The sequence below is a fragment of the Gossypium raimondii genome, chromosome 10 (genome assembly GCF_025698545.1).
Source record: "Gossypium raimondii isolate GPD5lz chromosome 10, ASM2569854v1, whole genome shotgun sequence".
Lineage (NCBI taxonomy): Eukaryota > Viridiplantae > Streptophyta > Magnoliopsida > Malvales > Malvaceae > Gossypium > Gossypium raimondii.
The window spans coordinates 16670666-16742754 of NC_068574.1; the positions used below are offsets into that span (position 1 = coordinate 16670666).

The window sequence follows — 72089 nt, forward strand, 5'->3', positions numbered from 1 at the left end:
ACATTCGCCTGAAGATATATCAACGTCAACAACATATAATCAGTGGCGGAGCCACGTTGAGGCCCAGGGATATGGCCCACTCAAAGTTTAATTTTTTTAATTTAGTCATTTGTAAATTTACACTATGGCCCTCTAAAAAATATAAGTAGGCCTCCAAGGTTTAAGATTTTTTGCAATTTTCCCCTTTGTATATATATTATTGCCCTCCTAAAAATATATGCAGGCCCTTCCAATATTTTTATAGGATTAAAAATAATATTAAAAAAATTATTCTTCATAAAAACAAAAAAAAAATCTCCTTGAAGAAGCTAAATTACTGTTGATGACTTTTAAAAGATATTTTATTAAATAATAATAAATTAACATTTATTTAATAATTTACTTAACATAATAATATTTTATAAGTAATATAATAATATATATAAAAGAAAAGAATAGATGAAGAGACTTTCATCATCATTCTTCTTCATGTTGGTGCTTAGCAAGAAAAGAAGAAAAACAAATTCTTTATCATTTTCCTTCAAATTTGAAGTATAAGGTATGTTTTTCTTCAAACTCTTCATAGATTTTGAATATTTGAAACTTGTTTTACATATATGTACCAATAGTTTTTTGTTTTATCAAGTATATTAAAAGTTGCCATTAAAGGATATTGATGGAACTTAGAAGCTTATAAAATTAAGTGAAATGTGTATGTTTTGGATAAAAATTATTAGGAGACGGTTTCTAATTTGTTAGAAGTGTAAAATGAAACTAAAATAGTTAGATAATGTTATAGTAAGTTTCAGCCAAAGTGAAAGGGAGGAAGAAAACCTTGGTCACTTTGTTTAAAATTATGTCAAATGATAGTTTGTGAAGCGGTGAACATTCTTGTGAAAAAGAATAAAAATGGTTAACCGAGTTAAATAATAGCTATTTCATCTTAATTGTTGGAATAATGTTTCTTTTGAATATATTTTTATATGTTTAAATCGAGTGACATGTTGGAATATTATTTTTTGAATAGATTGTTTATATGTTTAAATCGACTATTATAACACTTCTAATTTTAGCTTGCTCCCAAGATTAATATCTTGAATCTGCCACTGCATATAATATTTAAACATTATCATATCATTAAACATTAGCAAATACAAAAGCTTAGAAATACCTATAACAATATAACATTTTAATTATAAGCCTGTAGATTAGCTATTTCATACACAAAAGGTTTCCAAATATATTATCTATCGACAAAAGTTAGTCAAAATAAATCAATGGACGAAAGGCTGCTAATGTATTCTAAATTGGAATAATGACAAAATGGCACCTAATCTTTACATTTTGTTATTTTACACCTAATTCTTGTTTTTGGAGTATTTTAAAACTCAATGCTTGTTTTTAATAGAAAATGTTGATTAGATTATTCAAGGTTAACGATATCCACGCCGTGATTCAATGTGGAAAAATTTCAATGATGTGACCAAAATGACTTCATTTTGGAACAATTAAACTATGACGTGGAAATTAAAAACTAAAAAAAAAAATGACCGACATCTTAATTCTTACAAATGACAAGCGATAGAAAAACTAAATCTCTTCTCTTTGATTTATCGAATCATAGAGTGGCTAGCCATTAATTTGAATTGAAGGAAATCATTTTTGCTTAAAGTATTGTTTTATTTTGGTTTAGCCTTTCGAAAATTAGTTTGGGGTTTGAGTTTCAAAACCCGTTTTGACTTAAATTAGTTTGGAGTTTGTATTAGGGGTGTGTAAAATTCGGATAAAACCGAAAAAATTCGGTTAACCGACCGATTCCGAAAAAATTCGATTAACCGACCGAATTAGGTTAATCGGTCGGTTAACCGAATTTTTTCGGTCGGGGGTCGGTTAATTATTTTTTGATTTTTCAGTTAACGGTTAATTCGCTTCGAAACCAGTCGGTTAACCGAATTTTTTCAGTTTAACCGAAAAATTAATAAATAAAATTATAATATATAAATAGGTCCACTATTCACCTAAACCCAATCCAAACCCAAGTATTCAACCTAACCCAATTACCCAACCCAACACAATCATAAAAAGAACAAATAATTTAATAAATAAAAATAAAATTCTAAAACAAAAACTAAAACTAAAGTCTAAAAGTCTAAAAATAATTTAATTATGTAGTGATTCAATTCGGTTAATTACAGTAATTGGTTAATTCGGTAATTCGGTTAATTTTGATCAAAATAAAAATATATAATTTTCGGTTCGGTTAATTTTTTTGAAAAATTTCGGTTCGGTTAAAGGTTAAAAATTTTGAAAGGTCGGTTAATTGAGTTAATATTATTTTGGGGTGGTTAACCGTCGGTTAACGAATGAACACCCTAGTTTATACCGTGAAAAGTGTAAGTTTCCATAATTAATATAAATTCCTGTTTTTAATCTTGTAATTACCTAAACTAATAAATTTGATATAACTCCTAATTTTTTTTAAAAAGAAGTTATATAAAACTATATTAGTTAAGTTAATTTGACATTTCATGATGTTTTCCTTACACTTTAATGGGTTAACCGCTCAAAATTTTCAATTATAAGTCATGAAAATTCGTGTGAAATTTAACAAAAATTTCAAAATAAAAATGACTAGTTAAAATTGATATTATATAGGTCTTTTGTTCGTACTACTTATACCAATTGAAAGCTCTCTTCTCTTCTATTATTCAATATTTTCATTAAACAGTTTTGGATGTCACGAATCTACAAACATATAATCTTTTTCTCCAACTTCCGACACTAATCATCAAATCAACTTGGATTTAAATAATGTTCTTCTACTCATTGATAGGAACTAATTTACCGAACAGATTGCCGAATTGTAATTTAGAGCTCTTTGGTAAAACTTTTTAAAAAAAACTTAACCTAATAACTCAAATAAAAACTTTTGAGTAGTTCAGTGACTTAAATGAAAATTTTGAAATAATTCAGCGAGCAAATTATAACCTTTGTAATTAAGTAACCAAAACAAAAATTTAGCCATAATTTAGTGACTAATTCCGTAGTTTATCCAAATTTATATTTATTATCAATTCAACACCCGTCGATGTTATTGGTGATACAAATGAAATGACGCTTAAAATGCTTTCAGATACTAGCTAACCCAAAACTTTCCTGCTCATTTCATTTTCCAAGCCGACACTCACTCTCCACTCTCATACTGTCGCTACTCTGCTCTACTCCACAACCCTGTCTCGCCTTACCGGCCCCGCACCTCCACACGCTCTATGCTTACACTGCGCCCCCTGCGTCTACCCTATTATTAGAGGTAAATTTATTGGCTTTTCACTGTTTTTGTGAGGTAACCCTAGTTTTTTTTTTCTTAGATGTGGGGTAAATTATTTTCTGAGTTTCTTAATTATATTGCTTGGTTTTTTATTTAACGGTTTCTCTGTCTCATTATGGCATTGTTGTTGTTATTGTTGCCGCTGCAGTTCGTGCTATCATTTTTGCTGTTGCTCTCATTTTTTTTTACAGGTTAGCCATGTTTTTCGTGTTAATCTTGTCATGCCCTGCCATACCCATACCTAAGAGTTCTAACTTCAAACAGACTGGCGTTGTCAATGATGTATTGTGGCGTGTAGTTTGTCTTGTTTCTGTCTAAAATTTGACATGTTTAAAATTTCGTGCCATGTTCATGTTTTAGACTTTTAGTTATTTCAATCATGTTTGAGTTGAGATATAACACGGATACACCGATTGCTAGCTCTATTTTGAGGCCAACCCAGTGCATTGTGTAAATGTTTTGATCTTTGCAAGTAAAGGTTGACTGAAATATCCTTCGTAAGGCAACAGCTTTGACGATTAGGGTATAGTGATCGTACAACCAATTTATAGCTTGAGACACTTGCTGACAACACCATCTACAGGCATTTTCATAGTTAGTTGTTGTCGATCTTGTTTATTTTTAAGACTATGTACTACTAAATGTCGATTTTATGACATCTTACTATAGGATTGTGTTAGAGGATGAGTTCAAGAAAAGGGAATGGGAATCCTTTTGTTTCTGGTGGTATTAACAACCCATCGTCCAAGGGGAAAGACATATCTGGATCCTCTAGCTCCAAGGTTGAGCAGCTAAGCCAGGGTGTAGCAGACATGAACCTGGGTTTGCCTCAAGACGATGGTGAGTGGGAGGTTATTCAAAGGAAGCCTAAGAATAGAACTGGAAGCAGTGCTGCAAGACCTTGGGGTCCTCAAAATTCCAATGGTAAACCGCGGGGAGCGATGCGGACTAATGCTGTATCAGGAAGAGCCTCTGGCAATGCTTGGGATGCTCATAATACTGATTCTAGGATGGCAACTGGCAGAGGAAATGCAAGACCCCAAACATGCAACAAGGCTATTGAGAACAACAATGTGCCACCACATCCTGTCATTCGCCCACCCCTTCAGTATGGATGGAATTGGCAATCTAGAACTGGTTCCAATCCATCGGGGGGGTTACAAGATGATCATGGAAAAAACAATGTCAACACTGAGGTTGAAGAGGTCAATGATATTGATGATGTTGAGGATGACTCGGATGATAATGCTATTGATGATTCTGATGATGAACTTCTAACCGATGACTTTGATTCAGATTCAAGTCAAAAGAGCCACGAGACAAGAAAGAATAATAGATGGTTTAAGAAGTTTTTCTCGAGTTTAGATGCATTGAGAATTGAGGAAATCAACGACCCAGCAAGGCAGTGGCACTGCCCAGCATGCCAGGGTGGTCCTGGTGCCATTGACTGGTATAGGGCCTTCAGCCTCTGATGACACATGCCAAAACAAAAGGAGCAAAAAGGGTGAAACTCCATCGTGAACTTGCTGAACTCTTGGATGAGGAATTGTGTAGAAGGGGTACTTCAGTTATTCCTTCAGGTGAAGCTTTTGGCAAATGGAAGGGTTTAAAAGATGAAGAAAAAGATCATGAAATAGTCTGGCCACCTATGGTTATGATAATGAACACAAGGCTGGAACAAGATGAGAACGATAAGGTACTGCAATATCTTTTGCAATTTTTATTTTCTGATATACTAAAATAATGAAGCTAATTGTTTCTATTTTCAGTGGAAATACTCGTTTCCTGTCTCCTGCTCTAACTTTTAACTTTTTATTTATTGTATTATACTTCAGTGGATTGGTATGGGAAACCAAGAGCTTCTTGATTATTTCAGCTCATATGCTGCTGTGAAGGCTCGCCACTCGTATGGTCCACAGGGGCATCGTGGGATGAGTGTTCTGATTTTTGAGAGCACAGCTAGGGGTTATTTAGAAGCTGAACGGCTACATAAGCATTTTGCTGAGCAAGGAACGCATAGGGAGGCTTGGGAACGACGTAGGGTCTTATTTTATCCAGGCGGGAAGCGCCAACTTTATGGTTATATGGCTATGAAGGAAGACCTAGACAGCTTCAACCAGCATTCTCAAGGTTCTCTCTATTTAACAGAAGACAACGATTATATTACATGCAGGGATAAAATGCAAGATAGCTTTAAATGCATGAGATTTTTCTGTATTTTTTTCTTCACAAATAAGTAGCCCTGCAGATACTTAGGCAGTTGACTGACGTGCTGTATAACTGATCTGTTGATTAGGCAAATCTAGGCTGAAATTTGAGATGAGATCCTATCAAGAGATGGTTGTTAAGCAGATCAGGCAAATGAGTGAGGACAACCAGCAGCTTATTTTTTACAAGAACAAGGTTGCAAAAGAACAAAGGCAAAAGTTGCTCTTGAAGAGTCTTTTGGTATTGTGAGTGAGAGGCTCGGAAGACAATGGAGGAGAACAGGATTGTAAGACAAAGAACCAAAATGCAGCATGAACAGAATAAAGAAGAGGTAATTACTTCAAATCTTCACATGCCTGTTGCCGGACATTTGGTCCTGGTGTATTAGTTAGTAAATTTATACTGTAGTACATATTAGTAACCTACTGGTTTGGGATATCTTATAGGATTGATTAATAATGCATGTTTGCCATAATCAATATTGCTTGCTGTCTTCCTTTCCTGGATCATGGTTTTTGGTTGACATGCTCAGTATCTGGACTTCAAAGTTGCGTACTACATGCCCTTGTAGCACAGCATGTCAGCGTCACTGCCTTGGTTCAATCAGTTGTTATTTAGTGCACTATTTATGTATTTTGTCTGTTCGAATTTTATTCGGTACTTATGCCATGTTTCTGCCAATCCCTAATTATTACTAGTAAAAGATGGTGGTGGTGATCATAAAAGTTGCTGCGTATCTAAAATGAAAGTTCCAATTGGCATTTGCATATTATTACTACAACCAATGCTTACAGGGTAAATCTAGCTATTTGCTAGGCTCGCATTTAAGGTATTTAGTCAGACTATGAGCAACTTCGGCTTGATATAGATTCATGTGCTTAACCATCTGTTGCATGTTGGCTGATGTTCAAGTAGACGAAGAAGAGCATGCTATTGTCCTCCCTGGGAATTTTCTACTTGATAGAATAGTAATTCTTGTTCTGCTTCATGTTAACTGTGTTTCTTCTTTTGCCCTTTCCAGATGGATTTCCAAGAGCAATTCTTCAAGGAACGAATCAAATTTATCCATGAAGCCAGGGATGAGAAGGAAGAGAGTTTTGAGAAGCTGCAGCAGCAACAGCGTGAGAAGGTCAAGCAGTCTAACCCCAATCCTTCAAATACAGAGGAATACAGGCGCAGGTACATAATTTTGATACTTCTGTGAATTTCCTTGTGTAATTTGATTGATACTGGTAATCTTACAGTATATGACCGTTTCACATTAAAACAGATGGTTTAATCTCATAAGATGAAATGCTGCTAGATATCTCTTTTCTGTTTACCTGTTGAAGTTATATGAGATATTTGTGTATTTTTCTTTTCATATCTTTTGAAAAATTATTTGTAGGGCGGATGAAATTGCAAAATTCATAAAGTTCCAGGATGAAGAGATGCAGGCTTTTGTGGCAGAGAGGGACAAGCTGATCAAAGCACACGAAGAGAAGATGGTTGGCATGAGAGAGAGGCATTGGCAGGAAGAAGTTGAGCTTGAAAAGGAGTTTGATGCTGAATTGAGCCACCTCATGGAGAAGTACACTCCGGATGGCTCAAAAGTCAACCCCGGCAATACTTGATTGTGGAATTGTAGGGGAATGCGATGGTATGTACACATGTGGTAAAAAAGACTTTAATCTCTCTGTTCCCTGAGGAAACTTCTGTGATGACACTGAATATTTCTCCATCTTGAGTTACAACTCCTAAAATAGTATGTTAAAAGATTGGAATATATGGGTAAAAAAAAGTTAAATCTAAAGTTGCATCTATGGTTTATTATGCTTGTGTTGTTTGCTTAGACATGGTTCAAATAAGAACTTGGAATGAATCTACGATTTCTTTCCTAATATGTTGCAATGTTTTGGTTAAATGACATTGCTCTTTCTAGATTATGGGCTGCATCTTTCATGCCACTTGAAACCAAAGCTAATCATATGTTTTGTAAAGAAGGAAATAGAAATAATGTTATTTTTGGCTTGGTACAAGGGCTGAAAATTTTTGAGGGTGTCAAATTAATAGTAGTTTCGAAAAATATTGTTTTTTGCATGAGCACTTTTGACAACAACTTTGTTGGGAACAATTTGTTATACTTCTTGGCGTAGGATCTAGTCACAGGTTTAGACAAGAAAGAATTCCTGCTTCGACCTATGGTTACTCAGAAGGCAGATTTGTCTTTGACTGAACCCCTTCTCAAAATAATGTTTCTTTGTGATAGAATAGTTTCTTATTTCTTTATTTCATATTGGCAGCCTTTTATAGACTTTTAATAACGAAGGAAAGAGTCCTAATAGAATTCTTAACTTAGAGTTTATGAAGGAAATAAAAGCTTAATATAATTGAGAAAATAAGTAAAACTAAAGCTCTTAATAAAATCTGGTATAATAAATAAATAAAACTAAAACCATTATTGCAATAAAAGTGTCCATATCATTAATCCCTTCCTCGGAGTTGAGCTTGTCCTCATGCTTAAATTCAGAATAAACTTCAGAAATTATCCAAAATCATCTACCTTATCATCATCTTGCTTGCCTTCAATATTTGGTGCTTCTATCCAAAATAACTTTTTACATTTGTGTCCCATGAAATAGGACTCGTCACAATTATAACACAGCCCCTTTGCCTTCTTTCAAACATTTGTATTTGTGTCAATCTCTTAGTAAATGGTGCTAAAGAACCTATTTTGTCGTTGTTCCTTGTTGGTTCAGTTGTTTGTTTCCCTCCCTTTGCAATGCTCTTAGTTGTTGGAATGATTGAATTGCTACCAGTGTTTTGAGAAGTTGGTCAGTTCAAGATGGCTCGAGATGACAATTTGGAAGAGACATTTTGTTTACATTCCAATGTTCAAGCCATATTTATTACAACTTCAAGGTTTTCTGCTTGTTGCATTTCAGTATCACTTCTAAGTTCCTCTACTAACCCGGTAGTTAAGAGGTTTACTTGTTGATGTTTAAGATTAGCAGTCCTAGCCGATAGTGATTGAAATTGGCATTGATATTATTCTACAATCCCAGTTTGTCTCAAATTGACAAGTTCCCCCTAGGGGTTATTACTCATAGGTGGTACAAGCCTCATATTGCAATACTCTTTGAAGCGCCCCCAATCAAGATTTGCCTCTTCTTCCATTTTATCAAACCACAATTGTGCCTCTTCTAAGAGATGGAATGAAGCTAAGCCTACTTTGTTTTCTTCGTTAGTTCGTTGATTGCCAAAAAAAAATTTCGCATCTTTTCATCCACCCTAAAGGATCTCCAACACCGTCATAAGTGGGAAATTCCATCTTAGAGTATCATGGGACCATGCACCCATTGTGTTGCAAGTCCGAATTTCTTTTCCTGCCTCCGTTGTCGCCTTCTTCATTATTTTTTTTCCAAATCCTTTTTTGTTATCTTTTGAACCAAAAGAGATAATATTACCACATGCTCCTTTAATGCTTGTTGTCTTGTAGCCATTTGTTCCATGAAAGCCTTCAGCTAGGCTATCAAAGTCTTTTCATCACCCATGACAGCTTGCTCGGATACAAAGTTGTTATATGCCTTGGTGTAGGATCTAGTCACAGGTTTAGACTAGAAAGAATTCTTGCTTCGACCTATGATTACTCAAAAGGTAGATTCATCTTTGACTGAACCCTCTTTCAAAATAATGTTTCTTTTTTTATAGAATAATTACTTTTCTTTATTTCACATTGACAACCTTTTATATACTCTTAATAACAAAAGAAAAAGTCCTAATAGAATTCCTAACTTAAAGTTTATGAAGGAAATAAAAACCTAATATAATAGAGAAAATAAGTAAAACTAAAACTCTTAATAAAGTCTGATATAATAAATAAATAAAACTAAAACTACTATTGCAATAAAAACGTCCATATCACAATTCCACATACGATTGTTTGGGAATAACCTTGGAAGGTTGACAAGATTTCCACTTTTGAGATGTCCTGGAGAGCATGACTTGAAGGCTCGAATACGAAAATTATTAAGAATTTCATATTTAACCATGATTTTTTTGTTAAAATATTTCAAGTGGGTGCAACTTTCATTGACCACTATTATACTCATTATCTATTTAAGTTACCTTCTATTTTTCATGTTCAAGTAACCACTTTCAATTCTACTACTTATCATTTTAGTACGTTCATGCCCACTTTCTTTTCATAATTTTCTTTTTCAAGGCTTATAAATAGAAGTTTTGAGTCTCATTTTAAGGGGATTTTTTATCTTCTGACAAATGTAGTGTTTTAAAATTCTCTCTACAACTTTCTTTTTACAATTATAACAACAATTGTAGTTCTGATATTTCTCATTTCCTTATTGTGTCCGTCACCACCACCTGCCACCGCACTTGTTTTCTAGAGTTTGTTCTGATCTTTCTCTCCATTATCTCTTCACGACATCTTGTTTTGCTAAATTATTATGTATTCTCACCTTACAAAAAGAACCCTCTACATAATTTGACACTTTTTTTTTTAATTTAAATATAACATGACTCTCCTATTTGGTAAATAGGTATGTTTTATGTGGCCAAAATGACTTCATTTTAGAACAATTAAACTATGACGTGGAAATTAAAAATTAAAACAATAAAAATATTATCGACATCTTAATTCTTGCCAATGACAGGCGATAGAAAAACCAAATCTCTTCTCTTTCATTTACCGAATCGTAAAGAGGCTAGCAATTAATTTGAATTGAAGGTAATCATTTTTGCTTAAAGCATTGTTTTATTTTGGTTTAGGCTTTTGAAAATTTGTTTGAGGTTTGGGTTTCAAAACTAGTTTTGGCTTAAATTAGTTTGGGTTTTATACTGTGAAAAGTGTTGTTTCCAAAACTGATATAAATCTTGTTTTTTAATCTTGTAATTACCTAAACTTAAAATATGATATAACTCCAAAGTTTTAAAAAAGAAGTTATATAAAACTATATTGGTTAAGTTAACGTGACATTTCATTATGTTTTTATAACAGTCCGATTTTCAGTGGTATTGAAAACAGTGGTTCGAGGCCACCAAATTCAGCGAATAAGCTCGTAAAATTTATTATTTAATATTTACGAGTCAAATATGGTTTGAAAAAGATTTTTGAATTGGTAATTTATGTCTTATAATGAATTATTACGTTCAAGTAATAAAACCCTGGTTTAAGTGGTTTTAGAAAATAAGGTAACGGGACCTCGTTTTTATAAACCAAGCTGTAAATGTTTTTATAAATATTTATGGAGTGTCAATAAGGTGGTAATTAAGTTTCGTTGAAAAATTTTAACGTTTTGATAGTTAATTAATTAAAAGGATTAAATTGAAAAAGATACAAAACTTGTTAATTACAAGAAATAAGTGATTAAATGGCCTAAATAATAAACAAGGGAGGACTTAAGGAATAAATATGCCTAAAATATATTGATGAGGTGGCATAGAAAATAATAATAAAATAAAGCCATTCAATGGAAAAATTGTAATTTTGGTGAAATTAAAAATAAAACAAATTAAATTTAAAGGTTTCTAGATACTTTCTTCTTCAAATTTCGGTTCAAAACAGAGAAAGGAGAGTTCCTTAAGCTGGTTCTTCAATTTTGTTTCATGTGAGTTCAATTCTTACCCGTTTCTTGTAATTTTTATGTTTTTGAAATTGTTACAATTAGGTTCAACTAAACCTTACCTTTGTTTTTTATTTTGTTAAAGATTTTGGTTGTTGCCATTGATGAATCTATATGATCCTTGATGTTAAATGATGAAACTGAGATATTAGTTGTTAATTAAAAGTATTTTATTAAGTGATTTTTGATGAATTTTTTGATTAGGGATTAAATTGTTGAAATGGTAAAAATACAAAGGTTTGTTGTGAAATTATTGCAAAATGGGCTGTATTGAATTCCATGAATATTCGGCTAGCTTGGGTTTGTATTAAAAATGGTCAATTTGCATGTTTTGGGCTCAAGGACTAAATTGAATAAAAGTAAAACTTTAGGGGTAATTTTGTAAAAAATGTCAAAAATGACCAAATTACATGAACTAAATTTTTTATTTTCTAAATTAATATATTGAATGAGATTATTAATTTAGATCAAGATCGAGTAGAAAATCGAGGAAAATATAAAATTTCTAAAATGCCCCTGAATCTTAATATTTATGCAATTTAGCCAGGTAAGTTCGTGTAACTAAATTGTATAATTGTATATTTGAGTTGAATGTTATGCATGTGAATTGTGTATTTATCATGTATGAAAATCAATCACATATCCGACAATGTTGATAAGTATTAAGTCCCAATTGAACAAATGAAATTTGATGGATACAGGGTTCCTGATATATGACTCTCACAAACATCCCGTTAATAGCTCTTCGGAGCATCCCAATTGGTTGTGTTCTTACATGTGTTGCGGACACACCACAGCTCGAAAGAGCGGTCTGTTATTAGCTCTTATGAGCTTCTCGTTATATGGTTATTGCGAGCTTCCCGTTAATAGCTCTTCGGAGCATCCCGATTGGTTGTGATCCTGCATGTGTTGTGGGCACACTGCATATCTTATGGGCGTCCCGATATATGACTCTTCGGAGCTTCTCGATAAAAGGATCTTTCATGAGTTTTTCGATTAATTGGCTCTACGGAGCTTCTCGATATTGACTCACTTAAACTTCCCGATATTGGCTCGTATGAGCTTCCCGTTAGTGGCTCTCTGAAGTTTCCTATTTATGTGCTCGTGTGAGCATTCTCGAAAATGAATTGACGAATTATAGATTTGTACATTTTTTGTGTACTACTTATGTATCCATTGATATTTTAAATGATTCAACGGGTAAAATCCTGACATGAGAAAATATGAGTACGAAATGAATTATTACTCGTATATGCCTGAAATACATGAAACTGATATTACATGACATGTTAAAATATGAGATAGAAGATACATGTGTATGAAACTTGTCTGATAACTAAGTACATTAGTAATTACGAACTATTCTTGGAATAAATATATACAAATTACATGGAAATGATGGTACAAGGTATCTTGATATAAAGAAATGAATGATATATGTTTAAGAATAAACAATAAGAGAATGATAAGCATCATGATATGTACATATGTGAATATATTTTAGATGTTGATACAAGGAAATTATGTAAATTGAGACGAGTAGTAAACTCAAGTGTGACATATTGAGAAAATAAGTTTATCAATGTTGAATTTACATGGAATATGTGTAAGTACGCTAACAGGTATTGTTGTTGATGCTTAGGCAAGTACCAAGCTATTGGTTGAATGGTAATATGTTTATTTACATGATGCATTGAAATGGTAAGTATTCAAGAGAAAAATGCAAGTGCTCATGATTTCTTATGAAATGGCTTATCATGGGATTAATTCGAGAAAGGCTATGTTAAATGCACTAGCTTGTGGCTATGGTTGAATATTATCCTTATGACTTGTGTGTTATGCACATGGAATGAGTGTGAAAAGTAAAGAAATGCAAATGAAGATAAAAAAATTTAGAAGAGTTTAAAGTTGTTTAAAATCCTACTATGCTAGGATAACATATAAAAGTGATACTGTGGATATATTCATCTTGTGAGTCAATGAATATAGCTTCATGAGTATCGCGGTATCATTATTAGATTATTCACAATATGAATAAATTTCATATTGGAAATGAATTGTTATGATTATAGCTTATACGAGCTTACTAAGCATTTATTGCTTACGAATTTGTTTTTCTTTACTTTTCAGATTATCGAAAGCTCGGTCAGGTTGAAAGCTTGCCGGAGCTATATCACACTATCCACCGGTTCTATTGATACTTTCGAATGATTTGATTATGGTTATAATGACATGTATAGGTTATTTTGGCTAATCTTGGCTTATATATGTTTTGTTGAGATTAGCCACTCATTTGACTTGTGTTTTGGCACATTTTGGCTTGTGTACATTTGCTTTATGTGGTTGATGTGTGGTTTGGTTTATGGATGTTTAGTGAAAGGTAAAATGTTAGCTAAATATGCATTTATATATACGTGTTTTGGTATGCAATGAGCTGGTCATGAATCAGTACCTTGATATGTAATGTATATATATAACTAAATATGTTAGTATTTGAAATACATTTTGGTATCAAATGGTAAGTTTTGTTAGTTAAGTAACTTGGTCTGAAATAATGCAAACTAGCTTGGTAAACCTTAGATACAATTATGAATATAAGTTAGTTATTTATATATGAATATATTGAATACATGAACATGCATGTTATAATATGTCACTTAAGGTGCTTAAAAGAATGTTAGTTGTATGTGAAGATATTATATATTTAAGGCATGATTCTAGCTTGTTTTGAATGTTTTGTTATGGCTTGTTGTTGTGTAAAAATGTTGGATTAGGTTGAAGATAAGTTGGGTGAGAAATATGGCTTGGAAATGACCTATTTTCGTCCACACGGGCAAAGACACGGGCGTGTGTCTCAGCCGTGTGTGACACACGGCCAAGTGACATGGTCGTGTGTCCCCTGTAATTTTAAAATAGAGCAAAACAGAATGTTCACACGGCCTAGCACATGGACTTGTGGCTTGGTCGTGTTACCCCTGCACCTTAATAATACAAGTCAGTATGCTCACAAGGCCTAGCACACGGGCGTGTGTCTTGGCCGTGTGACCTAAGTCAAAGAGCTTATATGTTTGGACACGGGTTGAGACACAGCTGTGTGTCCCTATTTCGAATGTCCACACGGCCTTAGACACGGGCGTGTCTCTTAACCGTGTGAGACACATGGTCTAGCCACACGAGCGTGTGTCCCCTGAACCTTTGAAAAAAGTTTGAATGTTTTCTGAAAAATTTTCTGAGTACTTGATTAAGTCCCAACTTGTTTCTAATGTATATTTTGGGCCTCGAGAGCTCGTATAAGGGACTTTAAGCTTGATTTTTCATTGGTTTCTGATATGAATGCTAAATGAAATGAAATGTATGTTAATTGATCTGTAAATTTTCGTAATACTCCATAACCCCTGTTCTGACGCCAAATACGGGTTAGGGGTGTTACAGTTTTCCTTACACTTTAATGGGTTAATCACTCAAAATTTCCAATTATAAGCTCAAGTGCGAAAATTCGTGTGAAATTTAAGAAAAAATTGAAAATAAAAATGACTGGATTGTTAAAAATGATATTATATAACTTTTTATTTGCACTACCTACACCAATTGAAAGCTCTCTTCTCTTCTACTATTCAATTTTTATTAAACAGTTTTAGATGACATGAATCTACAAACAATAATATTTTTCTCCAACTTCTGACACTACTCGTTAGATCAACTTGGATTTAAATTATGTTTTTTTACTTATCGATAGGTACTAATTGTAACGACCCGATAGTCAGGGGTGTCAGAAAGTACATTCTTGGGACTCCGTTCTCGAAAATTAGACTCATAAATAAATATTTAGAAAGTTAATTTGTAGTTAATTAGATTTCGATTAAGTGAATTTGCATGAATTAAGAGTTATTATAGTATAAGGACTAAATCGCGTATAGGGTAAAAGTTGAATTATAGATTAAAATCAATTGAGGGATTAAAGTAGCAAATATACTTTTATAAATGTAGTGGTCGGTCATGACTTAAGTGATTAATGTTATGTCTATTATACATATAGTTATATTAAGTTAACTTTAATATATAAAATGATAAATAAAAATTAAAGTATAATAAAATGAAATAAAAAAGAAAGTGAAAGAAAGACATGCAAAAGTAAAGAAAAGAAAAGAAGGAGAGGAAGAAGAACTGACGACACTTTAGGGTTTGAAAGTTTCCAACTTTAATTGGTTAGTCAATTTAGTTCTTTTTTTTGTAATTTTTATATTTTTAGAATCTCGGTGTTTAGTACTACCCGACCCATGTTGAAATTTTAACATTGATTAAGATTTTAGATGTTCTTATTATTGAATAATTTTGGTAATAAGGATTAAATTAATAGATTTTTAAGTTAGAAATAAAAAGGATTAAATTGTAGAATAAATTGTAATTTTTAGTAATAGGGACTAAATTGTGAAAATTTTGAAATTTAAGGGTTTAATTGAAAATAGGGAGTTAATTTTAGCTTAAAGTGAAATTAGTATAAAAATATAGGATTAAATGTGAAGAATAAAAATTAGTCTCGATTTAGGGACTAAATTGGAATTTAAGCAAAAAATGAGTAAAAATTGGAACATTTAATGTAAAATTGAATTGTGTTGTATTGATGTATTTTAATTGTTTTAATTTCGTAGCTAACGTCGTACCAGAATCCTTGATTAAAAATGGGAGGGATAAAATCGACATCGAATAGCCCGGAATCCATGGTTTGTGTTTCTATAATCTGAACTAAGTTGTAAATTATTGCACTTTGAATCATTACATACGGTAAGCATAGGAAGTGAGAATTAATGTGCTTTACAATTGAATTAAATTCATAGTTGATTGAATTGGATTGATGTGGCATATGTTATGAATGTATTGAGTAATTGGAAATTGAAATGAATATATTTTTAAATGTGATAATGTGCAAATATGAGAATTGGATATTTGTTGTATTTGAAAAGTGAAATGAAACCCTATTAACTGTATCAGGCTGAGTCGGATATAGATGGCATGCCATGGGATAGGAAAAGTTCAGGGATTTCTTCGACTTCGAGTCGATGAGGCACTGGGTGCCAATTTACTTCGGTTCAATCGATGAGACATTGGGTGTCAATTTATATAACGCTAGGTGCAGTTATTACTTCAGATTTATCCGATGAGGCACTGGGTGCCAAACTGGTGTGTTGGTTAGATTTGTGTATCCGTCCGAGTCTGAGTCGTGTTAATAAGGATAAATAAATATTAAAGTTCTATAATTAATATTGAAATAGCATGGTATGTGAAATGGAATTGAGATAGTGGATTGAAAATGAAATGTGAAATATGTTGTGAACAAATGAGATATATGAGTTATGTACTCACGAATTGAATATGGAATGGATAATGCCATTGATTAAATGAAATGTGGATTAATATGCGAAAAGCTATTTATATAGCAAGTGATGTGAATTGAGATCTTTGTTAAACAAATCAAATATGATAGCATGTTAAAATTGAGTATAGTATGAAATGATATAGTAATATGCATGAATCTGAAATGATGGTATATGGTAATGGTAAGCTTAGACAATAGTATGTTCATATAATTCAAATTATGCATTCTTGTATTATTATGTCTTCAATTGTTCAGATTATAGAAATATCACTGAGCTTTACTCAGCGTACGGTTTTGTTTTCCGTGCGCAAGTTAAGTACTTCTCTTTTGATCGCCTACTCAACATTCAACAACAATCTCGACCTCAAATGTGGTGATGTTTACCTTTTGTGATGGCATGTACCTAGGGTGTCATAATTGATAGTTATTTTGTGGATGAATTGTAAATGAAGTTATAAGTTTAATGTTGGTTTGAGTATATAAATATATGTTTGTGTTTGAAGCCATAATTTGACGCATTGTTTTAAATCAATGTTTGTTAAGTGTATGTGAACTTAAACTTGATGTTTTAGGTAGTTATAAGCTACGCTAAAATTGAGTGATTTTGGTATGTTTTAAACTTTGATTTAAATAATGCATTGTTGATAGGTTTTGATGATATAAATGTGGTACCAATGAGGATACAATGGTTAGGCACCTAAGATGATTGTTTTGGCATGTTTGGAGCATGTTTGATCGTATTTCGAATAGGTTAATTGATTGGTTTTTGAGTTGTTTAATTCCTAAGCAAGTAGGAAATGGTAAACTTGTTGTTTAAGGTACATTTTAAGTCCACACAGGTGTGTGACTTGGCTGTGTGAGACACAAGGCTGAGTGACACGGGCGTGTGTCGTTTGATTTGTGCTTTCGGAGCAAGTCATCTAGCACACGCCCTGGCACACAGGTGTGTAGCTTGGCCGTGTGACCCAAGTCAGAGAATTACACAGGCACGGACACAGGTTGGCACACGACTGTGTATCCCTATTTCGAGAGTTACATGGCCTGATACACGGGCGCGTGTCTCAGTCGTGTGAGTCACTGAGGCACAAGGCTGTGTGACCCTTGTCGTAGAATTTTTCTAACTTTTTCCAAAATTTTTCAAAGGTTCTTGATTTAGTCTCGAATCGTTTCTAAAGTGATTCCAAGGCCTCGAGGGCTTCAATAAGGGACGATATGCATGTTTAATGATGGATTATGTTATGATTATTGAAATGTTTTGAAATGAATGATTTAGGTTACATTTATTCGGTAATCCTATTCCAACGACGGATACTGGTTAGCGGTGTTACCCTAATACACCGTACAGATTGCCGAATTGTAATTTAGAGCTCTTTGGTAAAACATTTAAAAAAAACTTAACCTAATAACTTAAATAAAAACTTTTGAGTAGTTCAGTGACTTAAATGAAAATTTTGAAATAATTCAGCGAGCAAATTATAACCTTTGTAATTAAGTAACCAAAACAAAAATTTAGCCATAATTTGGTATTGATAGAAATGTTTCCAACGGACACTAAATTAGGCATTAAATGCTTTCAGTATCGATACTCGTAGAAAACTTATCGATGCCTGTTGTTGTAAGTGACATTAATGCACTGATATTTTCATTCCCAACAGCTCTATCCAATATCCCAACAACCACAACGATTAGAAATCAATTAGAGGGTATAAATACCAAGTTTTAAAGGCCCTACTACAACAAGAGAGATTATCAAAGCAAAAATTTTAATCAATCAACCTTTGTGTTTAAAGTTTTCATACTTTTCTTGTACACACTTGTGAGCTTCCATTATTTTTCTATCAACTCAAGTGTTTTTCTTTGTAATTGTGCTTAATTGGCAAGTACTTTGATTTTGTAATGGTTATTTCTTTGTTTGTTTATTTGTTTCTCTTTGAAGAGATTTTAAGTTTTAAGATATGTGTAGAAATCTTAACGGAGCTATAGGGTTAAATCTTGTCCTCAAAGATTGATCAAATTAGCAAATTTGGAAAAATCCTTAGTTGTGGAAAGCTAAGGTAGTGGAGTAGGCAATTGGGGCCGAACCACTCTAAATTGTTGTGTTCAATTTTATTATCATTTCGCTCAAGATTCCACAAATTTTTAAAAGCCAATTCACCCCCTCTTGGTGATTTTGAATGGTTTATCAAGCTACCACATACCAATTTCTCATTCCTTTATTTCAACTTATTATCAAATCTATTAATTCGTTCTATTTCTATATCGATCCTCAAGACTCATAATAATTGGTTCGCATGATCTTTCACATGCTATCTCTAATCATATTTCACATATATGTACATGTGAGACCATTTCATAATATCATTTCAATTCAATATCATTGATCATCCAAGACGGATACACGAATCATCCAACCAACATACCCTGGCAACGCAGTGCATCATCAGATAAATCCAAGTGAATATACTAGCACACATAGTGCATCATCGGACGAACCGAAGCAAATATACAGGCACATATAGTGCATCATCTAACAAACCAAAGTATAAACTCGTACACAATCTAATCTTATGGTATGCCAACTATCCAACTCTGCCTGAACAGTTAATAGGATATCCAATGTCCATTTACATATCATCACATAATCAATATCACATTTTTATATCATTCAATTATAAATTCATATTGTGAATCATTTATCAATTTATAACATACTTATTTCTATTATATTCAATTCAGTCCAATTTCTCGACATTCAATATCATTAAGTGTTAACCGAATCATTCCATAGTAATATACTTACCTCAAAAGGTAGTATCGTATCAAACATATTTGTATGTATGCATATATATATAAATGTTTTTATGTATTGAACTCAAAGCAAAAAAGTACAAATCAAAAGTTCTGCTACTCATCTAAGACTCTCGCCTTTCCTTTTTCTCGCGACAACCCGACTTCGTCTTTAGCTACGTTCAATGATTCAAATATGAAAATAATATCATATTACATCCAACTCTATCCAAATACGTAACCATTCATATTTTGCATTTATTCAATTTAGTCTCTATATCCAGGATACTCATATTTTTCAATATCTAACATCAGATCAAAATTCGATTTCATATTTTTTCATTAAGGACCCTATACTTTCTATAGAATAATTTCATAACAGTTTTCAATTTATTTAATTTAGTCCCTAATGTTACAAAGTTATCTAGCAAGCTAATTAGATTTCCAATTTAGTCCTTATCATGATCTAAGCTTATTAACTACCAAATTCAAGCCTAATTCATCAATTTCTCTATAATGGCAACTTGTTAAAAACTTAACAATTGAACAAATTGATTCCTAAGCTAGCTTAATCAAGCTCTCATAATCATAAATCTGTAAAAATTACAAGAAAAGATCTTGTTTACCTTATTCAATTAATGTTCGAATGTATAAAGAAAATTTGAAGCTTCTCTTTCTTTTTCATCAATGGTGGACGACAAGGAAAAAGATGAACATTCATCTTTCCTCCACTAACTATATATATAGTAATTAGTTTTTAATTAGTTTAATTAAGTGTAGTTAGTTAATTATTAATACATATTTTAGTTTAATTTAATTATAATTTATACGTAATGGATATCATCATCACATTCCACTATCTATATGAAGAACATCTATTTATTTACCATTTAAGCCATTGAATAATTGTTGTTTAGGTTGTCGAGCATTTTCTTAATTAAAACTCAATAGTAATTAGACTTTAACAATTTAATACGAGCTTTAATTGATTGTTTTCTCAATTAAATTACTTAATCAATCTTCAATATTTTCAAAATAACTTTATTAATATTTATGGTTCATCCTTACGGGCTTGATTTATAGAGATGAGGTTCAAACCATATTTTCCAACACTATTGAAAATTGGGTCGTTACAAAATGCTTCCTATAGAACTCAATATTCATAAGTACCGAGATCTGTTTATTTTGAATTTTACTTGCTTATCATAAACCTAACCTTAATAAATGCATTCAATGGAGCTTACCATCTATAGGTGTTGAGTTTAGTTTTATTTGAATTTTCATCATTTACTGTAAACCTATAGGTGTCAAGGAATGTAGGATTACGTTTCGTAATAGGATTACGAGAATGTAAGATTACAGTTGAAATGTAACATTACCTTGTTTGGTTTGTTTGATGGAATGTAAGAGTCATGTGTTTGGTTGACAAATGTAAGATTACCTAAAGGAAAATTTTACTATATTATCCTTGTTATAAAATTTTTGTTTTTACAAGTTCACTTGCTTTAACATTGTTAGCTTTGATTTTAAAATGTTTCTATATAACAAACTTAATTCTAAATTCCCTTAATCAAAATTTCTTAAATTATTTCAATCTTATTCAAATATATTTTCAAGTGTTACAAACTCAAAAATAAAGTTTCTAAATGATTTAAACTTTCTACAAAATTTTTTGAGTACCCCCAAGTCCTTTAAAATGATTCTAAGCCGTGTTTTTTCAGAATTCTTAACATTGTCTTAAGACAATTTGAGTCTTGTCTCGAGACACAAGCTTGTTTGTCTTGAGACAGACCAACATCAAAGATAAAATTACTTTAGAGGTGTCCTGTCTCGAGAAAAAAGCTCATTTGTCTCAAGACCAACCAACATTCAAGCTAAGGTAAGCTATAAGAGAATCTTATCTCGAGACAAAATATTAGTTATCTCGAAACAAAAAAATCGAAGCTAAGGTTTACTTGAGGAGCCTTGTCTCAAGATAATCAAGTATTTATCTTGAGACTAGCCTTTGTGTCTCGAGACTACTGTGCTCCAACAATTATATTTTTTCCTTCCTACCTTGAGACATATTGCTACATGTTGTATTAAATGTGCAAAATAAATGTTCTCAACGGCTAGAAACTCTCTTCAATGACTCCAAACATCCATAGATCAATGAAATGGTATAAATATCATTCAAGGGCAGTTATATGAGGACAAGAAAAAGTTTAAAAAGATCAAGAGCTAAATTCTAGTGAATTATTATCATTGTTCTTATTTTCACTTGTACATACTTGTGGGGTTAGTTGTGATTCATTCTTTGTGTTGCCTTGTTTTGTGAGAGTGTTTAATTATTGTATATCTACCTTCTAGAGGTGATAGTCCATTCTCAACTTTATTTCTCATTTTTTTAAGGACTTACTTAAAGTTTTGAGTGAAAAAACCTTAAGGGAAAGCGACCCTTTCTTACCTTTTGAAAAGATGGAGATTGTAAAGGTTAAACCTTATTTTTGAAATGTTCAAATTAATGAATTTGGGAAATCATTAGTTATGGTAAACTAAGGTAGTGGAGCACTATAAATTCTTGAGTCTCTATTGATTGTCATTTTCGCTTTAAATTTTTTAAATACCAATTCACCTTCTCTTGATGTATTTTGAGCTTAACAAACAGTTTTTAACCTCAAAATTTTCGTTAAATTATAATAACTTAAGAAATTCATTTTTATTACACATAGATTTTATCATATGAATTCAATTAAATAACCATTGAACCCAATTATGATAACATATTTATATGGTTTATCAACTGTCTGTTGAGGAAGAATTGGTTGCTTTTAATATGAAAAGAAAAGTGAAACTAAAATTTTCAAATATACAAATATAAATAAAAATACAATGTCTTTTAATAAATACTAATAATTTTATTTCTTATTTGCTCAAGTTCAACTAATATGCAATGGTAACTTGAAAATTGTTTATTTGCTAAGTTTATGATCCAAGGGTGTGTTAAAAGTCATTTGCTCAGATTCTTTGATTCACCTTGGAAAATTTTTTTAATAAGATTTGGTAAATTTGGCAACTAGTTATCTTATATAAGGAAGAAAAAATTCCCCATGTTTTGCAAGGTAATTAATGGTAGTAAAACATTCGCCTGAAGATATATCAACGTCAACAACATATAATCGTGGCGAGCCACGTTGAGGCCAGGATATGGCCCACTCAAAGTTTAATTTTTTAATTTAGTCATTTGTAAATTTACACTATGGCCCTCTAAAAAATATAAGTAGGCCTCCAAGGTTTAAGATTTTTGCAATTTTCCCTTTGTATATATATTATTGCCCTCCTAAAAATATATGCAGGCCCTTCCAATATTTTTATAGGATTAAAAATAATATTAAAAAATTATTCTTCATAAAACAAAAAAAATCTCCTTGAAGAAGCTAAATTCTGTTGATGACTTTTAAAAGATATTTTATTAAATAATAATAAATTAACATTTATTTAATAATTTACTTAACATAATAATATTTTATAAGTAATATAATAATATATATAAAAAGAAAAGAATAGATGAAGAGACTTTCATCATCATTCTTCTTCATGTTGGTGCTTAGCAAGAAAAGAAGAAAAACAAATTCTTTATCATTTTTCCTTCAAATTTGAAGTATAAGGTATGTTTTTCTTCAAACTCTTCATAGATTTTGAATATTTGAAACTTGTTTTACATATATGTACCAATAGTTTTTTTGTTTTATCAAGTATATTAAAAGTTGCCATTAAAGGATATTGATGGAACTTAGAAGCTTATAAAATTAAGTGAAATGTGTATGTTTTTGGATAAAAAATTATTAGGAGACGGTTTCTAATTTGTTAGAAGTGTAAAAATGAAACTAAAATAGTTAGATAATGTTATAGTAAGTTTCAGCCAAAGTGAAAGGGAGGAAGAAAACCTTGGTCACTTTGTTTAAAATTATGTCAAATGATAGTTTGTGAAGCAGTGAACATTCTTGTGAAAACAGAATAAAAAATGGTTAACCGAGTTAAATAATAGCTATTTCATCTTAATTGTTGGAATAATGTTTCTTTTGAATATATTTTTTATATGTTTAAATCGAGTGACATGTTGGAATATTATTTTTTTGAATAGATTGTTTATATGTTTAAATCGACTATTATAACACTTCTAATTTTAGCTTGCTCCCAAGATTAATATCTTGAATCTGCCACTGCATATAATATTTAAACATTATCATATCATTAAACATTAGCAAATACAAAAGCTTAGAAATACCTATAACAATATAACATTTTAATTATAAGCCTGTAGATTAGCTATTTCATACACAAAAGGTTTCCAAATATATTATCTATCGACAAAAAGTTAGTCAAAATAAATCAATGGACGAAAGGCTGCTAATGTATTCTAAATTGGAATAATGACAAAAATGGCACCTAATCTTTACATTTTTGTTATTTTACACCTAATTCTTGTTTTTGGAGTATTTTAAAACTCAATGCTTGTTTTTTAATAGAAAATGTTGATTAGATTATTCAAGGTTAACGATATCCACGCCGTGATTCAATGTGGAAAAATTTCAATGATGTGACCAAAATGACTTCATTTTGGAACAATTAAACTATGACGTGGAAATTAAAAACTAAAAAAAAAAATGACCGACATCTTAATTCTTACAAATGACAAGCGATAGAAAAACTAAATCTCTTCTCTTTGATTTATCGAATCATAGAGTGGCTAGCCATTAATTTGAATTGAAGGAAATCATTTTTGCTTAAAGTATTGTTTTATTTTGGTTTAGCCTTTCGAAAATTAGTTTGGGGTTTGAGTTTCAAAACCCGTTTTGACTTAAATTAGTTTGGAGTTTGTATTAGGGTGTGTAAAATTCGGATAAAACCGAAAAATTCGGTTAACCGACCGATTCCGGAAAAATTCGATTAACCGACCGAATTAGGTTAATCGGTCGGTTAACCGAATTTTTTCGGTCGGGGGTCGGTTAATTATTTTTTGATTTTTCAGTTAACGGTTAATTCGCTTCGAAACCAGTCGGTTAACCGAATTTTTTCAGTTTAACCGAAAAATTAATAAATAAAATTATAATATATAAATAGGTCCACTATTCACCTAAACCCAATCCAAACCCAAGTATTCAACCTAACCCAATTACCCAACCCAACACAATCATAAAAAGAACAAATAATTTAATAAATAAAAATAAAATTCTAAAACAAAAACTAAAACTAAAGTCTAAAAGTCTAAAAATAATTTAATTATGTAGTGATTCAATTCGGTTAATTCTGGTAATTCGGTTAATTCGGGTAATTCGGTTAATTTTTGATCAAAAATAAAAAATATATAATTTTCGGTTCGGTTAATTTTTTTTGAAAAAATTTCGGTTCGGTTAAAGGTTAAAAATTTTGAAAGGTCGGTTAATTCAGTTAATATTATTTTGGGGTGGTTAACCGGTCGGTTAACCGAATGAACACCCCTAGTTTATACCGTGAAAAGTGTAAGTTTCCATAATTAATATAAATTCCTGTTTTTTAATCTTGTAATTACCCTAAACTAATAAATTTGATATAACTCCTAATTTTTTTTTTAAAAAAGAAGTTATATAAAACTATATTGGTTAAGTTAATTTGACATTTCATGATGTTTTCCTTACACTTTAATGGGTTAACCGCTCAAAATTTTCAATTATAAGCTGCGAAAATTCGTGTGAAATTTAACAAAAATTTCAAAATAAAAATGACTAGTTAAAATTGATATTATATAGGTCTTTTGTTCGTACTACTTATACCAATTGAAAGCTCTCTTCTCTTCTATTATTCAATATTTTCATTAAACAGTTTTGGATGTCACGAATCTACAAACATATAATCTTTTTCTCCAACTTCCGACACTAATCATCAAATCAACTTGGATTTAAATAATGTTCTTCTACTCATTGATAGGAACTAATTTACCGAACAGATTGCCGAATTGTAATTTAGAGCTCTTTGGTAAAACTTTTTAAAAAAAACTTAACCTAATAACTCAAATAAAAACTTTTGAGTAGTTCAGTGACTTAAATGAAAATTTTGAAATAATTCAGCGAGCAAATTATAACCTTTGTAATTAAGTAACCAAAACAAAAATTTAGCCATAATTTAGTGACTAATTCCGTAGTTTATCCAAATTTATATTTATTATCAATTCAACACCCGTCGATGTTATTGGTGATACAAATGAAATGACGCTTAAAATGCTTTCCAGATACTAGCTAACCCAAAAACTTTCCTGCTCATTTCATTTTCCAAGCCGACACTCACTCTCCACTCTCATACTGTCGCTACTCTGCTCTACTCCACAACCCTGTCTCGCCTTACCGGCCCCGCACCTCCACACGCTCTATGCTTACACTGCGCCCCCTGCGTCTACCCTATTATTAGAGGTAAATTTATTGGCTTTTCACTGTTTTTGTGAGGTAACCCTAGTTTTTTTTTTCTTAGATGTGGGGTAAATTATTTTCTGAGTTTCTTAATTATATTGCTTGGTTTTTTATTTAACGGTTTCTCTGTCTCATTATGGCATTGTTGTTGTTATTGTTGCCGCTGCAGTTCGTGCTATCATTTTTGCTGTTGCTCTCATTTTTTTTTACAGGTTAGCCATGTTTTCGTGTTAATCTTGTCATGCCCTGCCATACCCATACCTAAGAGTTCTAACTTCAAACAGACTGGCGTTGTCAATGATGTATTGTGGCGTGTAGTTTGTCTTGTTTCTGTCTAAAATTTGACATGTTTAAAATTTCGTGCCATGTTCATGTTTTAGACTTTTAGTTATTTCAATCATGTTTGAGTTGAGATATAACACGGATACACCGATTGCTAGCTCTATTTTGAGGCCAACCCAGTGCATTGTGTAAATGTTTTGATCTTTGCAAGTAAAGGTTGACTGAAATATCCTTCGTAAGGCAACAGCTTTGACGATTAGGGTATAGTGATCGTACAACCAATTTATAGCTTGAGACACTTGCTGACAACACCATCTACAGGCATTTTCATAGTTAGTTGTTGTCGATCTTGTTTATTTTTAAGACTATGTACTACTAAATGTCGATTTTATGACATCTTACTATAGGATTGTGTTAGAGGATGAGTTCAAGAAAAGGGAATGGGAATCCTTTTGTTTCTGGTGGTATTAACAACCCATCGTCCAAGGGGAAAGACATATCTGGATCCTCTAGCTCCAAGGTTGAGCAGCTAAGCCAGGGTGTAGCAGACATGAACCTGGGTTTGCCTCAAGACGATGGTGAGTGGGAGGTTATTCAAAGGAAGCCTAAGAATAGAACTGGAAGCAGTGCTGCAAGACCTTGGGGTCCTCAAAATTCCAATGGTAAACCGCTGGGAGCGATGCGGACTAATGCTGTATCAGGAAGAGCCTCTGGCAATGCTTGGGATGCTCATAATACTGATTCTAGGATGGCAACTGGCAGAGGAAATGCAAGACCCCAAACATGCAACAAGGCTATTGAGAACAACAATGTGCCACCACATCCTGTCATTCGCCCACCCCTTCAGTATGGATGGAATTGGCAATCTAGAACTGGTTCCAATCCATCGGGGGGGTTACAAGATGATCATGGAAAAAACAATGTCAACACTGAGGTTGAAGAGGTCAATGATATTGATGATGTTGAGGATGACTCGGATGATAATGCTATTGATGATTCTGATGATGAACTTCTAACCGATGACTTTGATTCAGATTCAAGTCAAAAGAGCCACGAGACAAGAAAGAATAATAGATGGTTTAAGAAGTTTTTCTCGAGTTTAGATGCATTGAGAATTGAGGAAATCAACGACCCAGCAAGGCAGTGGCACTGCCCAGCATGCCAGGGTGGTCCTGGTGCCATTGACTGGTATAGGGGCCTTCAGCCTCTGATGACACATGCCAAAACAAAAGGAGCACAAAGGGTGAAACTCCATCGTGAACTTGCTGAACTCTTGGATGAGGAATTGTGTAGAAGGGGTACTTCAGTTATTCCTTCAGGTGAAGCTTTTGGCAAATGGAAGGGTTTAAAAGATGAAGAAAAAGATCATGAAATAGTCTGGCCACCTATGGTTATGATAATGAACACAAGGCTGGAACAAGATGAGAACGATAAGGTACTGCAATATCTTTTGCAATTTTTATTTTCTGATATACTAAAATAATGAAGCTAATTGTTTCTATTTTCAGTGGAAATACTCGTTTCCTGTCTCCTGCTCTAACTTTTAACTTTTTATTTATTGTATTATACTTCAGTGGATTGGTATGGGAAACCAAGAGCTTCTTGATTATTTCAGCTCATATGCTGCTGTGAAGGCTCGCCACTGTATGGTCCACAGGGGCATCGTGGGATGAGTGTTCTGATTTTGAGAGCACAGCTAGGGGTTATTTAGAAGCTGAACGGCTACATAAGCATTTTGCTGAGCAAGGAACGCATAGGGAGGCTTGGGAACGACGTAGGGTCTTATTTTATCCAGGCGGGAAGCGCCAACTTTATGGTTATATGGCTATGAAGGAAGACCTAGACAGCTTCAACCAGCATTCTCAAGGTTCTCTCTATTTAACAGAAGACAACGATTATATTACATGCAGGGATAAAATGCAAGATAGCTTTAAATGCATGAGATTTTTCTGTATTTTTTTCTTCACAAATAAGTAGCCCTGCAGATACTTAGGCAGTTGACTGACGTGCTGTATAACTGATCTGTTGATTAGGCAAATCTAGGCTGAAATTTGAGATGAGATCCTATCAAGAGATGGTTGTTAAGCAGATCAGGCAAATGAGTGAGGACAACCAGCAGCTTATTTTTTACAAGAACAAGGTTGCAAAAGAACAAAGGCAAAAAGTTGCTCTTGAAGAGTCTTTTGGTATTGTGAGTGAGAGGCTCCGGAAGACAATGGAGGAGAACAGGATTGTAAGACAAAGAACCAAAATGCAGCATGAACAGAATAAAGAAGAGGTAATTACTTCAAATCTTCACATGCCTGTTGCCGGACATTTGGTCCTGGTGTATTAGTTAGTAAATTTATACTGTAGTACATATTAGTAACCTACTGGTTTGGGATATCTTATAGGATTGATTAATAATGCATGTTTGCCATAATCAATATTGCTTGCTGTCTTCCTTTCCTGGATCATGGTTTTGGTTGACATGCTCAGTATCTGGACTTCAAAGTTGCGTACTACATGCCCTTGTAGCACAGCATGTCAGCGTCACTGCCTTGGTTCAATCAGTTGTTATTTAGTGCACTATTTATGTATTTTGTCTGTTCGAATTTTATTCGGTACTTATGCCATGTTTCTGCCAATCCCTAATTATTACTAGTAAAAGATGGTGGTGGTGATCATAAAAGTTGCTGCGTATCTAAAATGAAAGTTCCAATTGGCATTTGCATATTATTACTACAACCAATGCTTACAGGGTAAATCTAGCTATTTGCTAGGCTCGCATTTAAGGTATTTAGTCAGACTATGAGCAACTTGACGATATAGATTCATGTGCTTAACCATCTGTTGCATGTTGGCTGATGTTCAAGTAGACGAAGAAGAGCATGCTATTGTCCTCCCTGGGAATTTTCTACTTGATAGAATAGTAATTCTTGTTCTGCTTCATGTTAACTGTGTTTCTTCTTTTGCCCTTTCCAGATGGATTTCCAAGAGCAATTCTTCAAGGAACGAATCAAATTTATCCATGAAGCCAGGGATGAGAAGGAAGAGAGTTTTGAGAAGCTGCAGCAGCAACAGCGTGAGAAGGTCAAGCAGTCTAACCCCAATCCTTCAAATACAGAGGAATACAGGCGCAGGTACATAATTTTGATACTTCTGTGAATTTCCTTGTGTAATTTGATTGATACTGGTAATCTTACAGTATATGACCGTTTCACATTAAAACAGATGGTTTAATCTCATAAGATGAAATGCTGCTAGATATCTCTTTTCTGTTTACCTGTTGAAGTTATATGAGATATTTGTGTATTTTTCTTTTCATATCTTTTGAAAAATTATTTGTAGGGCGGATGAAATTGCAAAATTCATAAAGTTCCAGGATGAAGAGATGCAGGCTTTTGTGGCAGAGAGGGACAAGCTGATCAAAGCACACGAAGAGAAGATGGTTGGCATGAGAGAGAGGCATTGGCAGGAAGAAGTTGAGCTTGAAAAGGAGTTTGATGCTGAATTGAGCCACCTCATGGAGAAGTACACTCCGGATGGCTCAAAAGTCAACCCCGGCAATACTTGATTGTGGAATTGTAGGGGAATGCGATGGTATGTACACATGTGGTAAAAAAGACTTTAATCTCTCTGTTCCCTGAGGAAACTTCTGTGATGACACTGAATATTTCTCCATCTTGAGTTACAACTCTTAAAATAGTATGTTAAAAGATTGGAATATATGGGTAAAAAAAAGTTAAATCTAAAGTTGCATCTATGGTTGCCTTATTATGCTTGTGTTGTTTGCTTAGACATGGTTCAAATAAGAACTTGGAATGAATCTACGATTTCTTTCCTATTATGTTGCAATGTTTTGGTTAAATGACATTGCTCTTTCTAGATTATGGGCTGCATCTTTCATGCCACTTGAAACCAAAGCTAATCATATGTTTTGTAAAGAAGGAAATAGAAATAATGTTATTTTTGGCTCGGTACGAGGGCTGAAAATTTTTGGGGGTGTAGCTAACTGTCAGAGTTTCGAAAAATATTGTTTTTTGCACGAGTACTTTTGAGAATAACTTTGTTGGGAACAAGTCCACATACGGTTGTTTGGGATTAACCTTGGAAGGTTGACGGGATTTCCACTTTTGATATGTCTTGTAGAGCATGACTTGGAGGTTGGAATACGGAAATTGTTAAGAATTTTTTATTTTAACTATTATTTTTTGTTAAAATATTTGAAGTGGGTGCTACTTTTATTAATAACTATTGTACCCATTATCTATTTAAGTCCCCTTCCATTTTTTATGGTCAAGTTACCACTTTCAATTCTATTACTTTTCATTTTAGTATGTTCATGTCCACTTTCTTTTCATAATTTTCTTTTTCAAGATTTATAAATAGAAGTTTTGAGTCTCATTTTAGGGGTATTTTTTTTATCTTCTGGCAAACTTAGCGCTCTAAATTTCTCCCTACAACTTTCTTTTTACAATTATAACAACAATTGTAGTTATGATCTTTCTCATTTCCTTATTGTGCCCGTTACTACCACCGCACTTGTTTTTCAGAGTCTATTTTGATTTTTCTCTCTATCATCTCTTCATGGCATCTTGTTTTTCAGAGCCTATTTTGATTTTTCTCTCCATCATCTCTTCATGGCATCTTGTTTTGCTAGATTATGATGTATTCTCACCTTAGAAAAAGAACCCTCTACATAGAGGGTTAATGTAATTTGACCCTTTTTTTAATTTAAATATAATATGACTCTCCAATTTGGTAAATAGGTGTGTTTTTTATTTTATTTTGATATTTGATTTTGACAATTAGGTGTATTTTATCTCTAAATTTGAATTTTGTTAAGATTTAATGATATGATACTAGGATTGTATCACATTATCAAATTTTATAATTTTCAAGTTGATCAAAATAGACCTAATTGTCAAGTTTAAATATTAAAGTATTAAAGTGAACTAGAAGAAATATGAGTACCAAAATCTATTTATATAAAAACAAAAAATCATAAAAATTACAAAATCATTTTTTGGCATTATAATTTTACACTTCTTTTACAATTTAAAAAAAATACAAAGTATTTGATTACAAAATTAGGTTTTAAAGAGGAATTTTAGTATTTTGTTTCCAAGTTGGTTTCAATAAGAATTTTAGTATTTGTACATGAACACACACAATTACAAAGCATTTGGTTACAAAATTGGATATACCAAGGTCAACATGCCGTGTCACCAGTTCCAAAATCTATTTATATAATATATAACAGGATATCTATTTACGTAACAATCTTTTTATGACAACTACCAAAATCTATAATATATAGTAAGGTATCTAATATCTTCCACTAAAAAAATTAATATTAATTAGAAATTGTGGAAGTTTATAAGAATAATAGATTAAAAATTGTCTTTTATGAAAAACAATTAAGAGTTCCCATCATTTCAATCTTCTTATCTAGACTTGATCATGGGTCAGGTCACCTACCCAAGTCCGAAGGCTCGTTCGAAAAATGAGAGGGTTTGAGTAAAAATATAGGTCTAAAAAATAGGTTTGGATAAAAAAATGAGATCCGTTTAGAAAATGGGCCGAGTCTCGGGCAATACTTTTTTGGTCCAGCCTCGACCTAAATTTGAAAAAAAAAATACTATTGTTTGCTGTTGTTTATTGTTGTTATGTTGTTGTTTTGCTATCATTCTGTTATTATATTGCTACTATTTTGTTGTTATTATTCGAATATTGTATAATTCTTATTTTATTGTTAACTTTGCTACTATTTTAGAGGCATTTGCTTGTTAAGTTGCAACTATATTAGTGTTATTTAAGTATAAATTTTTTTATATGTATTTTCAATTTGTTGGAAAACATTTATTTTAATGTTTTTAATCTATTTGATTTATTATATTTTTCATTTATTTTTATAAAAAATTATCTAAAAAAATTAATACAAGCGAGTTGGAGCCGAAATTTGATTTAACATTTTTTTTATCTAAACTAGGCTTGAACAATATTTTAAGTCCATTATCGAGCCATGCCAAATTAAAAAATGAGCCTCATTTTTTGCACTAACCTGGCCCAAAAATGTTAAAGTTTTTTTCTTTATTATCTTTTTTTTTATCTCATTTCAAATCCTCTTAGTTTTGGACCCAAAAGCTTGTTCGTATTGCTGCATCTTTACATGGCCGCTAATCTCCATCTAGATCTATTTTGTGGCTGATGAAAGATAGATGGTGGACTTGAGTAAAAAAAAAAAAAAAAAGATTTTGGTGCAAACTTCAAAAGGATTTGGGTTGGGCTAAGAAAAATTTGGCCCAAAAATATAAAAACCTGTTTAGTTCATCTGAGTCATGGTTAAAACTCGACTATAAATTATATTTCGCAACGAATTAACTTTGAAAAATCGATTCAAAATATTCTACGGCTTAGTTTGGATGGCCGGTGTGTTTAACTCCGGTGAGGTTAAAAACAGCGGTGGCGGTGAGATTAGTTACTGTAGCGGTGAGATTGGATACTGTAGTAGTGAGATTAGAAACAATGGTGCAGTGTGTGTTTGGATTCAAACGCAGCTGTAGCGGTGAGGTGAAAATAAAAAATGACTATTAAGGACATCATATTAGGATTGATATATAATAGAAGTTTTTAAATTATTTTACTTTTATAAAATTATTAAAATATGTGAATTTATAAATTAATTTAATAAAATATTAAAATAAATCTTCTAATATTTTATTATAAATATTTTAATAAATTATATAATCAATTTAAATTATTTAATAGATAAAATGATAATTATTTTTAATTTTTATAGTTAAATATTCTTTTATAACAATGATAAATATTATTTTCACAAATAGTAACATTATACTTGGATCAAATTTTGAAGTATCTAAACGAACGGTTTTTAATAAAAAATATAGTAACATAAGACATAACAAGTTTCATTATTACTAGAAATTAGGTTATGATACAAAATATTTTTATAAGTATGGATTCATTAAACTATGTGCAATAGTTTCCCTTAACATCACAATTTCAAGGTCACTTTCACTGTTAGAAGAACTCGATTCACCTCTATCAAAATAGCCTGAAGAGACTGGCATGTCGGGTATATTCTCAAATTGTCGAAAATCCTCATCATTTGACCAAGCATGTCTTCGAATGTAATTATGCAAAACCATTGTTGCAATAACTATTAAAACTTGCTTGTTGAATGAATAACTTAGAATATCTATTAATATTGTCATTTTTTTTCCACACTCCAAATGTTCGTTCAATCACAGAGCGTAACGAAGAATGAGCACGATTAAAGATTTCTTTTTTTCTAGATACTTGATGATTACCTCGACGAAAATCAGGTAAATGATATCGTTCCCCCTATATGGACGTAGAAAACTTGCCATTTGTGGATATCCTGAATCCACAAGATAATATTTTCCTACAAAAAGTAAAACATAATATCAAGTTTAAAAATAAATTGTAAATTTTAATATTGTTTTTATATAAAAATTAATTAAAAAATTAAAGTTCAACCTGGTGGAGGGTGTGGAAACTTTAACTCTTGTTTTCTAAGTGCTTGCAAAAAAATTCAACTGTCATGTGTTGTTCCTTCCCAACCAGGAAATGCAAAAATAAAGCACATGTTGAAGTCACAAACTGCCATAATATTTTGAGTTGGTTCACCTTTCCGTCCGATATAAGGTATTTGACAAGAATGCGCAATGCATGCTTTTATGTGTGTTCCATCTATGGCCCCAATACAGTCCTTTAAAATAAATATAGGTAATGAGATAAAAGTTAGAAATAATTTATATTTTAAAAATATAAAGATTGTGTAAATTTCACCTTAAAGTGAGACCAATATCTTGTATCATGTCGAATATGGTTCGGTACTTGTTCGAATTGACCTTCAATGGGTGTAATCGTGTCTATTCCCATTCGAGCAAATATATGCAACATATCAGTAAAAATTCGACTAACAGTTTCCCCAGATCGTTGAAATTGCTCTGCTGCATTTGAATTTGATTCTCTATTTCCAAGCATGTACAATGATAATGCTAACTTCTCCATCGCCGATACTTTCCCATGCTTTAAGCCATAATTTGTTTGCAAATCATGCAACAAGCTGTGAAATATATTTTTTGGCATCCTAAAACTATTCATGCAACGATCATCATGCCCATTTAATACTTCGTCCACCCACATTTGACCTGTATAATTTGAATTCATACACGGTTGCATAGTGAAATAAGTTTCATGCTGTACCAATACACTGCTTAACACATTCTTCCTCTTCATGATAATTGTTGTGCTCAACTTGTGTAACAATTATGGCTATTCTTCGTTGAGCTTCTTCACTTAATTCAGGGGTATCATAATTCATATCAAAACTATTATACACTATATTTTGTGACATTCTATACAACACAGAAACTTAAATAAAAGCATAGTATAAAAATACCAAACATAAAAAATATCATACATTAGTTTTACATATAAAAAAGTAGTATAGTTATATTACAATAATAATTCTAAGGAGTTTATGGTGGAGGTGGTTGATGGTATGGTTAGAAGGGACATAAGGATGTTACTACCAAGGATGAAAATGATGCAATTGGATTTTGTTCAGCATACTCACGTCGAAGCCACCAAATCCTGACATCTGGATCTAAGTTCAAAAGCATTTCTTGTTTCACCGGTATTTGGAACATTTTGATGGCAAAATAGTACAGTTCATCTTTTTTTGGAATTTCATCTTCCAAAGCACGCAAAGCATCCATTGCATTTGAAATAATATATTGAGAGTGAGGAAAAATAATTTCATTCACTGACTTCCTTGGACTAGCCATACTCTCACACAATTTCTCAATCTGAGTAGTTAATGTATTTCTTGATGATTTTCTACTTGAACTTGATTTTTTTTCCTTTACCGTGTACAACCCCAAGTGTTTGTTTTCTTTGATTAGGAGTTTCATGAGAAGGGTTTGAGGGTACCTCATTAGGAGGACTACCTTCATTCTCATTACTATGTTCATCTGAATCACCAAATCACTCATTAGGTGTATTATCTCCCATAGGAACCCCACTTGAAGGAACACCAGACGAAGGTGCCCATGCATTCTCTCTAGTAGTTACAATGCCACCAAACATTTGCCACATTAACTCATTCAATCGTGGTTCAATTCCTTTCTTCTTAAATCCTTTAAAATCATGATTTTTCTACATAACATGCTAAATGTTAAATGTTATACTAAGATTTTTATATTTGTAAATTATTAATTTCAATAAACTTTATGCATTAAAATAATGATAACGTTAACACTAACCTGTATTTTCTCAGCCCACCATTCTTTGGTAGCATCGACTGTCTTTTTAGATGGACACCATCCAATACCTGTATATTCCTTAAGCAACTCCCTCCATAACCTCCATTCATTTTTTAATGTATCCCACTTATTTTTCAATTGAGGTTTTCCATAATTTTTTTGTGTTTTTGCTTGAAAAAGAGCAATGACATTTTCCCATCCTTTTGAGTTTAAATGAGTTGTCGGTCTATTACCAGCATTGACTTCATTCACGCAAAGTTCACAAAATATCAACGTCACCTCATCATCCCAAACAGTTTTTGTTGCTAAGGTACTATCTCCCTCCACAAAATTTCGTGTCTTTACCATCTATTATTATTATTTTGATTTTAAATGTCAACCGACATAAAACTATAAATATATAATTAGATATAATAATATAGTTTCATAAAAAAATAAGAATAACACATCACGAATGGATGAAAGCCATAATATGAACACTAAAAAAAAATTCTCAAAGATCCATAGTAAACAATAACGAGGATATAGAAAGGATAATTGATTATGACTATTTTTTCAAAAGTGTAAGCAAACTTGAGCAGTTGGTTTTTCTTAGCAACACTAGTCATCAAATTTTTATTTTAGTCTCAAAAAAAGCATGCATTTAATCACTCAAGATTATGGCATCAATAAATGCAGAATTCAACAGCCAACTATACTCAGGAACATAATTTTTTTCCTTTTCACAGAAGAAAATGTAATACGATCATGTTCAAATTTGAGTTAAAAGAAGCATATAAATTCATTAAAAAAATTAAAATAAATTGAAGATATTTGTATATGACACATATAAGTATTTCAAGGTTTGAGAAAGTGACCTTAGAAGTGGGAAGGGGTGGTATAAATATATTCTTCTATTAAAAATGGGCAAAGTTTTATTGGTTTAGTGAGGAAATGGAGGGTTATTTTTCCCATGTTTAGAAATCAATCATCCCTTATAATTAAGGCATGGGAAATTGAAGGTGGTTATGGGAAATTAAAAATAGAAAATGATGGCCAAGAAATGCATAAAACTTTATTAGTATTGGGTTCCATTTGCATCAACTTATTCAGGAAAACTACAAATCTAAAAACTGTAATATGTTTGAGTTTGCTACCCTTTCTCCCAAGCAATATACAAATCACGATCATGTGCGTTAAAGATGAAGCTGACAGTTGCAAATATTTACTACCAAAAAAAGCCATGGAACAATGCAAATCCATCAGTTAATTTAATTAGCTCTTTCTAATTAATTAAGCAAACTTAATTTGTTTAATATAGTAACCACATGGAACAAGTCCCCAATCGCAAAAAAAGAAAAGAAAAAAGAGGGCATAGTTTCCTAATTAAAAACTAAGAAGGTAACATGTCAAGGGTTTTTTTTTTCTTGAGAGCTCCGTTCCATTTTATGTTACTTGGATCCAAATTCAAGATTTGAGGGTATACATTCATCATTTTACATTTTACTTACTGCTCTTCACTCTCCATTTTTCTCTTTAGTTTAATATTGTCAACATAATTTCTAAAGGCTGAGACTGTAAAACTACTCATAAATCAGAACAAATGATGAAAATCTTTTCCTATGGATTATTGCTCAAAAGGTTCTAAAAATAAGCATCTGCACAAACATAATGGATAAACTTAGACTTTCTCTATAGAAACAATCATTTGCTAATTAAAGAATGTTTCCAAGTTTCCTAAAAGGGAAGTTATCACTCCAAACAGAAACTGGAAGGGAAGGCCTCTTTTACTGGTTCCTATGTACTTTAATTAGCCAGTCACACGTCCTAGACTGTGGCTACTAGTAGTTTTTTATTCTCAGTCAACATTCACTACCACAGAAACCAATATATTGGCAAGCACCCAAAATTGTAAAGCACGAACAAGATAATCTATTCACATTAAAATCAGAACAAATGATGAAACCCATAAGATGAACAGAAAAAATACTTTCTTACTCTTCAACTCCTCTAATGCAAAACAACATCATTGCTTCAATTTTAGAAATTTCTAAATTATGGAGCATGCAAATTAAGAATGACCCTTAAATTTAATCGGGAAAAGAAAACCCTCTTTGGGACAATTCAGATATCGTTAGTTTCTCAAAATAAAAAAAGGGGCGTTTCAAAGGTCTCTCATTAATTTCCAGCCCTGCAACAGACTACATGAGAATTCCTTAAGTTTCAAAATTGCATTTTAATTTATAATGGAAGCAAAAGGAAACATAAAAAAGGGTAAAGAAATGAAAGGATGAAAAGAAATGACATACAAAAAGCATCGACGAAACCAAAGGGATAAATTTGCGCTTAACCCTTACAATCACAAGCTTATCGGTCGTCGATTGAGGAAGAGTTGAAGAGCAGGAGTTGAAGAGCTTTCGCCGTTTTCAGCAGAATTTGGCTGCCAAATCTGAAGAAAAATAAGATTGGAAAGAAATTAGTTTATCTTTTAAGGATAAAATGGTAAAATAATAAATAAAGTAAAAGTATTTTCGTCTATTAAAAATACCAACAACTCGTTTAATTTCAATTGTTGTTGAAATCTCCAGCTAATTTTCAGCTGACCAGCCTAGTGAAAATGCGTTCTCACCTAAAGGAGACCTACAACACATTTTTTATTGGACATTCTTTGACTTCTTTTTCGGTAAAAAGGAATTAATTTTGTAGCACTGTATCTGTATGACAGTAAACCCAACGATTTGCATTATGGTTTCTTTTTACTTATAAAACGTGCCAACTCAAAGTTAACTACTCCTATCTTATTATTATCGGTGCAACCGGGTCGTTTGTTTTCTGTCTCATGCGCAAAAGCTGTTTGAGGGAATGCTTCAGCGAGATGCAGAACACAAATGGATTAGTACGCTTAATGACTGCACCAAATATGGTAGCCATTCTGAAGCCTTATCCCTTTTCATTCAGAAGCTGCGCTGTTCATCCAGTTTTGGACTTCATCACCAAGTTTTTGCGGCCGTTCTTAAATCTTGCGCTGCCCTTCGAACCACCGGTTTGGGAAGGGCTTTCCACAGTTGTATACTGAAACTGGGGCATATCTATTGCCACTCCGTCTCCAAATCACTGCTTAACATGTATGCTAAGTCTGGAGCTCTCCCTGATTGTCAGAAATTATTCAGACAAATGCCAACGTCCGATCCTGTGGTTTGGAACATTGTCTTCTCCGGGTTGTCGGGTTATCGGGAATATGATGATCAAGTGCTCCATTTGTTTAATTCAATGCGCGTTTCCAATGAAGTAAAGCCAAATCTTGTTACATTTGCTATTGCTCTTCCTGTGTATGCTCGGTTAGGAGATATAGATAGTGGGAAGATTCTGCATTCGCACGCGATAAAGTCTGGATTGGTGGCACATACACTTGTTGGGAATGCATTAATAACGATGTACGCAAAATGTGGACTAGTAAAACAAGATGCTTTTGCCGCTTTCTGTGGCATTTATGACAAAGATGTTGTCTCGTGGAATGCAATCATTGCAGGTTTTTCTGAGAATAATTTATTGGATGACGCGTTTAGATTGTTCAGGGAGATGCTGAAAGGGCCCATAGCACCTAATGATTCAACAATTGTGAATATTCTATCTGTTTGCTCTTCTTTCACTAAGAATGTTGCCTGCTATTTGGGGAAGGAAATTCATTGTTTTTTACTGAGAAGGACCGAGATGGGAGGAGATGTTTCTGTCTGCAATGCCTTGGCGAGCTTCTATTTGAGAGTTGGGCACATAGATAAAGCTGAATCCGTGTTCCAAAAGATGGAATCAAGAGATTTGGTTTCCTGGAATGCTATTATTGCCGGTTATGTGGCAAATGGTTATTGGTTGAGAGCTTTGGATTTGTTTCAAGAATTACTCTCTGCAAGGATGTTTGAGCCAAATTCTGCTACCCTTGTCAGCGTTCTTTCTGCCTGTGCACACTTAAAGCATCTCCAGGTTGGAAAAGTGATCCACGGGTATATTCTTCGGCATTCTAGCTTATATGCAAATACACCAGTGTCAAATGCCCTTGTTAGTTTCTATGCAAAATGTAATGACATAGGAGCTGCATATCAGACATTTTTGATGATTCCTTGGAGAGACTTGGTTTCATGGAATTCTATTCTTGATGCCTTTGCAGAGTGTGCATCTGATGCTCAGTTTCAAGGGCATTTAAACTGTATGCTGGGAGAAGGATTTAGGCCAGACTTCATCACTATCTTAGCCATAATACGGTTTTCCATCCATGTTTCAAGTCCTGTCAAAGTTAAAGAAATTCATAGCTATTGCCTCAAGGCTGCTATGTTACTAGGTGATAATGAACCTACTGTTGTAAATGCCATAATTGACGCATATGCCAAATGTGGTAAAATTGGATATGCTTCCAGGATTTTTCAGAATTTATCAAGAAAAAATTTGGTTACATTCAATTCGATGATCTCAGGTTACGTGATTTCTGGATCATATGATGATGCATTTATGATATTTAATGAGATGACTATAAGGGATCTCACCTCGTGGAATTTGATGGTACAAGCATGTGCTGAAAATGATTGTCACCGTCAAGCTCTCAGCCTTTTCCATGAGTTACAAGCTCAGAGAATGAGGCCTAATGCAATGACTGTTATGAGTATCCTTCCAGTATGTGCTGAAATGGCCTCTGTTTACTTGTTGAGGCAGTGTCATGGTTATGCTATAAGAGCTTGTTATCAAGATGCTCGATTAACTGGAGCTCTTATAGATGTATATGCAAAATGTGGTAGCATAAGGAGTGCTCATAAGCTTTTCCATTTAGCTCCTGTTAAGGATCTGGTTATGTTCACTTCAATGATTGGTGGGTATGCAATGCATGGTATGGGAAGAGAAGCACTTTGCCTTTTCTCTTGTATGCTTGAGTTGGGGTTGAAGCCTGATCATGTTATCATTACTGCAATTCTGTCCTCTTGCAGTCATGCTGGCCTGGTAAATGAAGGGTTGAAAATATTTGATTCACTAGAGACTGCTTATGGGATGAAACCAAGAATTGAACAATATTCTTGCATTGTTGATCTTCTTGCTCGAGGAGGACGTATCAATGATGCATATTCTTTGGTTGCTGGAATGTCTGTTGAAGCTAATGCTAATGTGTGGGGTGCATTGTTGGGTGCCTGTTGGACTCATCACGAGGTGGGATTAGGTTGTGTCGTCGCCGACCATCTCTTTCAAGTTGAAGCTAGTAATGTTGGGAACTATGTGGTAATTTCAAACCTATATGCAGCAGATGCTAGATGGGATAGTGTCATGGAGGTGAGAAAATTGATGAGAACAAGAGATTTGAAAAAATCTGCAGGATGCAGCTGGATTGAGGTGGAGAAGAGAAATAGCGTCTTCATAGCTGGAGACTGTTTTCATCCTAAGAGAGAAATAATCTATAGTACTATAAGTACCTTGGATCAACAAATGAAGGAGCCATTTCTGTTTGATGAGATCAATATGTTCATGTATAGCATTTAGAGCCTCATAACTGAAGGATAATGCCACTAAAATGTCAATAACCTTCAATGTTATTGGTCAAGATCTTGACAGACTGAGCGCTTTTGTTGTTTTTGTGGTAAGAGCATTCTACTTCAGTGGATGAGACCCATTGGAGCCTCAACTGAATCTTGTCTTAGTGGTTCAAATTGATATTTCTCCTTCAACAAATGAATTGGACAGAAGCAGCCCAGGGCCGAAGATTTCAGTTAACTATTGGAATTGATATTTTTGCATCTACTGTGATTTAGATAACTTGAAATGAATTATTTGACTTTCTAAATACAGTTGTTGACTTATTGTACTTTTTCTTTTTTGAAGGTGATTTTCCAGTGAGAAGGACCAAGACAGTTTGGACTACTTATTCATTTTTGTTTCTGAAGTTGAATGAGTCCATAAGCTACTAACATGCTATGCCTTCTTAAGGAGAAGGGATCTTCTTTGTTCAATGTGTGAAATAGTAAGTTGAATGCTTCAAGTTAAATATCTTTTTGATGTTCAATATCTGAAAATTGTGTATCGTTTCTGCATAAGCTCAATATATATGAAAGTTAAAATTTCTAACAATGTTCAGTGTGCTAAAGTGGTCTCACTCACTAGTTTGTAACTTCAGAAATATCAGGTTCATCATACACCCAATTTTCTTCTCTCATGTCACTGTATATCTTAAGTATTCTTTTCCTCTTCATCTGTATCATGACCTTAGAATTTTCTAATTTCCTTGGTCATCATGTCCAGATTAATAATCATAACTGCATCTTATATATGAGTAGTGTCAAATTCAGTCGGTGTTAAGTGACTCAAGTTTTACTTGAAGAAATCTTGAAAGTGTGCGAATCAGAAAAAGATGCTAAATATAAATTCAAGATTAAGTTTAAGAAAACCAGAAAATATGGTATCCCTCCAATGCCGGACTGATTTATGAAGCTATCATGCTAATATTGTTACCATCAAGTTCTATTTTATGTTTCCTTAAGATAGGAAGCTTTGGTATTATTAGTTTTTTATTTTCTTCTAGTGTTGACTTTTTTTAATCTATTTTAGATATTATCAAGTTGTCGTTTAAGGTAAGAAGTTTTTGGCATTATTTTAATGTTATATTCCTGGGGTCAAAATGAGTCCTGCTATTCAGGTGATTCTAGATTTGCTAGGAACTATTTGTATGAGTCTAATGGACTCACTTTAGCCTTTAGTTTTAGTTGAGGAGTAATTTTGCAATTTGAATCTCAGCCTGAACCTGCTTTATCAACTAGGGCTTAAGATTTAGCGTTTAGGACTAAACTATTTAAACCCAAACCTTAAATCTTGAATCCTAAACCAGGCCATTTAAGTTGAAAACTCCTATTTGGGAGGGTACTTAAACATGCTTTTTTCTTCATATATTTAATGTTTAAATGATAAATGGGGATTTTTAAAAATGAAAACCAAGAAGATATGTTAGTAAATTCTTAAGTGGTTCCTTTTCCTCTTTTTTCAGCTCTCAAGAATGCAATAGTGACTAAAATGCATTATTATACTGAAATGCTCAACATGAAAAGATTTCAATTGCCAAACCTTAAACCCCGAGTCTCATGAGCAGGATACAAAATCTCTACATTTCAATCACCAAAAGTTAGTTAACCTTAAAACCAAGTATTTGTAGCTGACTCCCTAAAATCTAACCTCAATAAGAAATACCAATTGTGAATCTAATTATTTCAATAATTCGTGGGTCCATATAAAATTTAAGTAGATTGAAAAATTCATGGTTGGCTTGGGACTTGGAATTCAATAATTGTACAATGTTGGAGAAAGAATTGTAGTCGATACGAGAAGCTAAAAAATGACAATTAAATGCGTAAAAATGTTCAAAGTAATTAAACAAATCTATAAATAATTAATTAGTCAAGAACCACGATCCTGTTCCACACCATCAGTAGTCATTTTCTCTATCATAACTTGAAATTGTAGTACGGTTCTGTTGAAGATGACTTCCACGCAGACCAAGGCAGTTCGAGGCATGCAAGTTGCAGCTAGAGCATATGCTGCTGTTTTGTTATTTTTCAGCTTAGGTTTTGTTGCTTAGTTAGATTTGAACTAAGTTAGTGACATGCTTGATGTAATTAGGTGCTGATAGATTGGTAAATTAGCTTTACCAAGAGTGCAAGCAAGGTTTTATGAGTTTCAAGACTTAGTTAGTGGAGTTAGGTATGTCTTTAGGTAATATTTCTCATTTTGACAAGCTGATTGCTTGGTATATGTAATGGCATTGTGCTTTCATTGTAATGTAATGAAATCTTTCAGAAAAATTCTTCTTCTTTTGGTCCTTATTTAAGCATTTTGTTCACAAAGCTTTGGTTGAATTTTCTTCGTTTGTTTAGCAAGACATCGAAGCTTAAAGCTTAAGTTTCTGTGAAATTCTCTTATTTTATTTCCTTAGTTCCTACAATTGGTATCAAGAGCTAATTTCTTAGAGGGCCTTTCTCTTTTCAATCCTTAAAAACGATGTCTTCATCTGAATCTCCTCTAGCTCCACCACCAGTGTTCAATGGTGAAGGCTACCACATTTGGGTAGTGAAAATGAAGACTTACCTGCAGTCATTTGACTTGTGGGAGGTTGTTAATGCTAATTTTGAACCACCACCCTTAAGAGCTAACCCCACGGTAGCTCAGATCAGACAACACTCTAATGATAGAGCCAATAGATAGAAGGCAATGTCTTGCATTTAGAACACTGTGTCAGACTTGATTTTCACAAGGATTATGGCTTATGAGTCTCCAAAATAGGCTTGAGACAGGCTCAAGGAGGAGTTTCAAGGAATTGAAAGAACAAGACAACAACAACTCTTGAATTTGAGATGGGACTTTAAAAATTTGAAGATGAAGGAATCAGAAATAGTTAAGCAATATTCAGACAGAATTATGTTTGTTGTGAACAACATCAGATTACTTGGGGACCAATTTAGTAAAGCTAGAATAATGGAAAAGATTATTTCAACCTTACCTGAAAGATATGAAGCCAAAATCTCCTCCCTTGAAGACTTAAGAGATCTGTCAAACATCTCTTTGACTGAGCTAATCACTGCCCTTTATGCTCAGGAACAAAGAAGAGCTAGCAGATAGGAAGAGTATCAAGAAAGTGCCTTCCAAGCCAATAGCAGACCAACCTCGAGCTCCTCTAGCTATAAAGGGAAGAAGACTTGGTCAGACAAGCCTAGAAGAGATGGAGCAAGAAGAAGATATCCACATTGCTCACATTGTAGAAGGCTTAGCCATCCAGAAGCAAACTGCTGGTTCAGACCTGATGTGCAGTGCAAAAGTTGCAAACAAATGGGCCATGTTGAGAAGGTTTGTAAAAACAAAGGCAAGTAGAAGCAAAACCAGCCTCAACAGCCTAGAGCTGAAGCTCAAGTGGTAGAAGAAGGTTGTGATCAAGAATAACAAGTCTTTGCTGTCTCCTGCTTAGCCATCAGAAGAAAAACCACAAAAAGGTGGCTAATTGACAGTGGTTGCACAAAGCACATGACACATAATGATACTATTTTCAAAAGCATTGCCAGATCCTTCAACACAAGGGTAAAAATGGGCAATGGATATTACATTAAAGCAGAAGGCAAGAGAGATGTGTTGATTGACACTCCTACAGGTACCAAACTTGTTTCTAATGTTCTGCTAGTACCTGAAATTGATAGAAATCTGCTTAGTATTACTCAGTTGCTAGAAAAGGGATACTCTATAGTTTTTAAAGGCAAAGAGTGCCTGATTAGTGATCCAAGTAGATCTAAGTTCATGTCAGTAACCATGATTGAAAGAAGCTTTATTGTTGATTGGAACAAGAACTCAGTTTGTGCCTACACAACTACTTTAGATGAATTCAAGCTGTGGCACAAAAGCTTGGGCATGTCAACTATAAGTCTCTAGTTCAGTTGACCAAAAGGGACTTGGTTGAAAACTTCACAAAATCAGTCAAAAAGGAATATGTTTGTGAAGTGTGTCAGTTAGGAAAGCAAGTTAGACTACCATTTCCTTTGAATAAGGCCTGAAGAGCCTTTGAAAAGCTGTAGTTAGTCCACACTGATGTCTGTGACCCTATGAAGACACAGTCCTTAAATGGTAGCAGGTACTTCATTCTTTTCATTGATGATTACTCAATGTTCTGCTGGGTTTACTTTCTAAAGCTCAAGTCAGAAGTGGCCTCAGTGTTTTGGAAATTCAAGGCTGTAGCAGAAACAAAATTAGGTTGCAAGCTCAAGACACTAAGGTCAGACAATGGCACAGAGTACACTTCAGCAATGTTTCAAAGCTTTTGTGATGAAACAGGCATTAAACACCAGCTCACAAACACCTATACACCTTAGCAAAATGGTGTCAGTGAGAGGAAGAATCGAACTTTGATGGATATGGCTAGATGCTTGATGTTTGAGAGAAATTTGCCTAAGACTTTTTGGGTTGAGGCAGTAAACATTGTAGTCTATCTTCAACATAGGATACCAACCAAGGCTTTGCTTCAAAAAACATCATTTGAGGCCTAGTTTGGGTTCAAGCCATCAGTTGCTCACCCGAAGATCTTTGGCTGCATTTGTTATGCTTACATTCCTGCAATCAAGAGGGACAAGTTGGCAAAAAAGGCTCAGCCTGACATTCTAGTTGGCTATAGCAGTGTCAAAAAGGGCTACAGGATTTTGGATCCCACAACTTACAAAGTCTTTATAAGCAAAGATGTTGTGTTTGATGAAAGATCAAGCTGGAATTGGGACAAAAGTGAACCTGAAAGTACTGTTGAAGACCTGGTGATAGAGCAGACTGATGTTGATCAAAATGATCCTGAAATGGACATTGATCGTGAACCAGTTAGGGGAACTAAACCACTAAGTGAAATATATGAGAGGGCAGATATGGCTACTGTGGAACCAACATGTTTTGAAGAAGCTCAAGCTCAAGAAGGATGGAGGCAATCCATGCTTGATGAAATGAGCATAATACACAAAATTCAGACCTGGGAGTTAGTTGCAAAGGCCAACTAATAGGAAGGTCATAGGAGTAAAATGGGTATTTCGAGCTAGGCACAATATTGATGGAACTTTAAACAAGCTGAAAGCAAGGTTAGTAGTGAAGGGATTTAGTCAAATGTATGAGATTAATTACATTGAGACATTTGCACCAGTATCTAAACTTGACACTATCAAATTACTGGTTGCATTGGCTGCACAAAAGCAGTGGAAAATACATCAACTTGATGTAAAATCTGCTTTCCACAATGGCTTTCTTGATGAGAAAATATTTGTAGAACAACCAGAAGATTTTAAGGTTGCTAGTGAAGAAGACACAGAAAAGCCTTGTATGGCTTAAAACAGGCACCAAGGGCCTGGTATAACAGAATCGACACCTACCTAGTAAGCTTGAGGTTCGAGAGAAGCATCAGTGAGCCAACACTTTATGTGAAGAAGGAAGGTGATGGAACACTACTCATAATCTCCTTGTATGTGGATGATTTGCTGGTGACATGAGGAAACAATGCTATGCTGGCTGATTTTAAAGGCAAAATGGAGAGCATATTTGTGATGCCAGATTTAGGAGAAATGACCTATTTCCTTGGTATGGTGGTATTTCAGACTGAATAAGGAATTTTCTTAAACCAAAAGGCTTTTTCTTTGAAAATTCTGAACAGATTCTCCAAGCTAAACTGTAAAGCAACCAGTTGCTATTGGAGAAAAGTTGTCAAGCCAGGGTGATTTCGAGAAGGCAGCTGAATCAACATACAAGAGCTTAGTTGGATGCCTGTTGTACTTGACAGCCACAAGACCAGACATAATGTTTGCAGTCAGTCTCCTGTCCAGGTTCATGCATTGTTGCAATGTGAACCATTTTCAAGCTGGTAAGAGAGTTTTCAGGTACATCAAAGGTACTTTGAGCTTTGAAATGATGTTTACCAAGGTTAACAGCATGAAGCTCTTTAGTTTTGCTGGCAGTGACTGGGCAGGATCAATAGATGATATGAAAAGCACCTCAGGGTATATGTTTACCCTTGGTTCAACCATTTTTTGTTGGAGTTCAAAGAAGCAAACTGTTGTTGCTAAATCAATAGCTGAGGCAGAGTATGTAGCAGCTGCAGGAGCTGTTAACGAAGCAATTTGTTTAAGGAAGATCATGGCAGACATGAACTTGCATCAAAGAGAAGCAACAGAGATCAGATGTGATAACCAATCTGCTGTTGCAATTGTAAAAAATCCAATGTTTCATGGGAAAACAAAGCATTTTCTCATGAAATCAGACTGGTTCATTGCAGTTTTGAAGATCAGTTAGCTGATATCTTGATAAAGTCTCTTTGTGTGTCAAGGTTCAAGAATTTGAGAGCCAAGTTGGGAGTTTGCAGCATGCAAGCCAAGTTGGGAGTTTGCAGCATGCAAGCCAAGGAGGAGTGTTGAAGATGACTTCCATGCAGACCAAGGCAGTTCAAGGCATGCAAGTTGCAGCTAGAGCATATGCTGCTGTTTTGTTATTTTTCAGCTTAGGTTTTGTTGCTTAGTTAGATTTGAACTAAGTTAGTGACATGCTTGATGTAATTAGGTGCTGATAGATTGGTAAATTAGCTTTACCAAGAGTGCAAGCAAGGTTTTATGAGTTTCAAGACTTAGTTAGTGGAGTTAGGTATGTCTTTAGGTAATATTTCTCATTTTGACAAGCTCATTGCTTGGTATATGTAATGGCATTGTGCTTTCATTGTAATGTAATGAAATCTTTCAGAAAAATTCTTCTTCTTTTGGTCCTTATTTAAGCATTTTGTTCACAAAGCTTTGGTTGAATTTTCTTCGTTTGTTTAGCAAGACATCGAAGCTTAAAGCTTAAGTTTCTGTCAAATTCTCTTATTCTGTTTTCTTAGTTCCTACAGGTTCTCATCCTTCTAATCTCTAACAGTTACTAATTCTTCAAAAAAAAAAAAAAAATAAGAGAGGAAAAAAACTGATTCTTGTTCATCATATAACCAGTCTTTTGTTAAATTTATCATATATATAGGGTTTTTTTTTTCTTTAGAAGTGTAAACATAATGCAGGATTCTAGAGAAAGAAACAGTTTTTCAAGAAAAAAAATGGTACATAAAAGTGTATAATGCAAATAATAAGGCATATTGATTACATATTTCTGATGGCAGGTAGAAGAGAAACATGGTGTGATTGAAAACAAATTACAACTTGCTTTGTTGAAGGGTGTATAGCTTTCTTGACCCTTCCATGACTCGGTAAATGCTTCGATTCTGCACTCCAATTTTATTGTTATTGAACATGTAGATCTTATGATCCTTCCATGAATGGATGCATCATTTAGAAGTTTTAGACATGACATGAAGTCAATTGATGAGGCAAATCGATTTACAAGTTTCATTGGTACCAACAGAGAAGTATAATTAGTTATTGAAAAACAAAATGTCGAATCATGCTTTATTGTTTGTTCTCGGAGATGTTAGAGGAAACAAAACAAGTAATTCTGGATCTGTTTTCCCTGCTCTTGACCGCGGTGATGGATGCAGATAGAAGCGTCTCTCTTTGATAGCTTTTTCTTCTTCTACCGTGTTCAGTTCGGTTTTTGTTAATTCTTCTATGTATTCATCTTCTAGAAAGGTTAGCTTGGAGAAAATTGTTGATGGAGTGCCTACTGGACTTGCGAGAAGATTCGAGCTTCCCGATCTTGATGGTGATGTAGCAGGTTTAAAGCTCAATGGGGGTTTAACTATCTCAAGTTTTGGCCTCATGCTTTGCCTTCTTTCATGGAGTTTTGAAATTGGCCTTTTTAAGCCTGGACCCTTCGTAGCTGCTCCTTGTGCCGGATCACTCTCTGATGGACCTGTTAACCGCTGCACAATCTCTTGGAAAGTGTTTGAGTCCGTCTGAACAAATGTTGTCAAGGGTTTACAAGGGGTCGCAGTCTGGCTTGCAGGTTTTTCCATTCGAACTCTCTTTATACAAGCTTTTATTTTGTCTCGTCAATGACCTGCAATAAGTTACCATTTGCAAATTTATTCGTCATTTATAGGGCATGCTATTGGAAATCAAACATTTTGAATTTAGTTCAAAAGATGGAATCGTTTGTGTATTTTCTTTTTATATATGAATAGTGATGAAGACATTTTGGGTATGTTTTCTATTGTCTTAACATAGCTACCTTAACCTGTCTTCCCTCCATCAGCCACCACACCTATTTTCTCCGGTATTAGTCTAGTTTTTCATTTCTTTGTAGAACCATCTTGTCTACATACTTTTCATGCGAATAAGTGTACAGAAGATCTATTGTGATAGAAACCCAGAAAAATATACGTATGGCATCCAAAAGCGTAAAGGGCAGTGGTAATGATCTAATCTCAAGCGTCGACAACAAATGTTATATTCAACGCACAGAAGCGAATTTAGGGGTTGGCAGACCCGGGCTCCTAAAATAAAAAATTACTATTTAAGCTCTTTAATTTTTTTTTTAAAAAAACTTTAAATTAGTAAAGATAAAATTACACTTTGGTCCCCTAAAATTATAAAAATTTGAGTTAATCCTTTAAAAATTATGAAGATATAGACTATTAAAAATTAAAATTTCATTCAGCCCCCTAAAAGTTTTCTGGCTTCGCCATTGTCAACACATTGTCACATAATGTAAATTATGTAATTCCATTAGGGGTATTCAAATGGTCGGTTCGATAATTAACTGAATCGAATTATTATTAACCGAATTACTCGAAACATAAAAATCTTTAATTGTTATTCGAATCGAAATTTTTTTCAAATATTTTAACCAAACCAAAATATTTTGGGTAACCGAATTAATCAAAATTTATATGTTTTTGTCTTTCGGTTAAAATAAGTATAAAACATAAAAATTATATTACTAATGATCATTTTTTTAATAGTTCAAAAAAATATATTATATATTATTTATTTCAATTAATATAAAAATAATAGTTCAAAAAATACATTGCTAATATAAAAAATATATTATATGTAATATATATTATTTATTTTGGTTAATTTGGTTAATCACCCGATTTCGAATCGAATTAACCGATAACCGAAAATTTAAAAAATCATTAATCAACCTCAGACCGAACTAAATTCAACCACTAACCAATTAACTGAATTAAATCATTTCAATCAATTAATTCAATTTTAACCGAATTATTAACGCCCTACCATACGTTAAAAGGTCAATTATTTATATATATATATTAAGGCTTTCTATTGAGGTGGTAAAAGATTGTAGTGAGACTATTAGTGTAAAGATTTATATTCAAACCCTATATTAAAATCAATGCCTAAAAAGTTAGTAAAAGTCTTATGGTTTATCGAACGTGTAAATTGTTTCTGAATTTCCCTAAATTTGAGTTCTTCAAGAAGCCTAATCCCCCATTTGGGTAAACTTTTAGTAGTTGGAGACTATTGCTTCTTCTTTCGATTAAAAATGCTAAAACGAATTATTAATTTATAAAAGAAATTCTGTAAATATAAAATAATTAAAATATGATTATAAAATTTAAAAAAAAATGTGAGATGAATATACGAATTACTAGATTAAATGCATTTGTTGAGAAAACGTGGGTAGCGTTTTTGACCCAAATAGTAGAAAAACCTAAATAATCCTAATGCACTATGAACATTAGGTTAGTGGTTCCAGGTTGGTTAAAAATCGTTTTTTATTTTTTTTTCAATTTAAAGACTCAATTAATGTTTTTTTCAAACTACTTGAAAATGACTGAAAATCGAATTTGCTCAAATAAAGTTTAAAATATTACCTGGTAGATAAAATAAATTTTCATCGTTAAAACTGGATTTTGTTTCCTATGAATAAAGTTAGCAAAAAAATGTAGGCAAAAGGAATTGTAGACATCAAGTATTTAATGGGAGGATGACAAACCAATCAAAACCAAACATTTAGCCCAACGGAGAAAGAAATAATGATATAACAAAAGATAAAAAAGAGTACCTGAAATGGTAATGGATGAGGACGACGAGCATTCAGCTACGTTCAAAATTATTAGGAACAAAATCAAGAAAGAGATGAACAACCTAAATATATATATATAATTCGTAAAAGCAAAAACCCTAACAAAAATGCAGTTTATAATGCTTAAGAAAGAAACAGAATTGGTTACATCTTAACTTACAACTAAATTAAACTTTAAGGTTTCCCGGCCTGCAGTCCGCAGCCAGATTGGACATAACTTCCTTACCTGTTTTACTTTGATTAGATTATCAATCTCATATTTCATATATATATTTTTTATTTTGGGTTAATATACCATTTGACACCTAAGTTTGGCTTTAATGTTCAATTTAGTATATGATATTTTTTTTTCCAATTCGGTACTTGAGTTTGGCTTCAATTTTCAATTTGGTACCTAGATCAAACGGCATCATGTGACCCAATCAATGTTTGACATGTATGCTCTAGTAAATAATACATAGGTACCAAATTGAACATTGAAGTCAAACTTGAGTTCTTAAACATCACAAAAAAAAAAAAAATCAAGTATCAAATTGAAAAAACTCATGTACCAAAGTGAACATTGAGACCAAACTTAGGTACCAAATTGGGAGAAAAAAATGTAGGTATCAAATGACATCAACAATATACATAGTTGATCAAGCATGATGCATTTCGAAATACCAAATTGGGACCAAAATAGCGTAGGTACCAAATGACATCAATAATATACATAGTTGTTCAAGCATGATGCAGTCCAAAATATAATTTAAAATTTTGTTTAAGCCTGTATATATTTATAAATGACTAATCTAAGTTTGTTTAAGCTCGTACATTTTATTTTATTTATAAAAATATGTTAATTTTATTTAATGCTTATTAATATTATATAAATTTCTTTTATTAAATTTGTAAACATTAAAAACATAAATTTTCTAATATTTACATTACAACATTATAGATTTAATTTTCATATGATATAACTTACATAATATATAAAAATAAAATAAAATAAGATAAACATATTATAAAATTAAAAAACAAGTTGGGACAGGTTAGATATTAGAGGTCAAGCTCAACTCATATTTTAAACGAATTAAAATTTTATCCTAATTTTAAATTTTTTTTCATTCAAACCTATTAGGACCAAGGCTATCCAAACACTTCGATATTTGATCAATCACTTTATCAGTTAAGACATTGGGACAACTGGGTGTTTTATTTGTTGGCTTATTTGACTTGGGCTTTTTCATGTGATCTTTCCATAAGCAAATGGACTTCTAAGACATGATTTGCTGTGCCTCATAGCCATGATCAAATTTGGAGTTGTTGAAGAGGTTGAGATCGACTTAACTTTGTAGATAAAGCTTGTGCTTATCTTTTGCACTTTTTTTGTCAGATTTATAGGTTGATTTTAACGAGATTAATCCTACTTTATCTTGGGATAAGATTGGAGGTTATTTATCCTGATTATTATACATAAGAAGAAGAGTTTATCTTGAACTGTGTAGATCGAATAGACTTCCATATTAAGCCTACAAATAGATAACCTATCATGCCCCAAAATTTAACCTAGTAGTTTTGGGTTAGTAGAATCAAGTTTTTTTTTAAACCGGAGGTTGAGTCAGATATCAGAAAAAAGGGTCATAAATGAGTAATTTAAGTATGTGAGTGTCATAATAAAATTTTAGTTTTATTATTTAGCTCAAAACAAAATTTAATTTTGAGGTCTAATTTGAATAAAAATAGATTTTAATTGATTTAGGACCTTTTTGGAAAGGTAAGAATTAGGAGTGACCTAAAGGGCAAATTGCCCAAAATTTGAAATTAGTCTCATACAACAGAACACCCACTATCTTCCCCTTCTTCTCAAAAACCCAAACTATTAAAAAGTTTTCCAAAACCTAAAAGTAGAGAGTTCTTTCAAAATCAAATCATCCTTTTGGATATATTAACCTTCCAAACACCAAAACAATCCTCAATTTTAAACAAAAAACGTGTTTTCTTCCCCAAATTCGTCATTGTTCTTCTTGAGTTCAAATCCCGAATTATAGTTGTGGATCGTCATTTTGATTAAATCAAGGTAATATTCTGATTTTCAGTATGAAATGAAGAGTGCTATTAATTCAAATAGAGTTTTAAACAATTATATTTGGATTTGATGTTTTTAAAGTAAGCTTGGATTCAAAAATGACAAATCTCGTAATCTTGAATAAACCCATGTTTTCAAAGTTATTTTTGATTCATTCTAACCTAATTAAAAGGTATTTCAATTTAATTTGATAGTTCATAACCAAATTTTTAAGAATTAAGCATTTTCCCCTTTTACATGTCTTTGAAAGCTTGAAATTTTTGAAAATTTTAGAACCACAAATTTACATAAAATAAATGGTTTAGATATGAAATTAAATGTTATTTAAGATGTTTGAAACTAAAATGGAGGTTTAGCAATGAGGTTAGGGTGTCAAAACTTCACTTTTGACAAAACTAGCTAGTTTTCGGTAGTGAGAAAGAAGAGGCTTGTATTGTGTTTTCCTTGTTGTTTGGTTGTGTTCAAGGCTATTTTTGATGAGTTTGGAATTTTTTTTCATGTGTGTAAAGTGTAAAGGTAAGGAAAAGCTTGTTTGACCTTTCATCTAATAAGCAAAAGTGTGATCGGTGAGTGTTCCGGAGTCACTGCTGGTATGCACGATTCATAGTATTAATTGGGAGCTTAGGATTAGCCTAAACCCCTATCCTAAGTTCTAAGAGTAAGCATTTTCTATACTTTTTGCCTTGTGGAATTATGCCTAATGTATGACGAGTTGTAATATTGATGCTATTATGATAGGTAATATGTGAGAACACTTGTATGTGATATGTGATGTACTGATTTGAATGCAAACATATGAGGTCTAGCATATGATAGCTCAATCAGCATTATTGTGGCACTTGAAGTACAATTAAATGTGATTCCAATAAGAATACATTGTGTATGAGATTGTGATGTGAATTAATGAGTATGAACAGAGGTTATGCGCATTAAAACATTAATTAAATATGTGTAAATATGGATATTTTGGTCTTGCGATCTATTGAAACCGTTGGATATTGTTAGAGTTGTATGACCCAAATTCCTGTGAAAAAATTAAAATACAATGGAAAAATAGGGGGATCTGTGGGGGGCAAAGGCCATAGCTGCCGCAGATCCCCATTAAGCATAAAACTGGACTAGGGTTGCGATCGGGGGTGATACAGACCAAGCTGCACAAGTAGAATCCGTATAGAACTACTCTTCTTCTATTTGACATTGATTGCACAAGTAGAATCCATATAGAACTACTCTCCTTCTATTTGACATTGATTAGAATAAGGTTTTTTAACCTATAAATAGAAGAGTCAAAACTTCTCTTGTATCATTCCAATTTCAACATTAATGAATTTTGTTCTCCTCTACCCGTGGTTTTCCCCTGAAAGGGTTTCCACTTAAAATCTGCGTGTTCTTATTTTTCTTTCTTTTGCTTTGCGATCATTCTATATTGCCATTACCAACGTTCAGTTTTTACAGATATAGTTGGCATGCCATAGGATTATGAGTACTCACCTTTGAGTTTTGTCGTTTGGGCATTAAGGTCTAGGGACAGAATGAAGAGATAAGGGAATGTCGAGCTAAGCTCCATTCAGCAGGACATATTGGTGTGTTGGAGAGTGTTTAGCTTTATGCTATACTTAGGGGATATGTTAAACTCTTTGAGTCATTGGTGTGATGGATATCCGTTTATCCAATGTGTGGTGATAGAGCTCACTTTTATGCTTCATATTTCCAAGTTTCCAAATTATCATTTAATGAATTGTATATGAAAATGTTGTGTGTAAATGCATGTAATTATATAAGCTAGACTTGTGAGTCATTAAAGCATGAATATGTTGTTTTGTCTTGATGAATTATCATTAAATGAATTATATATATGAGTAGAGTGTAATTGCATGTGAGAGTATATGCTAATTTTATGATTTAATGAAGTGTGAATATGCTATTTTGACTTGATGAAAATATGGTTATGAGTCAAACATTCACTAAGCTTATTTAAGCTCACACTCCACATTAACATCTTGTAGATAAGTAGTCACTTTCGGTTTGAGTGGAGCGGGGAAGGAAGTGTCTAAGCAAGGCAATATTTTTGAGTGGGTGATTTTTGCGATTATTTTGAACTCACTGAATAAAGGATATGTGGGTTAGAGTTTTATTTTTGATTAGTAACATTATGTTATTAATTCTATCTTGGTATTGGATTGACGGAATATGGATGTTTTTTGGAACTTTATTTGTGACTAAATTGACATTTGAGATTAAGGTTGATAATGCATGTTAGATATTCATATTTAAATGTATGGATGTGACATGATAAATGTTTAAAGGATGTTAATAAGTTTAGTTAAATTAGACTATAATTGTGTGTTGATTAGAACATTATTTTGAGCATGGATAACATTTTAACTTGTGAATTTTTGGTATTTCGGGTAAATGTATCGATACTCGGGATACGAACATCGATACATCGAAGTTGAGATGTTTTCAAAATTTAACAGAATCCAACTTTGGTATCGATACCCATATACGAATATCGATACTCATGATAAAAATATCGATACCTGCTCATTCGGTATCGGTACCTCGCGGTTTTTCTAGATTTATTAAAAATGAGCCTTAATTACGATTAAAACTATTCCTATTATTTTTAAATGTATAAATTAGCCAATGAACTTTTCTTTAAATGTTAATTTTAGTAGCTGTTGTTCTTATTCGAAACCGTATATGCATGTGATTAAGTTCAATTTGTTGTTGTAGCATCCTGTCACTTGGGTTCGGTGACCGGACTGGGTTAGGGGTGTTACACAACCAATACGTATGAAAGATGCATTGAGTAAGGGAGTGCTGTGCTAATTTGATTAATTTATCTTTATTATTTTCCCTTGTATTTTTGCACTCTATTAGTAAGTATTGTTTGTGAGAGGTTAAACCTTTGTAAGTGAGGTTTTGGGTGAGTGTTTGTAACAAGTTGGGGCTGCAATTAATTCTTTATGTAATGGTAGATTGAGATTTGGTTAACAGGTTGCTGGGTTAATTGTGGAATGAAACCATTCATTGATCGAGACTCTATAGAGTAAGATTGTTTCCTAACTACTTTAACAAATGATTGTATGTAAATCTTTTTACTTTCTATTTTATTGTCTATTCAAACTCGTGTTTGACCACTTGTTTAAATATCAGTTTGATCTTGTGGCAATGTAACACCCTATACCTGGCCTGATTGCCGAGCTTGAGTAACAAGATGCTACACCATTGTCACAACATCACATATTACACAATGTCTCATTAGCATGCAAACATCATCAAATTTGAACAATTATAGAGATTCCAAGCCAAGAATACCCTAGGCGACATTAAGTTATGCTAAACATACATTAAACGAGCTTATCACTAGCTAGAAGCATACTTTAAGGCCACTTAACAAAAATTAAAACCAGCAAACTATTGATACTATAAAAAAAAGTATCAATATTTTTACCCCGAGTATTGATACTCAAGAAATGGTATCGATACCAAAGTGAGCTACTGATTTCCTGCACATTCGAAATATCATAGAGGTATCGATACTAAATACCTGAATATCGATACCTCTGCACAAAACAACAAAAATATCACCAAAACATAGCATTTAACACAACTATACATATACCAATTCATCATACATTTATAACCTCAGAATTCAGCATCAAAAGTATCATAATTGCAGTTCAAAGCATAATTAATGTTTTCAAGCGAAGACAACCTAAAAACATAATATCAATTCCTAAGAGTCTAAAATCATAACAACCATTTAGGACATAATAACAATCAACTGAAATGTCTACCACATTGCCTTATTCCCACAGTTTAAAGAATAATAATATCATCTATTTAAATATTAAAGCCTAAAATGGATCACTTCCTTGAAATTTCTGCACCACTCACACTGCAAACGCTAAATATCTGCAATGGTTAGAAAGAGTGAGTGAGCTTAAACAAGCTTAGTGAATGTCAGAGTAACCACAAAGTGTATATAATATCAAAGGTTAAACAAAATAATACTACAACACATTCATAACCATATATTAACCAAGGCACAATAACATATTCACAATTCATTAAATCATAAAACTAGCATATACTCTTACATGCAATTAAACTCAACTCGTTTATATATAATTCATTTAACGATAATTCATTAAGACAAAACAACTTATTCATGCTTTAATAACCCACAAGTCTAGCTTATATATATTCTCATGCATTTACACATAACATTTTCTTGTATTAATCAATTAATGATAATTTGGGAATTTGGAAACATGAAACATAAAAGTGGGCTCTATCACCTAGGGTTGTGCATTATTCGGTTAAAATCGAATTTTTGTGGTTAATCGAATGAGTTCGGTTAATCGGTCGGTTAACCGAAAAAATTTGGTCGGGGGTCGGTTAAGATTTTTTGGTTTGTTCGGTTAACGGTTAAATCGGTTCGAAAAGGGTCGGTTAACCGAAAAAATTCGGGTAAACCGAATTTACAGTTTAAGTTGATCAGGGAGTTGGGCCGAATAGGACAGCCCAAATTTAAGTATTCAACAGCCCTAGGCCCTAGCCCTAGAACGGTAGAACTTGGCCTGCTGTGTGCTGTCCATTAGACCATTACCATTTGGTCCATTTCTCAGCAGCAGAGTGAGCAGACGACGCACAACACCCCTATTCAGTATTCACATTTCACAACACCCCTCCAGCCCTCCTCCCTAATTTCACAAATTTCACTTTCACTTTCACACTCACACTGTCACAAACACAGTCCCAACAACACCCGTAGCCCTAAATCTTAGTCTCAGTCTTAACACCCAACAAACACTCGACAGTAGAATCGGGAGTCGCCGAGTCGCCGGAGTCGCCGAGTACCAGATTTGCTTTCTTGTAACTTCTTACCTCTTCACTTCATCTTAACCAATGCTATCCATGGTTGCTGACTTGCTGTCTTCTTTTGTACATATGAAAATTTTAATATATATATTAGGTTTTACAAGCAGCTATGTAAAAAAAAAACCCTAAATAGTAAAAAACTAAAAATGGTAAACGTACATGAAAATTGAAATCATGGGGAGTGAGGCAGTGAGCAATGAAATGAAAATATAGCATTGCTTTTTCATTTTTGTGAATGTATCGCGAAAACATATTAGATCATATGGGTACCTTTTGCTTGGTTTTGTTGTTTTTCTGTGGTGGATTGAATAATGAATAGACCATTTCTTCTTGGGCCTTTTCCATGTTTATTTCCTTAAAAATTTATTACTTACAAATTTCTTTACACATCCAGTGTACAAATTTCTTTACACATCCAGCATATATAAATTTATTACTTACAAATTTCTTTACACATCCAGTGTAAGTAAAAATTTATTACTTACAAATTTATTACTTACAAATTTCTTTACACATCCAGTGTACAACGAAAACAAGATAATTAAATATTTAAATATGAGATGGACATTGGACACAGTCCACGTCGGTATTTATATATTTGTCTCTCGTGGGTAATTAAGGTTTTACAAACTCTTGCTATATTATAATTTTTCATCATTATAATATCGTGGTCGAGGAAATTTTTACTAATATTATAATTTTCATCATTATAATTTTTTCATCATTATAATTTTTCATCAATATAATATCAAGGCCCTGATATTTAAGTGGGTATTTCTTTTTTTCTTAATATTATAATAGTAAAAAATTGTTAAATAAATAATAAATAAATAATAAATACGAATTTCACCCTCAAGTCTCTTTTCCGTGTGGCAACTGATACTTGCATTGAAAGTTTGGTTAGATGGGGGTAGTAGTAGGTAGTAACAATCAATGAACATCACCAACAAGCAAAATATGGAAATTTTAGCACCATGATCTTAACTTGGTACATGCGAACAACATATATGATATATCTAGAAACCATAACATAAATTTAACAATTTTAGTGTTTTGATATCTTAACTAAACTTGTATATGTTTGATACTTTGATTATTCATCCAAACCCTAATTTTGTAATGGGTTAAACTAAACTTGTATATGATGTTCCTGATCTTGCAGAATGTCAACCGAACCAACATCTATTGAGGGTAGTGTTACACCTTCTACTTCGATAGATTCTGAAAATTCGGGAGTTGGAGCTTCAATCCAAACAAAGGGGACTACCAGGAAAAGAAAAGCCCCTCCTCAAAGGTCAGAAGTTTGGTCTCACTTCACTAAATTTATTAATAGTGAGGGTGCAAGTAAGGCTAAATGTAATTATTATGAAAATGAATTTTCTTGTGATATGAAAAAAAATGGTACGGGGTCATTGCAATATCATATTGGTTCATGTAAGAAAAATCCTAGTAATGTTGTTGACACTAGTCAAGGACAACTAGTTTTACCTAGAAAGGGAGTTGAAGGGGGGAAGGGAATCTTTCAACTTGGAGATTTGATCAAGAAGCATGTAGGAAATGATTAGCACAAATTATTCTGATTGATGAATTACCTTTCAAGTTTGTTGAAAGTGAAGGTTTTAAGAAATTTATGTTTGTGGCATGTCCTAGATTTCATATTCCTTCAAGAACTACTATGACTAGGGATGTTTATCAATTGTATCTAGATGAAAGGGTCAAGATAAAACAACTTTTGAGAAGTTCTTGTTCTAGAGTTTGCTTAACTACTGACACATGGACATCTTTGCAAAGAGTTAATTATTTGTGTATCACTGCTCACTTTATTGATAATGATTGGAAATTGAGTAAAAAGATTTTAAACTTTTGTCCAATTTCTAGTCATAAGGGTGAGTCCATTGGGATGGTGATTGAGAAATGCTTGTTGAATTGGGGGATTGATAAGTTGTTTACTGTTACTGTTGATAATGCAAGTTCAAATGATGTTGCTATTGGTTATTTGAGAAAGAAATTTAACCTTCGAGGGGGTTTAGTTCAAAATGGTAAATATCTTCGTATGAGATGCATGGCACACATTGTGAATTTGATTGTTGTTGAAGGCTTAAAGGAAATGAATAAATCTGTTGAACGTGTTAGGGGGGCTGTTAGATATGTAAGACAATCTCCAGCTAGATTACAAAAGTTTAAGGAGTGTGTTGTGGTGGAAAAGATAAAGTGCAAGAAGATGTTGTGTCTTGATGTTTGTACTTGGTGGAACTCGACCTACTTAATGTTAGACACCGCTTAGAATTTTGAGAGAGCTTTTGAGAGATTTGAGGAGCAAGATACAAACTTTAAGGCTGAACTTGAAAGGGGAGAGGGTTGGCGTAGTGTGGATGATTGGGATAATGTTAGAAAATTGAGGGATTTCTTGGAACACTTTTATGAAGTCACTTTGCGTATATCTGGCACTTCATATGTCACGTCCAATAATTTTTTTGATGAGCTTTCCGAAATTGATATTCTTTTATGAGATGCTCGGTTAAATAGTAATATTGATTTCAATTTTATGGCCATCAAGATGAAAGAGAAGCATGATAAGTATTGGGGTGATATTGATAAGATGAATTTGCTTATGTTTGTTGCTTGTGTTTTAGATCCTAGACAAAAACTAAAGTATCTTGAATTTGCACTTAGTGAAATGTCTAGCTCTGAAAAAGCTTGTGAAATGATGCAAAAGTTGAAGGAATATTTGTATGAATTGTTTGATGAGTATAAGCCTCCACTTCATAGTACTTGTAGCCAATCGAGTGTGTCAACACATGTTTCTATTGGTGAACCACAACAAAAAATGAAAAGGCAAATGCAAGCTTTGTATAAAAAGCGTGAGTTGGAAATTTGTGGTGAGGATAAAACATCTGAGTTGGATAAATATCTAGCTGAGGCTAATGAAGAATTTGTTGAAGATTTTGATATTTTATTGTGGTGGAAAGTGAATGCCCTAGATTTCCCACTCTTTCAAAAATTGCCGATATGTTTTAGCTATCTTGGTTTCTACTGGTTGCTTGAGTGCATTTAGCACGGAGGGCGTGTGTTGATCAATATAGGAGTTCTTTAACTCCTAAAATTGTACAAGCTCTTGTGTGTACTCAAGATTGGATTCAAGATCATCATCACAAGAAGACATAAAAAGATTGAAGAACAAATCCAAGAGCTTGACAAGATTGAAAATGATATGTTTATTGTTTTATTTTAATAGTTTCAATTTTTTACCATATCACTCTTACTTATTTAATTGATTCAATGTTTAGACATTTCTTGGAATGCATTAGAGCCTACCCTAGATTCATGAGCTTTGTGAGTTGAAGGGTATGCTTACTACTATCTTATTCTTGTTAATTTATAATCTATTCGTTTGTTTATATTATTTGATTTTTTAAATGCGTATATTTCTATTATATGCTAAATTTTTGCTCAAGCTTTTTTTTAGGTTTAATGCAAATGGAGATATTTTGGAGAGATGAAATGGATATAAATGGAGAATATTAAAACTTAAATGTCAATTATGTGTTAATTCAAGACTTATGTAATGTTTTTAATTATGTAGTGTTAATTCAAGACTTATGTAATGTTTTTAATTATGTAGTGATTCAAAGACTTATGTAATAGTTTTAATTATGTAGTGATTTAAATATTTATGTAATGCTTTTAATTATGTAGTGATTTAATTCGGGTAATTTTTGGGTAATTCGGGTAATTTGGGTAATTTTCGGGTAATTCGGGTAATTCGGGTAAGTCGGGTAATTCGGGTAATTCGGGTAATTTTTAACCAAAAATGAACAACACATATTTTTCAGTTAATTCGGTTAACCGACCTTATTAACCGAAAAAAATTTCGGTTCGGTTAACGGTTAAAAAATTTGGGAGGTCGGTTAATTCGGTTTTAACAATTTCGGGTCGGTTAACCGGTCGGTTAACTGACTGAACACCCCTACTATCACCACACATTGGATATATGGATCTCGATCACACTAATGACTGAAAGAGTCTAACATATCCCATAAGTGTAGCATAAAGCTAAACACTTTTCAACACATCAATATATCCCAGTGAATGGAGCTTAGCTCACATTCTGTTATCTCTCCAAACTGTCCCAGGGCCTTATTGCCCAAATCACAAGACACAACGGTGAGTACTCACAATCTTATGGCATGCTAACTATATCCAACGGTTTCAAGAGATATCAAGGTTAAAGTATCTACAAATACACACATTTAATTATTGTTCTTATGCATTTAATCTCTGTTCATAAACATCAATTCACATCACAATTTGTACACATAGACACTTATCACATTCACATTTTATTGCAGTTTAAGTGCCATAACTATGCTCATTAAGCCATCACATATCTATTCACATATGATTGCATTAAAAAATCAGATTATCACATACCACATACCAATATTCACTTTCTTTACCTGTCACATCAACATCACATTCCACAATTCAAGACATATGTGTTTACTGTTTTCTGCACACTTTCACTACACATTTATATTGCTAACACGATATCATCACTGTCATTCAGCATGTTTAATATGCCCACAACTAACACATTCACAAGAGCTATCACAATATATATCACATGTCACATTATCAAAACTTAATACTCAATCCATTTTACACAATAACATACTTTGCAAATTAAGTGAGGGGTATAAGAAAGCTTACACTCGGAACTTAGAGTAGGGTTTAGGCTACTCCTAAGCTCCCAATTAATACTATGAATCATGTCTACTAGCAACGATTCCAAACACTCATCGTTCACACTTTCGCTTACAAGTCGAAAGCTTAAACTAGCTTTTTCTTGCCTTTGCTTTACTCGAAGAAGGTCCTAATGACTCCGAAGATTTACATATAATAACCACACAATATACACAATCGATTAGCAGCCATAACACATCTTAAACAAACAAAAACACATGTCTAGGGCTAGTTCCTATTGGAACTGGAATTTTCAACTAACAAACTTGAAACTCAAATATCTTAATCTTTACTCATTCCCATTGTCTATAATCGATTCCAATCATCTAATTATACATTTAAGAATAATTCCCAACCCTCAAACTACACAGATTCATGGTTCTAAAATTTTGATATAAAATAATCATTTTTCATGAAAACTCATTAAAACCTTAAAATTCTTTAACGAATCTTTAGGGAAAATTTAGAAACCTTCTAATCTCATCAAAACGAATTAAAAAAGTGAAACATCAATTTTATACAAAATGCCAAATTTTAACATTAATGACCCAAATTTCGACATTTATTCAAAACTTTTGATTCAATAGATAAAACTCAATTTAAAAGGCTAGATATTATTAAAACTAATAAGAAAATGAAACATTACCTTAGTTAAAGAAGAAATGAATATTTGATTGAAAATCCATAAAACTCACTTGAAGAAAAATCAATGGATTTAATGGTGTTTTTCTTTGAATTCAAAGGGTGGTTTTTATGTTTGAAGAATAATAGAAAACAAGAGATTCACTACACCAGAATAGGCTTTTAGCGGCACTTTTCGCGGCGTTTGGAACAAAAGCGCCACTAAAAATCGAGAATTAGCGGCGTTTTTGCCGAAGCGCCGCTAAAGATCGAGCATCAGCGGCGTATTTCCAAAAGCGCCGCTAAAAACAGGAATTAGCGGTGTTTTTTATAAAGCGCCACAAAAAACCTAAGACCAACGACGTCGTTTTCTGAGTTTTTAGAGCCTTTAGCAGCGTTTTTGTAAAACTGCCGCTAATGCTCGAATCTTTCGCGGCGCTTTACCAAAATGCCGCTAATTCTTTGGCCTTTAGCGGCGTTTTTGGTTATGTGCCGCTAATGCTCGGACCTTTAGCGGCGTTTTTTAGTAAGCGCCGCTAACGCTCGGACCTTTAGCAGCGTTTTTTACTAAGCGCCGCTAACGCTCGGACCTTTAGCGGCGTTTTTTACTAAGCGTCGCTAAAGCTTGGAACTTTAGCGGCGGTTTTATTTAAGTGCCGCTAATGCTCGGGCCTTTAGTGGCGTTTTTAATTAAGCGCCGCTAATGCTCTGGCCTTTAGAGGTGCTTTCGGGTAAGCGTCGCTAATGCTCTTACCTTTAGCGGCGTTTTTGACTAAGCGCCGCTAATAGTAACAAAAAATCTTATCTGATACTTTGATATATTCGCAATTAAATTATTTTTTTATAAGTTGAAATAATTAATATTTTGTTGTCTTTATTATATAGTGGTACAATTTACATTAAATTATAATTAAAAAATAATATTGATGAATACAAAAGTTTTTATTAAAGAGAAGTCGTATATATATAACACTAACTATTTATTACTAATTTTCAATCACAGTTTATTTAAACTACTTTACGAGAGAAAATATATTAAATTATGAGTAAAATAAAATATAATAAAACTTAAATTGTTGTGTTGTAAAGAATAAATTAAAAATAGAATTAACTTTTATAAGAGTAATAAATTTTGGTAGTCTTGTTCGACTAAATAAATCAAATGAATTAATATAAAACACCAATTTATACAAAATATATTTTAACTATTAATTATTGTTTAATCGATTTTGACTATATTTTATGATTATATATATTAAAGATTTAGGGAATTTTTTTTATGGACGGTATTTTAAGGAGTACGGGGTATGGATTTAAAGTTTGGGATTTAAGGTTAATTTAGGGGTTAGAGGTTTAGGGGTTTGGGATTTAGGGTTTCAACGGTCATGTTAGGGTTTAAGTTTAGATTAATATTAGTTTTTGATTATTTTTTATGGTAAATATATATGTTCTTATATATTTGTAAAATAGATCCGAATAAATTTAATATATTGAATATTATAATAGGTAGATGATCGGTTTATGCATGTCGATTGATTGGTTAATTTAGGGTTCAAGCTTAATTTATAATATGAGACTTGTTAAATGATACCATTAATTATTAATACTTGTATATTTAAAACATTTAACCCTAACCATTTGATTTTTTGATATATATGGCTACATATATATAGTTAATTAATAATTTAATTTGTATATATAGGACCAAAATAATATTAAAATAAATAAATAAAAAATAAATAATTATACAATTAATTATTTAAGTAAATAAATAGGTCATTAATGATTTAAATGTAAGATAAAAAAATATGAGAGATTTAGCGGCGATTCTCTAAAAAAACGCCGCAAAAGGTATCCTTTACCGGCGTTTTTTAATAAAAACGCCACAAATATTACAATATACGGTGTCTTTTCGTTTAAGGGAATAGGTTTTTTTGTGGCGTTTTTTCAGAAAACGCCGTAAATAATATTGAAACTTTGTCAATACGACGACATTTGAATGGAAGGGTTGACTCTATTAGTGGTGTTTTTCGGGAAAACGCTACAAAGTTGCCTCATATGTTAGCAAAACGGCGCCGTGTCTTTGAGTGCCTGAAAATTTAGTAGCGTTTTATCTTTAAACGCCACAAAAGGATATGCAATAGCGGCATTTTTGTGTAAAAACGCCGCAACTGTGACTTAAAATTACTTTAAACGGCGCCGTTTTTTAAAGGCCATTTAACCCGTGTCCTCATCTTTTACGAAGTTATTATCGGAATAAAAAAATGCATTTTCTATACCAAAATTTATAAAAAAATTATATTTTATATAAAGAGACAAAATTTGTTGTATCAAATTTATTATAACAAATTTCATCCATTTCTTAAGAGGACATTTGATAATCCATACGAAAATTTGTCATAAAGATAATATTGCTACCTTATTTCAACTTTATAAAACATTTTTAACTATATATAACTTGTTGTTTAATAGATTTTCACTATATTTTTTGATTATTAAAGAATATTTAGGGAATATTTTGGTCGATGCATGGTATTTTAAGGAGTACGGGCCGGGTATATACGGATTTAAGGTTTGGTATTTAAGGTTTAGGAGTTAGGGGCCGGGTTAAGCTTTAGGGGTTACACACGTGGATTTAGGGGTTAGGGCCAGGGTTAATAGGGTTTAGGGGGATTTAGGGGTTAGAGAGGTTTTAGGGGTTTGGCTGGGGTTTAGGGTTTCAACGGTCATGTTAGGGTTTCTTAAGAGGTTAATATTAGATTGATTAATTTTGGAGGTAAATATATATGTCCTTATATATTTGTAAAATAGATCCAGAATAAATTTAATATTAAGATAAGTTTTGAGTATAATAGGTAGTAGATGATCACTTTATGCATGTAGCTACATTAATTGATTGGTTAATATGAAGATTACAAGGTTAATTTATAATTTGAGACTTGCTAAATGATACAATTAACTAATAATACTTGTATATTTAAAACATTTAACCCAAATTAACGGCCATTTGATATTTTTGATATATATATGGATATATATATATAGTTAATTAATTATTTAATTTGTATATATAGGACCAAAATAATCTTGGTATAAACAAATAAATAAATAAACAAATAAATAAGTAGGTAATTATTTATTTGTTAAAGAAATAGGTAATTAATTATTTAAATGTAAGACACAAAAAAAATATGAGAGATTCAGCGGCGTTTCTATATAAAAACACTGCAAACGGTATCCTTTACCGGCGTTTTAATAAAAACGCCGCAAGTATTGCAATATACGGTGTCCTTACGTGTTAGGGAATCAGTAGCGGCGTTTTTACACAAAGCGCCGTAAAATTCACTTAAAATTACTTAAACGACGCCTTTTCTTAAGAGGACAATTTAACTTAATTGTGTCGTCCTCCAATTACAGCAAGAGGGAAATTGCAAAGAAAGGAGCAGGGAAATTTTCTAAGTGTCAAAAGGGGAGAAAAATTTTCATGGAAAATACAAAGGAAAGAAAGGTGGTCGGAGTCGATCTTGCAACAAGGTGGGCACAGCTGCGAGATTTGTCGATTGAATAGGTAAGCCATTTCTGTTCTTTTTCGATTAATTTTTTTGGGTTTTAGGTTAGTCTAAGTTATTTGGGGTTTTAGGGTTTCGATTAAACAACATCAACAATGTGGTGAATCATTAGATAAAATCGAAAAAAATTTAGGGTTTCTTTCCGTGTTGCCTTGATGCATTGTTGTTGCTTTTTCATTTCCTTTCTTAAACCCCTATCCGACCCGATTTGTGGATTTCTGGTGTCAATGTACTAATCTTTTACAAATTAGAAAGTGAGGTGAGAATATTGATTTGTGGTATCAATGTAGTAATCCGATTTAGATTTCTTATATCTGCATTAAGTTGTTTCGATTGGTGGTTGATAAATAATTGGTGTATAGCAGTGTTAATAGGAAATTGTGGATTTTGTGAGTTTCTTTGTTACTGGAGAGTTGAAACAATAACCTTGGAACAACCTCCGATTTATTCACTGCAATTGATTGAATAGTACAATTGAATTTTATATGTGCTGCATTTAAATACAAAAAACAATATTATATATAGTTAATCATGATTTATTTTGAGAAATCATTATTAAAATTATGGTTTTCATTTTGTTTTAATCATGATTTCTTTAATATCCTTGGCGATGGAGTTATTCGAGCATCCATTTTAGGGAAATGTATTATTTCTTGAATTCATTTGCATTATATATTATTGATGGGTCCATTCTTGAAACAAATTGTCGGTTAACATACTTTTTTTATGTTTAATTTAGAAGAAAATGTGATTTCTCCGCATGATTTGGTTAGGTTTCAACAAATATTCATATGTTAAATTTTAAACCTCTAATATCATCTAATTCACTATCATGTACCTTTTATAGTAGCAAGTTGATCGGTTTTGATGATAGGTTATAAGTGATAAATAATGTAATAGTTTTGATGATAGGTTTGTACATGGATGCATTTAGGCTTATTTAAAAGAAAAGTGTATATGATATGGCTTTAAATCATTTATGCATTTAGGTTTTTTAGTTTTTTAGTTTAGCTAACTTCGTGAATATAAACTTTTGTTTTTTAGTTTTTGGCTTTAATTACTTCATTTTTCGGTACTAATGTATTTCGTCTTTTTTTTCCGTGATTTGCTTGAAATTGATGAAATTTAAGGTATTTATTCCTATGTTTCTCTATTTAGTTTTCTTATAAAAATGTCAAATTGTTTAATTTTTTTGTTATATTTTAGTTGTATAGTTTAATTATTATTTTCATTTTTAGAAGGGAGTTTTAATTACCATTTTAGCTAAATTTGCACTTGACTTTGCACTTTTTACATTATTTGATGTTTAAATTTAAGAATTGCTATTCGGCAAAGGCAATTGTTTTAAACTATTAAAATTAGAATATAATTCTTAAATAACTTTATATATTTGAGTAATTGAATAAATTATGGGGAATCGTTTAATCGGTTTAGCGTTTATAAATCATCGATTTCGATATTATGTGTTGCAATTATCAATTTTACTTCAAATTTATAAAATTATCGATCTTATATTTGCAACTTGGTTTTATGTTAATGATTAATAATCTTTTACATACAAATAAATTTGTTTATTTATTGTATATATGCTATTAAAATAAAATATACTTTTTGAAATATATTTATTTTGTAATGGCAACTCAAAGTATTATTTCTTTAATAACAAAAGTTGTTTTGATAAATATAAACAAATTAATTATATCTTGTAATGCTGAAGTCAATTTTTTCTTGACATAATTTGTTCTTTGAATTAATAAAAGCTACAAAATATATATCATATCATAACGATCTTTGAATTATCCGAAATTAAAGCTACAAAATTATATTTTAAATGAAATGTATTCAAAGTTATATTTTAAAACATCTTTGATATATATATTTATATACAGTTTTAATATATATATTAAAATTTTATATATATTTGAAAAATTTATCAATCATATCATAATTTACATACATAACATATATAAATTTATATATAAACTTGCACAACACATAACTTAAATAATAACTTACATAACTTATATATAAACTTATAAATAACTTACATACATAACTTAAATAAAATTTATATATAAACTTACACAAAACATAACTTACACAATAACTTACATAACTTATATATAAACTTGTATATAACTTTCATAACTTACTTATAATAACTTCCATAACACATAGCTTACATGACTTACATAATACACAACTTAAATAATTTAAATAACTTACATAATACATAACTTACATTACACACAACTTACATAACTTACATTCATAACTTGAATAAAATTTATATATAAACTTACAAAACACATAACTTACATATATAACTTACATAACTTATATATAAACTTATATATAACTTTCATAACTTACTTATTATAACTTACATAACACATAGCCTACATGACTTACATAATACACAACTTAAATAACTTAAATAACTTACATAATACATAACTTACATTACACACAACTTACATAACTTACATTCATAACTTGAATAAAATTTATATATAAACTTACACAACACATAACTTACATATATAACTTACATAACTTATATATAAACTTATATATAACTTTCATAACTTACTTATTATAACTTACATAACACATAGCCTACATGACTTACATAATACACAACTTAAATAACTTACATAATACATAACTTTCATAACTTACATTATACACAACTTATATAACTTACATAACTTACATAGCTTAATTATACTTATTCCTAAATCCTAAACCCGTGCGATTTATTGTCAAGATCAAACTTCAAGAATTAAGAAATGGACCGGTCTTTGATGAATTTGTCAAGGGTAAGCAACAGCTATCGAAATGGAGTACAGAGTTTTCAAAATTTTGCATTTCAATATGCAAGCCAAGAGAACATGATTCTTTGCCCGTGTAACAAGTGTGTCAACACAAACTGGCATTATCGTGAAGTTGTATACGAGCATCTAATTGTTGATGGGTTTGTTCAGGGTTATAAACAATGGCTTTTTCATGGAGAATGCCCGCCTAGTACTTCTTCTTCAACGATGGATGTATCTTATCCTGGTCCTGCTTACCATCAGTCCGTTGGAGGGGATGACATGGAAGGTATGTTGCGGGATGCATTTAATATGCACAGTCATGGTTTTCAGTCATTCCCAGCCGACTTTGTGGCATCTGATGATTGTAATGTTGGTGCAAATGCTTTTACCGATCCGGGAACAAGTGTACCTCATGAGGAGCTGAATAAAGAAGCGGCGAAGTTCTACGCGGTACTTAATGAGATGGACGAAGAACTATATGAGGGATCAAAATTATCAAAAATGTCTTTTTGTATTCGTCTTTTCCAGTTAAATGTTTGGGAGGGTGGACCGGGAACTCTTTGACAATGCTGTTAGAGTTTTTGAAAGAGATGATTCCATTTGCAAAAATCCCTCAATCATGCAAAGATATGAAGAAAATGATAAAAGATTTAGGTCTTGGGTACAACAAAATCCATAGTTGCCCGAATGACTGCATGTTGTATTGGGGCGATCGGAGAAACCAAAAGTGCTGTCATGTATGCGGCCAATCACGTTGGATAAATAAAAACACAGAAGATGGGAACGACGATGAAAATGATGCACAGCCAATAAAGAAGCCGGTCAAGATTTTGCGGTATTTTTCGCTAATACCAAGGCTTCAAAGGCTTTTCATGTCGTCGAAGACAGCGGAGTCAATGGCGTGGCACCATGCTGTACGAACCGATGATGGATTATTAAGGCATCCGGTAGATTCTTTAGCTTGGAAATCATTTGACAATAAATTTCCAAGCTTTGCAAGCGATCCTAGGAGTGTAAGGCTTGGCCTAGCATCTGATGGATTTAATCCTTACAAGATCATGAGTACTGTGTACAATACTTGGCCAGTAGTGCTTGTTCCTTACAATCTACCTCCGTGGATTTGCATGAAGCAATCTTCCCTTATCTTATCTATGATTATCCCTGGAGAGAAAGGGCCCGGGAATGATATCGACATTTATTTACAGCCACTTATTGAAGAGTTAAAATAATTATGGGCTGGTGTCGAGACGTACGATGTGCTGGGAAAGGAGAACTTTAATTTACGTGCAGCTTTGATGTGGACCATTAATGACTTCCCTACTTATGCCAATTTATCCGGTTGGAGTACCAAGGGTCGTTATGAATGTCCTTGTTGTGCTGCACAAACATGTTCGCAATGGTTATACAATGGGAAGAAGTTCTCTTACATGGGGCACCGTCGGTGGTTACCAGAAAATCATAGATTTAGATTTCAGAGTTCAACATTTGACGGTACTGAAGAGTTCAGAGAAGCTCCTTTGCAGACAAGTGGATCTGAAATCTTGTTAATGTTGGAAGATATGTATTTCAGTTATGGGAAAATGAACCAACCGACAAACACATAAAGAAATAGAAGATCAAATGATGAAGCTGATGATGACTCCGATGAAGAGGATGATCCTAATGAGGCAGACTTGTGGAAAAAAAGAAGTATTTTTTTTGAGTTGCCTTATTGGGAGCACCACCTTTTACGACACAATCTTGATGTTATGCATATTGAGAAAAATGTCTGCGAGAACATTGCCGGTACAATTTTGAATGTAGACGGAAAATCAAAAGACAATCTTCAGAGTCGACTTGATTTAGTTCAGATGAGAATTCGACCTGATCTTCATCCGAATCCACTTCCGAATGGGAAATATCGGTTGCTGCCTTCTATTTTCTCAATGTCGAAGACGGAGAAAGAAGTGTTTTGCATGGTGTTGAAGGATATAAAAGTTCTAGATGCGTATGCATCAAATATATCTCGATGTGTTAGTGTTAAAGATCGAAGACTATATTCGCTAAAATCACATGACTATCACATCTTGATGTAAGATTTACTGCCAGTTGCTCTATGATGTTGTATTTCGAAGAAGGTGACGTCTTGTATAATTGAACTATCCAACATAATGAAAGCCATTTGTGGCAAATTTTTGGATGTTCAAGAACTTCAGAAGGTACAGGATCGAACCGCTTTGACTTTATGCAACATGGAGAAAATCTTCCCACCTTCCTTCTTCACTATTATGGTTCACTTGATAATCCATCTCCCGCATGAAGCAATTCTTGGCAGACCCGTTTTCTATCGATGGATGTATCCAATAGAAATGTGTTAATTATAATTTTTAAATTTTTTCTTCATTCACCTAAATGCCTTTAGTTACAACTTTTGATAATGTTGTATATCGTATTTAGGTTCCTATCCAAATTAAAGTCTTATTGCCGCAACAAGCGTTATCCATAAGGATCGATTGCTGAAGGCTACTTGGCAGAGGAATGTATGACCTTCTGTTCAAGATATTTGGAAGATGTTGAAACAAGGTTGAATAGACCAAATAGAAATGCTGGACTCATAGATCATAAC

General features: G+C 32.7%; 4 protein-coding genes and 1 long non-coding RNA gene across 7 annotated transcripts; 3 read left to right on the top strand and 2 right to left on the bottom strand.

The window, feature by feature from the left end:
• The first annotated feature begins 3129 nt into the window (after nucleotides 1–3129).
• Nucleotides 3130–7307, top strand: LOC105775781 (protein SUPPRESSOR OF GENE SILENCING 3). The gene is given in 8 exon segments (XM_012598288.2): nucleotides 3130–3289; nucleotides 3977–4761; nucleotides 4764–5003; nucleotides 5143–5437; nucleotides 5604–5761; nucleotides 5763–5846; nucleotides 6537–6694; nucleotides 6903–7307. Coding segments are annotated over 7 exon segments (1932 nt in total). The 5' UTR covers nucleotides 3130–3289; nucleotides 3977–3990; the 3' UTR covers nucleotides 7129–7307.
• Nucleotides 7308–25519: 18212 nt separating this feature from the next.
• On the top strand, nucleotides 25520–29736 carry LOC105775780 (protein SUPPRESSOR OF GENE SILENCING 3). Its single transcript, XM_012598287.2, is given in 8 exon segments — nucleotides 25520–25722; nucleotides 26409–27436; nucleotides 27576–27642; nucleotides 27645–27680; nucleotides 27683–27868; nucleotides 28035–28279; nucleotides 28966–29123; nucleotides 29332–29736. Coding segments are annotated over 7 exon segments (1932 nt in total). The 5' UTR covers nucleotides 25520–25722; nucleotides 26409–26422; the 3' UTR covers nucleotides 29558–29736.
• Nucleotides 29737–32860: 3124 nt separating this feature from the next.
• Nucleotides 32861–37931, bottom strand: LOC105775785 (uncharacterized). Of its 2 annotated transcripts, XR_008189751.1 has the most exons (5): nucleotides 37828–37931; nucleotides 33820–37728; nucleotides 33508–33739; nucleotides 33318–33412; nucleotides 32861–33129 (listed from the first exon to the last, which is right to left on the bottom strand). It is a non-coding gene; the product is annotated as an uncharacterized LOC105775785 (long non-coding RNA). The 2 variants fall into 2 exon arrangements; XR_008189750.1 differs by lacking the exon at nucleotides 32861–33129 and having other exon boundaries at nucleotides 33189–33412.
• LOC105775778 (putative pentatricopeptide repeat-containing protein At5g08490) lies at nucleotides 37890–48920 on the top strand. Of its 2 annotated transcripts, XM_052621738.1 has the most exons (4): nucleotides 37890–41019; nucleotides 41133–41271; nucleotides 47941–48027; nucleotides 48403–48920. In XM_052621738.1, the coding sequence occupies exon 1, from the start codon at nucleotides 38142–38144 to the stop codon at nucleotides 40791–40793; it is 2652 nt and encodes an 883-aa protein (XP_052477698.1). In that variant the 5' UTR covers nucleotides 37890–38141; the 3' UTR covers nucleotides 40794–41019; nucleotides 41133–41271; nucleotides 47941–48027; nucleotides 48403–48920. The 2 variants fall into 2 exon arrangements, with proteins under 2 accessions (XP_052477698.1, XP_012453737.1); XM_012598283.2 differs by having other exon boundaries at nucleotides 37890–41271.
• Nucleotides 47844–48732, bottom strand: LOC105775784 (VQ motif-containing protein 31). Its single transcript, XM_012598292.2, has one exon. It carries the CDS (start codon nucleotides 48730–48732, stop codon nucleotides 48220–48222), a length of 513 nt encoding a protein of 170 aa, XP_012453746.1. The 3' UTR covers nucleotides 47844–48219.
• Nucleotides 48921–72089: the final 23169 nt, after the last annotated feature.

Excerpts from the sequence above, each read along its gene's own strand:
- LOC105775778 (XM_012598283.2), top strand. The coding sequence starts at position 38,142 with ATGCTTCAGCGAGATGCAGAACACAAATGGATTAGTACGCTTAATGAC.
- LOC105775784 (XM_012598292.2), bottom strand. The coding sequence starts at position 48,732 with ATGGAAAAACCTGCAAGCCAGACTGCGACCCCTTGTAAACCCTTGACA.